The following is a 63997-nucleotide window of genomic DNA, read 5'->3' on the forward strand; positions in this document are numbered from 1 at the left end:
GCTCAAAAAGGAAAATGAAGATCATAGATTAATTGCTAATTAAATACTAATCTCAAGATTGACAACTAGCTTAGAAAGATGGCAAGTTGGTTGTTAAGGGTGATGGCTCCTATACATACACATATACATACGTATCTGTAACGTATTTCCCATGTATATATATACTGATAATAATACAGAATTATGTGGAGGCATGTGTACATTTATAGGCTATATTTATATAGGTGGACAGTTTTTATATATTATAATGATGATGTTAAATTTTCATTAATATCTATCTGTAGGAAAAGCAAGGAGGAGAGAATCTAGAAATGCCCATTTCTTTTCATTTCCTCAAAAACCCAGAGAGAAATTCTTTAATGGCTAAAAGAAATCAAGAGGGAGGGAGAGAGAGAGAGAAAGAGATTTGTGTGTCTGAGTGAGCTTAGAGAGAGAAGGTGAGGAAAAAGCAGAGAATAAAAAGAGACCGGATGTTGACAAATTTCGTGTCACTGTTCTTAGAAGGTCGTTTGTTTGTGTGAAGATTTCTTATCTGGGATCTCTCTCTCTCTCTCTCTCTCTCTCTCTCTCTTTCTTGGAAATTAAAATACTTTATTAATATTAATAATAGTAGTACATATATTCAGTAGTTGCAAGAAGAATTCTTTCTTTTTGTATTTATATTTTTGGCTCTGCTTCTCTCTCTAAAGTTGCTCGCTTTTCTCTTCAGAGAGAGAGAGAGAGAGAGAGAGAGCGTGGCCCAGCAGATCGAAATCTCCAATCTTTAGTTGTGTTTGATGAGGATCTGAAGGGCCTTCAATGGAGTTACCAAACCACTCATTTAATTACTTCTTTGTTTCATTTGACAATTATTAGTATTATTGCTTTTGTTCCTTTCTCTTTTGCTTCTTTCACTTTTTTCTTGTTTGTTGGGTATATATTTTCTGAATTTTTACATGATTCTGAGTTCTTGTTCACTTCGAGACACTGTTGGATGATTCAATCTGTGAAGGGTTCTTGAGAAGGGGCGGTTTCAGGATGTGGGTCTGAGGTAATTTTATTTTTTCAGTTTTTTTTTTTTTTAAGATTTACTTGGTTTGACTATGACCCAGAAGAGGAAACCTCTTCTTCTGTCGTTTTAATTTTACCTTAGATTAATCATTTGATTAGTTTCCTCATAATTATATTCAGAATGTCTGCTTTTTGGGTTTTACAATTACTGATATCATTAGTTGGGATGATTGGTTTTTGTTCCTATTTGGGGTTGTTCACTTGATATCTAATGGCTGATATTTGAGGGGTGTCTGTTTCTATGTTTGATCATTTATGTAGTGTATAGATATGCATAATTATTTGGTTTTCGCTTGGAATGTTTTTCCTGATAATCTTTTTGGTTATTTGTATGTTTTGGGAGGTATGTCTTGATTTGTTGTGTCTCGGGGTTTAATGATTTCGAAGTTGATGATTCTTTCCAAAGCATGCTACATTTATCAACCACTTGACTAGATATCAAGACTTTTATCTGTCGTTGGAAGTTTCTACGTGCGTGAGCATATGTTGGGAGCTGTTTGATTGTGGAGGTTGAGGACTCGTATCCTTAACATTGTTTGAACTTGGTGAAACTTTCGGATTGACTAAATTTACAAGTTAACCGGGTGTCTCTATCTTTCTGCTTCTTGACCTCATTTCGAAATCTAGGTTGATTAGGGGTCTAGGATGCTTGACTAGTTTGCTTTCTATTTGCATTATTACTTCATTATTTATGTCAAGGTTTTGATTGTCAAGTTGCAGAAAGAGAGTTTTTCAACTTCTGCTTGCGTAAGCTGTAGTTTGAATAGCTAATTGTATATGGATACGACACATTAATTGGTTGTCTGTTGTGACGTCTGATTCTTGAACTCTGGTTTATTCATTACAACAGTAGCGTGATTCTTGCACTGTTGTTGATGCGTATGGTGTTGTTGATTTATAGTATGAAAAAGAAAACTGCAAACTTCCGATTACAACTTTCAGTTTTCTAACTCATATAATTTTCGACTAATATTCGAGGATGAGTTTTTAAATAGATATATTGCTGTGTATACAAGAATGCTTAATTGGTAAAACTGGACTGACTACTTTTTGTTGTTCAATGGTCTTGTCATGATATTATAATCCAAAGCTTCCTTTTCCAGGTACAAGGCTAATTTAAAAAATATTGATGATTCTCACTTATCAGATTAACTTGATGGAAGCTTTTAGCTAAACTGGCATTCCCATTCCTTATAGAGATTTTGTTTCAGAGTTCCTGTTTTGGGTCCATGTTTAGCTTTCATTGGTGCATTCTTGTTCTTAGTTCATTAAATATTTGAAGCCCACTTCTCTCGTCACTAAATAAATCAGAAAGGAGTGTTTCATAATTTTAGTACTATCGTCTTGAACATGTTATATGCCTTTAGCATCTAATGGCAACATAGATCCCGAGTTAATAATGACACTCCAAAAGAAGCAATTCATGGTATGTAACCAGGTCCGAGAATGATGGGAATATGGAAGCTTGCTCTGACTTCTGCCTGCATTTCTCGGCCTTTTGGCATTCTTGCATGAAAAATGGTTTTTATTTATCTTATTCACATTCTTGTTAAATGTGTCTGTTATGTACATGCATGTTGAAAGCAGTGTGGTTGTGGAGGTTTTAGGTTCTACTTTTGGGGTAGGTTGCTCGAATTTGGTGGAACTTTCAGAATACAATAACTTTTAAGGGTCAGCGTGAAATTGCTCAATTCACTGTCTGTAATGTCCATGTGTCTGTGTATTGCTGCCTTACACAGACACCATCTTTATTCTTTTGTAACATTCGTTTCTACTGCAGACATGCATGATAATGGTTCTGTTTATGCTTATTTTCTGCCTGCTTGTCTGGCTACATGGCCATTACTTGTGCTATTGCAAGTTTCTTTCGTCTCAAAGGACTTAGTAAATTAAAGATTTATCTAGATTTCTGTGTAAACAGTCTGCAACTCTTTTGTAGTCTGCAAGGAAAACTAAAGATCTGAATGTTAACTAATGTCATTTTCCTCTCTGACCTGCCGATTACTGTTTATATATCCTCTTCAGGAATGGGAACAAAAGTACATTACAAAAGCTACCTGCCAGGATATTACTCCATGAGGGATCTTAATGAGGATTCTAGCAGTAGTAGCTGGCCCCTATGTTATGGAGACAAGGCCATAACAAACGGGCAGTGTTACAATGGTTTCGTGCCAAGAAATACATTAGATGGTTATCCAGGTTATGACAAGGATGCATTGAAGCAAAAAATGCTTGAGCATGAGGCTGTTTTCAAGAATCAGGTGCCTTGGATTGATTTTGTCTTTACGTTCTTTATTTTATGACTTCTCTAATTCCTTGGAGTTATAATCAGCCTGAACACTTGCACTTTCTTATGGGGTCCAGGTTTATGAACTCCACCGTCTTTACAGAATTCAAAGGGACATGATGGAAGAAGTCCGAAGGAAAGAACTACAAAGACTCCGAGAGTCAATGGAGCCATCGTCTTCATCAAGTCTTCGAGGATCTCATGTGCCGTCAGAAGATGCTCGGAAGTGGCATATGGCTGGGTTTCCTTTGTTGAATTCTGGTTATGGTAGGACGTCTTTATCGGGAATTGAAATTGTTAATTCTCCTATGAGTTGTACAAAAGGGACAGACACAGGGCCTGGTAAGTTTCTGTTCCAGAACGGGTCTGTATCAAAGGACTCTGAAGCATTGGATTTAAGACCCTTGAAGGTCAGGAAGAAGTTGTTCGATCTTCATCTTCCAGCCGATGAATACATTGATACAGAAGACAAGGAAAAGTTACCCGATTGCAGAGTGTCTGAGATATCAAGTTTTGCTCCTAACGGCGACGTAAAAGGTGCAACGGAAAGTAGTATGAAATTATCCATTGGTGATCGTGCTGGTTTGGAGACTGACTGCCGGATGGCTGCATCAGCTTCTGCTTCCTGTTTGAGGAATTCTACCAGGATGGCCGATCTAAATGAACCTGTTCAGACAGAAGAGGCAGTAGCTCCCTCTTCTCTTGATTTTCTTGGTCAGAGTTCTCTCAGTGGAGATGCTAGAGGCCTAAATCAGCATGCTAAACCAGGCGCGGGTTTAGGTGTTAAGGAAGAAACCATACATATCCGTAATGGATTTTTTATCAACTCTTCTGTTGAAAGAAAAGTTAATGATAGGGGCCAGCTCTCCCACATATATGAAGCAGGTAAAGAGTCCTATAAAGTTATACATTGTTTTTTTTTTACTCTGCTGTGAGCTTATTCAGTTATACTCTGACATGTATAGTTTAGCTGCTTCAGCATACATGATCAAAATCTTTTCTATAGATGAAAAAAGCGCTAACCTGACCCATTATCATCATCTTTTGTTTTTTGGATTCAATGCCTTCTAGCATCTAGAATACCAGAGGATTATCAACTTATACTTGACATTCTACAACGTAGGATAGCAATTTAGGAGGAATACTGATTTTCTTATTGCTCTAGAAGTACTTCTGTTGTAATCACTCGTCACATCATATGCACATCATGCTGCTAATCTTGTGTACTTGCTAATTTCCTGCATGACAAGGAGTTACTGGTGATGCACACAAACTCAGTATTCTCAGTAATTTTTTGCATCTCTGCCAAACTAACACTCTGTATCAATTTTTATTTGGCTTATAGTTTCGGAAACAGCTATTGTTTCAGTTGTTCTATTATTTAAAATGCTGACGATTTATCAATCTTTCAGGGTCCAGTAAAAGTAACCTCAATTACATAACTCACGGCCGTCAGCAAGATAAGATGCCTATGCCTTTGCATCCGGTGGAAGACATGCTTAACCCAGTCAATCTTCCTCGAATATATCCTACGGGTTGTAGTAGAGAAGATCTGCGGAGGGATGGAAACCACCATGATTTAGAATTGTCTGACAGAAATCCTGATCGCCCCAATAATGGCCACTTGGAACCACTTTTAGCTTCCCAGGCCCCTGGTTCATACCCATTCTTTGGTTCTTCTTGTTTGCCCAGTTCGTGGGCTCAGAATGTCTCGTCTTGGGCAAAGCCGTCTTTAAATTCCGCTGCAGTAATGGGTCGAAGTTTTCAGACTTCAGCTCCTAGTCAAGAACCTTTTGGAGGAAAGTGGCGAGTAGGTGTGAGTTCTAGGTCGAATCCAGGTGTGGAAGGCCAACTAACGATGCTGAATGGGTTTTATCAGGGATCTGCATCGGGATCCAAAGAACCAAATGTTCACTTACCATCAGCTGGCTTTGATAACCTTAACTGCAGTAGAAGTGATTATGTAGCATCTCACCGCTCGACTAATCATGGAATTGGAAATTTTCTGAAAGACTCCTGTCATGAGGACTCAAAGCCTGTGATAGATATCAACTTGAATGAGGTAGTTTCGAAGGATGATGTGATCCTTCAAGATCTCACTATGATAGATGGAATACGAAAGCCTGAAGAGGACCATCGTTCAGCATTGCCATGGTTTAAACGTAAGCCTGCCCGTGCAGATGATCTCCCAAAGAGTGAAACAGTTAGAGATCTTAATCAACCATGCAACCTGAAAGTTATGTTGGCTTCAAGTGATTGTGAGATCGTTGAGACTCAAAATGTTAAGAAAATTCTTGGGTTTCCCATTTTCGAAACGTGTGTTTGGAGAAATGAGCCATCACCCCATGTTTCCACCTCGGCAAGTGTTGGCTGTGGACCTGAAGAGAACAATGCAGGTAAGGAAAGGAAGAACAGAATAATTGATATAAATCTAGAGTGTGAGCCGGATGAGCAGATAAATGAAGAAGATCTGACAGCAGAGAACGAAAAGCTGACAAAGGGTTCCTCTACCAGAGAATACATTGATTTGAACTCTTGCGTTAGCGACTGTGAAGATCCTTCGGCACCCTCATTCGAAAGCAAGACCCCCAGCGTTAAGATAGCTTTGGAGATAGATTTGGAAGCTCCCGTTATCCTGGACGAGGATGATAACCTCACCTTGAAGGAAAATACAGCTGGTGGGTCATCCTTGCAATCTTTAGAAAATAAGAACGAACCTCTCCAGGATGAAGTTCTTAGAAACGCAGCTGAAACAATAGTTTCCATCTCATCATCTTGCCCACAAATCCATATAGGTGATGAGATTTCCCCCATGCCAGAAGCATCCTTGGCTGACTCGCTCCTCTGGTTTGTTAATGCTCTAACCTCTTGTGCAAATGAACTTGAGAGCACATCCGGTAATGGGCCGACAGCTAGAGAAGACTCACCCGAGGAGGTGGACGATTTTGAGGCTATGACATTGCAACTACCAGAGACAAAAGAAGAAGACTACATGCCCACACCTTTTGTTCCTGAAGTTCAGAAAGTCGAAGACACAGGAGCCAATACATTACCAACCAGGTCTAGAAGGGGTCAGTCGAGGAGAGGAAGGCAGCGGAGGGACTTTCAACGGGACATCCTTCCTGGGCTAGCATCATTGTCTAGGCACGAGGTGACCGAGGACCTCCAGACGTTCGGGGGGCTGATGAGAGCCACAGGCCATCATTGGAATTCAGGATTGACAAGAAGAAACGGCACCAGAAATGGAGGTGCTCGGGGGAGACGGCGAGCTGTGGTGGAAACCGTCTCGAATGCCAGTCCAAGCCCAGTTTGCACTCCCCTGATTCAGCAACTCAATAGCATTGAAGCTGGTCTGGAGGACAGAAGCCTAACAGGGTGGGGAAAGACACCAAGACGGCCCCGACGACAAAGATGCCCTGCGGGTAATCCTCCTACCATCGTGTTAACCTAATAATGGAGAGAGTGATTGTTTTATTGACTGGGAATTTCATAGAGACACACATAAGACATCAAGGACCTCTTTTTATGACTCTTTTTTCGAGCGTGGGATCGATGTGATCTTGGTTACGTTTATCTTTGTAAATGTCACTGTATCTCATCTCATCATGATTCTGAGTCTTGGTGATTATGTTACCAACTTGTATTATTTTTAGGAATAATACTTGTTTGATTCTATCTTGATATATACACGGCTTTGTTTCTGATACAAGTTTTGTCTTTCAGAGAAAAATGCATTGAATTAGCTCTAAGCAAGATGTATACTCTCCAAGAACTGGACCTCTAATGGTTGATTGTGTAACAAAATTTTCTGAATTTCTTCACTGAACTTGAGTTACTTTTGTGACAAATGACAATGCTTCAAGTTTGAAAGAGAAACCAATACAATTTGCTCAACTTGTATATATAATTTGTATGAACTAGCCATCAAGTGTATCTACGCCCCTGAATTATAAAACGTAATAAAATGATCCCTCATAATCTACACTAATTTTTTTATGATGAAAATGCCCTTATTATTTAAACCCTAGAATATCTATATTTCTATCATTTTCCTAAATATAATCTGAATTATTATGAATTTTTTATTTAAAATAAATACTATCCAAAATTTATATTTTTTATACTAATTATAGAATTTGTATAAACTCCATAAGCTTACAAATTCTTATATTTTTTACACAACTGGTAAACAAATTTACATAATTTTTGCATGTTTTGTTATATATATTGAATTTTTTTTAAAAAATAATTTAAAACATTACATCGAACATATATATACTGTAAAATATGCATATCTATAATATAATTAATATATAATATTCTATATTTTTCAAAGTAATGATATGATATATTATTATTATGTGGACATGTAATTGAATTTAAATTCATGAGTTACATAACATACTTTTTTCTATAATATTACATGCATTATGTATTAACACATATTTATATATACTTTTTAACATAATTTATTTACTTTGTAAAATATATTTTCATATATTGAGTTTATAACTATTTTGCTTTTCATAATTTATAAAAGTTATAAATTATATATATTATTTTTAAAATAAAATGTGAGTAAAATTTTAAAGCACTAAAAATATATTTTAGAAAGTAGAATAAAATAATATAGAGGTAAGACAGAAGGACATTTTTGTTTAATCAATTCCAAATTATTTTGTGAGTTGTGTTTTTGTAATCTTTTATACTTTAAGGATATAAATGAGGCAAAATGCATAGTTCAGAGATGCAGAATGTATTTAACCCTATTAAAAATATATGGTTACATATCGTAAATTTTCAACAAAAAATAATTTTAATATAAACTTTATTTAGAAATTAAAATAAAAGTAATCATTACCACAAATGTAAAGGTTAAGTTCCATTTTACCCCCTTGTGTTTTCTTGAAATAGCTAAAAATTCCCTTGTATTTTGAAAATTGCTAAAAAAAACTCTGTATTTTGATAAATTCAGCTAAAAAAAACCCTTTCCGTTACAAACTAATGGAAAGTGAGGTGCATGCGCCTGAAATGCGATTGTGCTTAATTTTTATTTTTTATTTTTTTTTGCGTATTTTGACCTTTTTTTTAAACGTTAATTAACTAAAATTCCCCTTATTATATCTAAAATTACTATGGTCAAATTGACTTTTTAAATTTATTTTTTGCATTTTCGTATCTTCTAAAAATATAAATTTTTTTATTCTTAAACATAATTATATTAATTATCAAAATAAAAAAAATAAAAAATTATTAAATTTAATTTTTTAAATTTAGATATCTACATTAATATGAATATTAAGAAATTATAATAATGATAAGTTATAGATTAATTTAAATAATAATATTATTCTTAATTAATCAAAATATATATTTTATTAATATAATTAATTATTTTAATTAACTAAAATATTTTATTATTAAAATTATCTAAAATTTATTTTTTAATTAACTAAAATATATTTAATTTACTATAATCAAATTAATTAAAAAAAAAAAAATGGGTTCGTAGGCCCAAATCTGATCTAGGCAATGAGGGTGGAGGCGATGAGGGCGGCGAGGGCATGGAGCGGAGGTTGGTGCAGGCGGAGTGGGGGGTAGGTGGCGGGGGAGGAGGCAGCGGGGATGGGGGGAGTAGGTTTTTTCTTTTTCTTAATATTTTTTATAAATTTAAAATCTAACACTTAAAATTAATTGATTAGATCTGACGGCTCTTATCTAATCAATAAGAATCTAACGACCATTAAAAAAAGAACAATATGGGATATATAAGGTTATAACAATTATTTTATCAAAAAATTAATAGCGTTAGTCATATTCAATGGAGATGAGCGATTGACCTGAATTTATAAAACATAAAGAGTTTTTTTTTGCTGAATTTTTAAAACATAGGGGGATTTTATGCAATTTGACCCAAATATATATGGGGTGGAGAATATATATATATATATATATTATAACCAATTAAGAAATTTAACAGTGCTATTAATACTTATCATTAATATTTACCTACCAATTAAGTATTTTTACAATTAAAAAAAATTCTAAATTCTAACAATTCACCCTTCTATACTCGACACACTGCTAACTAATCTAGATTTAGCCACCTGGCGGACAAGGAACACTGAAAAACACGCCAATGCCATCCACCTCAACCACACTTTATACATATTATCCTAAAAGGGTGAAAATAGGGATTCCTGTGCTAGCTAGATTCGGTTGATGGAAGATATAGGTAAGTAATATCTCTATAAGAAATTCTTGTCTAGATCAGATTTGTCGGAACCAAACACTGGCTATATGATTGATCATTTTTTTTAAGTGTACACCAATCACACAACAAGTGTATTGCATTTTACATATAATTAGTTCAAATTTGACCAGGTCCGATCCGAACTAGAATTTTTCCATTCCTATATTCTTTACTGACCCGACATGATCTCTTTTTATTGACATATCTCCTATAAGATAACCCCAACGATTGAATAAGCACCTTTTCCACATCCATGAATTTTAGAGATATCTATTGACGTTAATCGATCTTAAATTTCTCTTCTATAAATAGGGTCCAAATAAATCGACACATGAGTAGTTTACAACAACAAGGCTACTCATTTTTCTCCCATTCCCTGCACTCTCTCTATGCATTTTTAGCATTTTTCAGCAATACCTATTTACTTCACATAATTTATTTATATCACATTTTTTACTTGAATTATTTTATTTTATTTTATTAAATTTTTCGCTGACTTAAGCAACAAAATGTTAACAGCTATTTTGCATTTTTCCGAGCCTTGTGATGCTGCTGAATTTAGGTATGCATCAATATATAATAGAAATTTTGATAAAAATAAAAACAAAAATGAATTATTATAATTATTAAATATTTCACAAGCGACAACGTCCACAACGGTCATAAAGCAAACACCTTAATAACCTCCGACAGTATGGCGGGAGATGTAATCCTGAAATTGTTAGCAAATATAAATCCATACACAGACATGAAATTCAACTGCCATGAAATCCTTTTCAGTGTTGAACAGAAAAATTCGTCGTCTCACTTTTAGAGAACCCCTCTTCCAGTTCAAGACCTTTACTTCTTTACCATCGCAAAATCTTGAAGTTGGCTCAATCCAATCGATTTCAGAAAACCCCTTTTTTCGTCTTTTGAGTCTCTGTAGAACCCTCTCGTCTCTTCAGAAAATCCATGCCCTTCTGATTGTTAATGGAGAAACCGATGACCCTTTGTTGAAAACTAAATTAGTCAGTTCGTATGGCACATTCGGGCGCGTTAAGCATGCCCGTCTGCTGTTCGATGAAATTCGAAACCCAGATATCGATTCTTGTAAAGTGATGATAAGATGGTATTTTATGAACGAGTTGTATGATGAGATTATTGGGTTTTATAAATTTATGAGAAGGAGATTTCTGGTTCTTGATAATATCGTGTTATCAATTGTGTTGAAGGCGTGCAGCGAGTTGAGAGATTTTGTTGAAGGGAGGAAGTTCCATGGTTACATAGTTCAGCTGGGGAGCCCGGATAGCTTTGTCTTGACTGGGCTTGTTGATATGTATGCCAAGTGCGGAGAAATTGACACTGCTCGCAAGGTTTTTGAAAGGATTCGGGACAGGAATGTGGTTTGTTGGACTTCTATGATTGTGGGCTATGTGCAGAATAATTGTGCTAAAGAAGCATTACTTTTGTTCAACCGTATGAGGGAGTGCCTGGTTGAGGGAAATACTTACACTTTAGGGAGTGTAGTGACAGCATGTGCAAGATTAGGGGCTTTGCACCAGGGCAAGTGGGTGCATGGAAATGTGATCAAGAATGGGATTGAGGTGAATTCCTACTTGTTTACTTCTATTCTGGACATGTATGTCAAATGCGCTGCTATTCGGGATGCTCGATTGATTTTTGATGAGGTTTCAATTATTGATCTTGTTTCATGGACGGCGATGATTGTGGGGTATGCCCAGAGTGGCTTTGCTGAAGAAGCTCTGCTGTTGTTCACTGACAAGAATTGGCAAAATATTTATCCCAATTCAGTTACCTTAGCTAGCGTACTTTCAGCTTGTGCACAGTCGGGCAATCCCAACTTGGGTTCATCAGTTCACGGTCTAGCAATTAAACTAGGTCAAGGTGATGTTAATGTGATGAATGCTGTAGTCGACATGTATGCGAAGTGTTCTAGAATAGAAGACGCCATTTATCTATTTGAATCCATGGTAGACAAGGACGTTGTTTCTTGGAACTCAATTCTTAGTGGTTATTCTCGAAATGGATATGCTTATGAAGCTATGAGATTGTTCAGTCGAATGAGAGCAAATTGCTTTCGGCCTGATCCAGTGACCTTAGTGACTCTTCTATCTGTTTGTGCTTCCCTTGGAGATATCCGATTTGGCTCTTCTCTTCACGCTCAGTCCATCAGAGGAGGCTTTTTGGCATCTCAGAACATCTATATTGGCACTGCACTTCTAAATTTATATGCCAAATGCGGAGATGCAAAATCTGCTCGCAGTGTTTTTGATGAGATGACTGAGAAGAACATGGTTACCTGGAGTGCAATGATTGGTGGTTATGGAAGGCAAGGGAACTCAAATGAGTGCCTTGAACTTTTCAACGACATGCTAAAGGAGAACGTCGAGCCAACTGATATAGTTTTCACAACAATATTATCTGCTTATAGCCATACGGGGATGATTAGAGAGGGTTGGAGATTATTTCAGACAATGTCTCAGGCATATGAATTTAATCCCTCCATGAGGCACTATGTATGCATGGTAGATTTATTTGCTCGGTCTGGAAACCTAGAAGAAGCCTTGGAGTTAATTGAAAAAATGCCAATCCAACCTGATTGTACTGTTTTTGGAGCTTTTCTCCATGGATGCATTACTCACTCCAGATTTGACCTGGGGGATATGGCTGTAAGAAAGATGCTCGAACTTCATCCTGATGATGCAGGACACTATATGCTTTTGTCTAATTTACAGGCTTCTAAAGGGAGATGGAGACAGGTTGGTGAACTGAGAGATTTAATGAAGAAAAGGGGTCTGAGGAAGCAGCTCGGATCTAGTCAGGTGGACCTGTACATTGGTGAGATCAGTTCTCAGAGGGCACAATCGTTTGGTTAATCCTATGCTTTCTGCATCCGAAAATCAACCATTATGCATGGATCAGCAATTCCTTCTAACCGGGAACATTGGCATTTCTCTGAGTATATAGTTTATGCTCGTACACAGGAGTAATCCATGTGAAGCAGCTTGACGGCTGCATTGCATTTTTGGTTTGAGGTTCTTTCTATGAAATGAAAGATGAGCGATACATAGTTGCTTGGAGTTGATCTGTCATACAAGTTGTAGTGTCGACTTAAAGCTTCAAAAATCAAGCTGCTGGCGAATTACCATGAAACAGATATCCTGGTGATTTACCCTTCCCTCTGTAATCTAAAAATGTCTATCAAATTTCTTTAATCAAGATACTGAAATACATAGAGATTATTTAGGTTGTCTCTTTTCCCTATTCATGTTGTGTTTGCCTATAAATAAACTACCAAATTGTAGAATTCTTTGAATAGACTCTTGCCATGCCGTTATTCACTTATCTAGGCTGAAGATACCTGTGAATTTACATAAACGATTTCATTAGAGGAATATGCAATTTCTCAAATTTCGACAATGAAGAAATATCAAATAGATTGATGTCCGGAAATTAACATTTTCAATTAATATTTGACTGGTAATGGAGACAACTTCAGTCTGAAATTCTGCATCACCCATGCAAGCTAAACTTTTATACTCATAAATTGGGTAGTTGTAAGATTACCAATTTCCTAATACACCGCATAACATCATAAACATATTACTTAAAGCTCTCATCATATGAGCAACGGATGCATATGGCACCAGTCAATCAATTGTACAATTTTATACATAGTTAATGCACTTAGAGGTAGTTGATGCAAAAAACTTGTAAGAATAATACTAGAGCAATACCAAGTGTCTGCACATACAAATTGAAGTAAAAATAATCCAGTCGATATGTGCAATTGTGTTGATCATACCTCTTGTAGACTGCAAAGCCGGCAATAGTTAAAAAGCTTCACGTATTCAGAAGCTTCCTTCAATTGTATTTCGTCACCTTCAGCTAATGTCTGTAACCGGGTTGGGCAGGCTCTGGCTTTATGCGTATCGGCCCAGGAGAGCCAAGAAGCGTAGGAACTACCTTTTCTGGGTTTGGAGTGCATTCGGGGCCGAAGAAGTTGCCTGAAGTGGGTCAAGCATTGGGGATGGGGAGACGGTCAAGACGGACAAGAACCTTTGCTCTTAGAAATTGAGTTTACTTGACTGGGATATCTGTTCTGTTTGTAGCATTTTAACAATAATCCTATGTTTTGATGGAGGAATTTTGATTTGAGGGGAGGATTTAGAGTAAAGATTTCAAATGAACACGTACTAAAAGAATTTGAAATCAATCAATATTTTACAAAATCATACATAGCTTCCAAATAGGAGTTCAACTTTCTAAGATGAAATTACCTTTACAAATTTCAAGGATTGGTTAACCCATCGAACAAATAATAGCAACTATTTTGGTCTTTTTAACCAAGAAGATGTAATCGGATGTGTAATGTCGAGCATTAAGTTGTTGTTTATTTGTATAAAATTGCACCCTCAAATGGAGTTGGAGTCTTTAATGGGAAACTGAAATCTTGGTCTGAGTTGGGTTCATCAGAGGAGCCGGGAAACATGTTATGAAGGCAGTCTTTGACCGAGTTTATGTCGACTAGACTTGGTGTCAGGCGGGAGTCTAAGTAGTCTTTCCACCTAATGATCCAAAGTAGCCGATGATGGAAAGTTATATATTATGAGGTTCAAATTAGCAAGTCTGTTTATGATCTAGATTATAATTTTCCTCTTTCTCCATTGTTGAATAGTACTAGTCTTTTTGATACAAGTATCTATGAGGGGCGATGTTTTGAACTCATGAAACACCGTCCACTTGATAAAAATGGCAACCAATAGATTGATTCATCCAAGAATTTCATATATCTGAAAACTGGTTCTGAGATTTCCAAACCATATTCACACTGTCTTCAACTGCTCAGAATAAGAAGCTATATCCATTTCTTGTCCACCTCCAGGAAAGGACCAAAGCACAGAATGCTAAACAAGAGCAAAATTCATGTTTGAATGCACCACAATAAAGATACAATAGTTGACAGACCAACTTGAGGCAAAAAGTCATGATCCCGCTTGATAAGTTTCGCCTTTTTGCACGAAAAGTTATGATCTTACTTGAAATTCACCTGCTCGTGCAAGATCTCAGAAACCTTCATATGGACGTGAAGGTAAATTTAGTAACTCCAGTTTATCTATTTTTAAGCCAGAGAGAGCGACGCCCATAATCCTGAAAGCCACTTGAAAAGTGGGAAACACATGAAGCCGTTCTATGCCTGTTTCAAGCACCAAGGTATCTGACATTGATGGAGCTTTATCTTTTGGGATTCATCCAATAGTCAACGAGCAGGTCTGTAAAATGGTTAATGCACTGTCAAGAGCGGAGAATATGAGTCCGAGTATATAATTAGTTCACGATGGACTCCCGATATAAAGTACTTCAAATTCAAATGAGAGAAGCCTTCGAATATTTATTCTAAGCACATTCCCAGGATTTCAATCTTTGGAGGAAAAACCATATATGATAGAATATAATATTTATTCAGAACTCAAAAGAAACACACATACTAGCATGTCCGTCATGACATACTACCAGATTGAGTACCTCGTCAGCAAGAACATTTACTGCTCCATGATTTGAAGAAAGGTCAGATGACAAAATGCAAGGAGGTAGTCGGAATTGAACTGTTATAGAGTCAATTGCCTTTCCAGGATCATTTCGTATTCCAACTAACACACTTAGACGACACACGTCCCCAAATCAGAGGTCAGTTGTGGCTTCACATAAATTGGAGTATTCTTCAACTTCTTTACCCTGAAAACAGAGGATAAATATTGACACGGAAATTGTAGAGGTTGCTTTTGATATGAAAATAAACTATGAAGATCCATTCGCGACAGCGTATCAGTGAAACACTGGAAACGTGTAACTCATAAGCTTGAATTGTCCATCAGGTGGCACAAAGGATAGAATTTGGTTTGATTCCCATGGTCGAAGTCTAACACAAGGGTGAAACCTCACATCATTAATAATAGGGTTCGCAAATGACAGTGTGAGATCACAGAGACCTGTAGATGAGAATTTACTTGAACTCCACCATATATCTCATATTTACCAAAGTTCCATCTCTGAGCAGCAGAAAAATGAAAAAGATGCGAGGATTCAGATAGAACCATAAAACTCATAAAGTTATGCAGCAAGTTTGCATGTAAAAAGACCAGGTACTGTGATCAGGAATATCCAAATCACCAGAATATAATTTGAAAAGCTGTATAGAGTTTGAAAGGAGTTGAATTCTGGAATCTAATGGAAAAAAGAAAGAAGTGGAAGACGAGTTATTGAAATAAAAAATCCACCACCTGTTATAGTGGCATCCATTTCTTTGACAAGATCGACATAAACTTCATTGCTGGTATGCTTAAGGTCTGTTTTTCTCCATAAAACACAAGACGATGTTGCACCCGGCAGTGTATTGCTCATATTGGAGGTGTTACCTGTGACGACACTCAAAGCCTTGCTCACAAGATTTGGTGGAGCTACCATTTCACTCAGGATGTTAGGTTAGTAGTTAGAGGAAACCCATTCTCTATCATCTTATCCAGAAGCTGCAGAATTAATTAAAATCCGCCAAAGATTCTAGAGGTACTAGGAAGAATGTCAAATAAATTATAAAGATAGATAAAAGTCAAGGTAAGAACAAAAGCTTGCTTCATTCAGAACCTACAAACCACTGCTCTTGTAGACAAATTATCCATCTTCATCATAGTCCTAGTCCCGTTGTCTTATCAGAGTCCATCAAACTCTTTATTTTGAAGCACATATCAGCCCATCAGAGCAACTACAATAGCACATATCAGCCCAAAATCCAAAATATCTACACAAAGTGGCAACTCGATAAATATAAAGTCCACCAATTTTGAAGATGCCAGTTCCAAGTTTTGGAAGAGGCATTCATTGATCCATCACTCTCTCGGTGAAACAAACGTTATTAATTGAATTAAATAGCATGAACCAGGAGACAGGATACCACCTCAATTGCCATCAAAAGTGGCATCTCAACTTGGGTGCAAGCCAAAAACGTGATCCCCTCACAAACCACTTGAAATAGGTAGTGAGTGGGTGAAGCAATAACAGGTACAAGCTAGAACATCACAAGAAAAAAAAAATTAAAAAAGAAGGGTTCACTATTGATTTTACCATACAACTCACAAATATAACGGAATCCAAATTGTCAGGACTGCAACATGCTTCATTTATACTAGGCGGGTTACCTTCAAAGAGTCACCTTGAGTAAGTATTTGGTCCCAGAACCATGTACATATTGAACGGTCAACCCGGTGACCCATGAGCTGTTTTTCCAGCATCACCTCCCTGAAATTTCACAGTCGCAACCAAATCATCTGCTTACTCTCTTCTCTTCAATAGTTTAGTAACCATCAAACATCCTTTTCTTTTTCGACTTTGCACTACTAAATATCAACCACATTAGAAGCCGAATATCTCAAGGTTATCTTTTTACTGAGCTAAGATATAGGACTAAATCTGGAACCATAAAACATCTACTATCTATTCCTAATTTCCGTTACTGAAAATACAAAAACCCGTTTGCAGCTGCAATGGAAATTTGCAAGATATCTAAGATAATCATTTTCATTTAATCAACAACTTCTTGAATTATAAAGCAATACAGATATAATGAAATTCCGGAGCGCAATTCCCTTTCCACTCTGGTTTCATCTTCCTAGTTTGATCACTTGAAAACCCATCAATCAAAAGATTTCCAGATTATACTACACATATCTTCAGTAACAATTCCACTGGGGCACATAACACAGAGGCAGTGAAAATAACGAGATTCGTACATACCCGGAGTCTGAAATATGCACTGCAACATTTTTCTACCTCTTCAATTTCTTCCTGGAGTTCTTTATTCTCCCATCTGACTCCTTTACAAGTTACTCTTCTGTCTTCCTCTGTTTTGGGCTCAACTCAAATATTATTAGATTTACACAAGCAAGGAGTAGTAGTATTTAGTAAAATTACTGAAAGGACCCCTTAGAATCTATTTTCTATCAAATAAGCCCTTCTTTGCTTCACTACTACAACCCCTTTGGTTTTTATGGTTTTTTTTTTTAATTCAAAAATCCACTTTAATAGTTTTAATATAAAATAAAGGAGCTTCAGAAAACTTCTAAGAATAATACTAGAGCAATCTGCACATACAAATTGAAGTAAAAATAATCCAGTCAGACTGCGTTCCTCTCCAGAATGTGCAATTGTGTTGATCACACCTCTTGTAGACTGCAAAGCCGGCAATAGTTACAGCTTCACGTATTCAGAGGCTTCCTTCAATTGTATTTCATCACCTTCAGGCTGCACTATTCAAACTATATACATATACAGCTCCTTCTTAACAACACTGTTCCAATGATTTCTTATTGCAGATCAGTCTGATGGATATAAGTGCAGTGCAAACACTTATATGTGATAGCAAAAGAAACAGCATGGAATATTGATGATGATTGTGAAGGTTCATACTGTCTCATTACGAAAGACTTATTGCTTCATGTAACTGATATGTGTTGGAAAAACTTCAGGGCAATAACTTATTTGATTCGGTCCTGTTCCCATTGGCACTATTAGAAGCCAATTCCTCGTCTTTTGTCCAAGGCGCTCTGTTTGTGCTAGGATTAGGATGACTGTACCTGAAAAATGGAATAAATCACCAATTATCACATTTAATACTCTATGAAGAGTTAGCCAGAAAAGAATAAAAAGCTATTCATGCAACTCAATTATGTATAAGCATTGCGAATGACTAATTCAAATAACCAGGGGAATGGTCGGTGAGATCAGTACATGCCCCTCAATATCTTCTCAAAGTATAAAATTTAAATGATAATTGTTAAAATTAGGTATATGTGGCACACGAAGTTACTACTGAAGCATTATTTAACTTTTTTACCTCCACTAGGCATGCTTCCATTTCAACAGAGGTAATTCTATTGGAGCCAACTCAGGGAACTGAAGACTGATTCAATGACGTAGCAGTCAAAATCTTGATAAAATTGAGTGGGATTGTCTTGGCACCAAGTGCAGCAAAGTGAAAGGCATTGCATTTGAACATTGGGGTGACTGAAGGCTAGCCTTAGGTACAGACAAGCTGAAGGCACCAACTCGTGAGAAGTCTTTCTGCCCGCTGAAAGTGTAATGCCTAAATACAATGTGCTCTTTTGATTGCGGGGGAAAATGTTTTCTCCAAATCTATGAATTTGACTCAGTCTCGATCATACTATAGCCATGGACCTTCTTCAGAGCTAGACTTCTCATCTTTGATTTTACCACTTTAGACTCATTCCAGTTACCTCCTTCTGCAAATACATTAGACAACAGTGTGTAATATCCAGAATCATCTGCATCCATATTGACAAGGTCCCCTTTAATGCCATTCAGAAAGTCCAGTCTCTGATGGATTCTACACCCATTTACCAATGCACCCCAAATGCTAGCATCTGGGGGGAAAGGCATTGAGTTTATGACTTCAAATGCTCCATGTAAATCACCAGCTCGACTCAGCAAATCAACCAAACATGCATAATGCTCAGAGTTGGGCATAATGCCAAAATCTCTGACCATTGAGTTAAAGTAAAACTTCCCTTTCTCAACATATCCAGCATGACTGCAGGCTGAGAGAATATTCATGAAAGTAACATCATTTGGTTTTACTCCTAATTCTACCATTCTATTGAAGAGAGAGATTGAATAATCAATATAACCGTGCATTGCATAACCCCCTATCATGGCACTCCATGATACAATACTTCGTTCAGTCATGTTATCAAAAACTCTTTGAGCCATCTGAAGGTCCCCACATCGAGCATACATATTTGTTAGAGCTGTATCAATATACATATCTTCCCTTACACCAAAAGTAATCAACTTATGGTGAATCCATTTTCCCTTATCTATTGAACCTAGATTTGAGCAAGCTTGAATTACACTCAAAAAGGTTACTTCATCCATGTCAAGATGTTTAGCATACATTTCATTAAAAAGGCTGAGAGCTTCTTTTGAGTAACCATTTTGAAAAAATCCGCACATCATAGAGTTCCATGTTATAACACTCCCGTGTTGGGTGTCAAGAAATACTCTAGTTGCTGAATTTATAAATCCACATTTGGAATACATGTCGATGAGGGCATTCTCAACAAACTCATTTGGGAGGTATGTCTTGATAATAAGACAATGTATTTGACATCCCAATTCTGAAAGCCCAATCATTCCACAGGCTGAAAGAGTACTCGCCAATGCAAATGAATCTGGCATTATTCCTTCAATCAACATTTGAACAAAAAGAGAAAGAGCCTCCTCAACCATCTGCTCCCTAGCATAACCTGAGATGAGGATATTCCAGGATACTATATGTTTTTCTTGAGCAGCATCAAAGACACGACGGCTGTATCTTAAGTGGCCACTATTAGCATACAGATCAATCAATGATGGCCTCAAAAAATCACTATCAAGGTCCACATTATTCCTTATAATATATCCATGAATAGACTTCCCTTCTTTTAGCCATCCCAATCGAGCACAAGAACATACAACATTCATCAGTGTAACACTATTACTTTCCACATTAAGCCCTAGCATCTCAATGAACGTCCCTAATGCTTCTAAATAGCATCTATTTTGATTGTAGGATGAAATCATTGTTGTCCATGAGGTAACACTCTGATAAACACCACTACGGAACAACTTTTCTGCACTACATAAATCACCAAATTTTCCATACATTGCAACAAGAGAGCTCCTTAATGCTTCATGATCACTCCCAACATTCCTTCTCATTACATAACCATGAGATGACTTCCCAACTCTCCATAACCCCAACTCAGCACAAGCCTCTGCTACACTAAGCATGGTCACAGAATCAATTTCCATGCCTTCTATAACCATCTTCCTAAATATTTCCAGTCCTTCACTTGCCTGTCCATTCTGCACATAAGTTGATATTATCGAACTCCATGACACCACATCTCTCATTGACATTGCATCAAATATCATCCTAGCATCATGCAAACGCCCAGTTTCACCATAAACACTCAGCAGTGTGGTTTCAACTACGGGATCAGACTCAAACCCAGATTTCACAATCCTCGCATGGACCTTTTTCCCCAGCCTCAGATCATTAATTGCAGAACAAGCCCTCAAAACTGAAGGGAAAACAAACTTATTCAGCTCTGCTAATCTCTCCAGCATATTTTGATACACAGAAATGGCTTCTTGAAACAGGCCATTCCACACATAGCATTTGATCAACACACCCCACATGAAGGAATCTGGATTCGGAAACCTGTCGAACACTAACCTTGAAGTTTGAACCGAACCCATTTGTGAATATGACTCAATGAGCTTGGTCGATGCAAGACGATCCTTTTGAAGGCCCGTGACGGTTAAATGTGCATGCAGGAGGGTAAGCGATCTTACGTTCGTGCAGGCCTTGAAAAGGGGCATGTATAACGTCATCCTTGCTTTGAACCTTCAACTGCAAACAATGCTCATCGGGTTTCTCTCAATGAGTGTTCTTCAGAATTTTACCTGCCGGAGTTGAAACTGACTTCCAAACAGCAGCACAAGAAAACAATATAATTCCTCTTGTGCAATTTCGAGTGAGATTATGGGCTTTTCTGCTGCGATTTGTTCATCTGTTTGGTGCGTCTTCTCTTCCGTGTGACTCACACACCTCTCTGGCTCTGCATATTTCACCAAAATATCCCCCAAAAAGAAGCACAAAATAAAAAATTTGCTATCTTTCGTATTTCGCATAATATAAAAATTTGGGGTAAATGCTATATTTGCTCCTTTAAATTTTCGTTTAAAATAATCTCTTAAGTTCATTTATTAATTTTAGCATTCTTAAATTTTGTCCCAATTTGATTCTTCTGATCATTTTTCAGTAAAAATGTGACTAGAGTTTGACTTTGTTTCTTGATTTTAGCATCCTTAAACATTAATTTTTATTTGATCCTTCTGACCATTTTCCAGCCAAAATATAAGTCAAAATTCGGCCACATTTAGGCCGGAACATAGTCAGAGAGACCAAATTGAGGCAAAAACTAAAGATTAAGGACGTTAAAGTCAAAAAATAAACTTTAGGGACTAAAGTAATTTTAAATAAAAATTTAAGGGACCAAACATATTATTCATAAAAAAATTTAATATAGTTGTAGTGCCGAGGGAAGTCGAATCTTGGCAGCAGCAGGATACGAGATGAAGATTTGGTTGCGGTCACTTGTGCGGGAATTTTATAGCATGCGTTCTTGCAGCACCGAACTGGAGAGTTAAAGGGTAGACAAAGGAGAAATGATCAACTACTTGACTCTTGTGGAATATTCAAATTAAGCCAAGACTGAATCTCCCGACCAGACCTGTTAACGTGACTCCACCGAAATGTAATAATCGAGTTATGAGTTTATTATTACAAGCGATGAATGAGTCATAAGTGTACTATTGGATACACATGAAGAACAGTATACATATGCTAATCATATATAGCTCCTTTTAAGAGGCAAATCCGGACAAGAATCATGTCCAAGGATCAAATAAGAAGCAAAAGATACTTTGTCTACACAGCGACAGTTATTACATGTACTCTAAAAATCCAATAAATGGGATCAAACTTCTGTAAGCAAAACTGAGAAACATGCAACAAGATTGCATGATGCATCTTATGCTCTTCAAATCCTCATCCCAACACGCCATGGAAGAAATAGAGGCCTCAAACTATTACGCATCTTTTCCATCTTCTTCGTCAAGTGGATCATAGGGAAGTTCATGCCGGGGTTGGCTATATTTCTCGCGCAGCTGTTTGATTGGGATGAAGTCTCCGGCAGCATCCATTCCATAAAACAAGAAGGAAGCATAGGGATGATCAAACCTATCCTGTCAAGGTCAATCACAATCCACCAACTATGAGAATCTCATAATAGAGTAACTAACACAACCGTAAAGGCCGAAAGAAGGCGATTGACTAACCGTGTCTTGTTTGTCAGGTGCCTGTAAATTTTCCTCAGGAACTGCAAGAAAATTCCATTTGCTAATGAATCTTTGGAGAAGGGTGCAGGAAAAAAAAAATGCTGAAAGATAAACCAATGCTTTGGATCCAAAAAAATGACAGAGGAGCTCGAGAAAGTAATGAATTGACGAATAGAGCATGATCACACAATGGAGAATAGCATCGGGTAGATAATACTCTATCAATGGATTAACAAGGAAAAATGCTTTTAAGGTTGAAGCAAAGAATGAATATATGTAATAGAAGATCACAGCAAAGTAGTATATATCCTTACCATATGCCACTAAGAGGTTGGGGTCTTCATGCATGTCAACTAACACCTGTAAAACAATAGGTTAAAGTTAGTATCAGAACTCTCTATTTCTTCACGGATTAATGCTAATGCTAATCTCACGTAAATGGATAATGAACATGAGAACTGGAATGTGGTTGACATGGCTCGGGTGCCAGAATCATGAAGATGGTAGGAATTTATGAAATGAAGGAAGCCCTTCACTTTGTTAGTTAGTGTTAATGACATAAATGTCAAAGATATCAGCCAATGGCAGGACAAGGATAAACTGACACTACGTATGTGAGGTGAAAGAAGCAACCTTTTTCTTTTTTCTGATCAGCATAACATGAAACATTTCAACCCAAAAAGAACCCAGTGCAAGAAAATGACAACATTATAACAAAGGCTATTGGCCGGTTGAGAAAAGATGCATATTCAATCTGGCTAAACCTGATAAAAGGGTTGATCAGGACCACGAGTCAATTTTTCTACATTTGCACGATCCATCCATGTCTTTGACTCACAACACACTGGGTCCATGCCGCAAATAACAGCTCGATATCCTAGAATAGCAAATTAATTTTTTAATCAGAGCCCTGTGGTGATAGGCACTGAAATCTGAACTCATTAAAATATCAACCAATATTTACCAAGAGGCAGAAACAGATAAAAAGGAGGCAGCAGCAGGTAACAAATTACCAAATTTCTTATGCTTCACTTTCTGGCCTAAACGAAAAGCATATTGGGCATTTTCATATGCTTGCGCTTTTACTGATGCAGCCAAAGACTTTGCTTCAAGTTTGGAAATTTCATCCCGTAGCTCGGCAGCCAAACTGTAATTCTCACTCTGAACGGCGTTCTGCAGGTCTGCGCTGAAAAAGGTAGAACTTCAACAATTAAGTTTCCAAACAAATTGAACTGATCACCATAAAATGGACAATGACAAGTGAGAAATACAAACTGAGAAGCTATGCGCTTTTGACAATTATCTGGAGACTTACCGTAGACGTAAGATGCTTATAGCCATATCTTGAGCTTCGCTTTTGGATGCTGATCCCCTTCTGTTTTCTCGGAGCCTGATAACTTCTGATTCGACCTTTGAACAAATACATTACATAAGCATGACTTGGTCTTCTAAAGTAACCATATACCAATAGCTCTACAAAGAATTCTATCAGAAACTCCAGAAGCAAAAATTTTATGTAAATAGGAGAAATAAAAATATTGTTTGTAAATGATTGTTATCAGATAGAACGAGGAAAAAAGGGCCTGTAGATTGTACATGACTGCATGTCCCCAAAAGACTGGATGTCAAATGGAAAATAGACGATTACCCAAAATTTAAGAAAAAGAATCCATCAAAGCCATAACAGAAGGCACTTCACAAGAACAAGATCAGAACTTAGGGAGAACAGTTTACTTAATCAAACCTCAGTCAACTTGTTCCTCAGTTGCTGGGCAATGTCATACTGCTCCAAATTCAAGGCGTACTGCAATAAAAACACAGTGATAAGCCAAATAGCTCCTTTTCTAAGCCATCCGAAACTGTTGTAGAGTTGGAATTAGCATCTCTAACCTGTACTCGGGTTGCCAAGTCCAGCTCAAAGAAAAACATCAGAATATCCTCATTGGCGCTTTCACTATGCTCACTGCTTGCATCAAATTCTGATCCCTTATCACTTCCTTTAAATAGCCATCCAGCTTGAACTCTCAAACTTCTAGGCCGAGATATGCCACATGGTGCTCCAAAGGACGTGGTTCTTCCACCGTAAGAACAAAGGCACAAACTTCCACGCCCAGGAAGGATATGGAGTTCCTTCACTTGACCAAAATTTCTCCTCCATTCATCATTTGATCCACAAACAACACTGCATCTAGAAGTCACTAAAGTGTTTATTGACATACTTTGCACCATTGTAGGAGCCACCTCAACTATTCAACGCCTTTGCAGAGTACAAAACAAGGCTTTTTGCTCCTCAGTCTCTTAAATAGTGGTATTCCATCTACAATAAACCAAAGTACCAATCCGATCATTATCACACAGTATCTCAGAATCACACAAAAGAATTCACATAGAAGGAGTCAGCTACAACAACATAGTGAGTTTCATCAAGGACTAATCCATAGATTTTCTCAGGGGACTTCTGGGAAGACTATATATCTAACCATATACCTCAAACCCATCAACCAAATTTGGTATAAGTGAAGAAAACTCACATCAAACAGGACTACTTGAAGAATGTAACTCTTGTATTAATTACTTCAACCATCCACTTACTCTCCAAAGAATTAATCAACGACTCAAAACTCAACATATTGTTCGCAAGAATCAAAACCCGGAATCGTAGTAGTAACACACAAAAGGAAACAAAACCCACAACACACAAGCACATATGGTATTCAGAAAACCAAACACAAAAAGACATCATTCCGAACTGTAATAATTCAGCATACAACAGATATTCCTCAACTGCTTTCAAACAATGCTCATCGGGTTTCTCTCAATGAACGTTCTTCAGAATTTTACCTGCCGGAGTTGAAACTGACTTCCAAACACCAGCACAAGAAACCAATATAATTCCTCTTGTGCAATTTCGAGTGAGATTATGGGCTTTTCTGCTGCGATTTGTTCGTCTGTTTGGTGCCTCTTCTCTTCTCTTCTCTGCGACTCACCACACCTCTCTGGCTCTGCATATTTCACCAAAATATCCCTTCCCAAAAACCAAAAAAAAAATAATAATAATAATTGAAAAGCAATCTTTCATATTTCGCATAATATAAAAATTTAATAATATTTATTTATTATATTGATTAATTCAATATATTAACGCTCTGCACAAAATTATTTTAAGTCATATTATTAATTTTATTTTATATTTTTAAAAAAATTATTTCTTAATGTTTATGAGAAAATCTAAAATAAAATAGAATTTCTCTTATTCAAATTACGCAGATTTTTTCTTTTTTAAAAAAAAGATATTATAAATGTCAACTTGAATTTTAAATGAGAATATAATTTTTCTTTTGATATTTTTATAAAAATCTGAACCCGTCAAAAATTACTTGAACTTGATATTGATTGTTATCATTATTTTAATAAGTTATATATTTTATATTATTAAAAAAATATTTTTCTATTTTTTTAAGAAATGTATTAAAAAAAAATCTGTATATTCAATTGATATTAGAAAAGTAAATATAAAGGAATAAAAAGAAGCTCAGTGCCAAAAAGATCATCTTCTTCTGACAATCATTGCCGTTCCTAATCACACGATTAGGGAGGGAATGTTGTTCTTATAAATATTTTAAATTTATCATAATTATAAATATTCATAAAAATAAAAAATAATTATATAATCTCTAAATGGTGAAATTTTACTCTTATTGAATTATAAAAAATTGAAAAAATATGAGGTTCGGTAAAATAAATACACAACGCATATTAATTTATAAAAATTATTTTAAAAATTTTGGAAAATACTAATCGAAGAATGAATTTTCCCATGCTAAAAATGTACAAAATTCAGATAAAGTGTGTAGATTAAGTGTCCTAAGCAAAAATATAGACAAAGAGGATTAGGATTTATTCAATCTGCAATCTCCAAACACTTAAGTAGGACACAGAAGATGCTAAATGAATGAAGACCAATACACAAAATACCACCTCTACCAAAAAATGAACTGCACAGGACAGACAACCCAAAAGAGTTGAGAGAATTTTCTTGTTACTTTGTGACCCAGCTGAACTAGCGGAGATGCTGCAATACATCATCATCTACGGCCGCTGATAGATATACTTCGTTCTAGGATCCACAATTACGCCCTTCCCTCCGTTTACTTCCAGATCATGCCTGCATCAGACAAGAAATTCGAGGAATGGGTTTTTGAATCATATAATGAAATCAGGGTTAAAGAGCATGTGGCTGTCATGCAGTTTGAAGCTTGAATGAATATGGCCGTCTCAAGACCAGACGAATTCTCTGGTGCAAAAACTGTGTTTGTGAAATTGACACAGGAAGAGGCAGAGAAACTCACTGGAAGACGAAATCTGGGATGGTTAACTGCTCACGGGGGACATATCTGAATAGCTGTAGAAGACGATCGACATAGACTACCTTCTTCCACACCTGAATATCAGTTTGCGATTTCATAAGCTTTAGAGAAAGAGACAGGATATGTGGTATTTTTTACCTATAGTTTTTGAGAATTACTGTGAAGGGATGTAGGGCATACCATGTTGTCCACAAGTAGCTGCAAGCCAAATATCGCAGCCTTTAGTCCAAAGGTTGGATGGAGGACGTATATTGCCTGCACCATAAAAGCAGCCAACGGTTAACATTAAGTGTGCCCTGAATGAATGCCTCTGTCAGAATTGGGGTTGAAACTCAGAGGAAGAATCTTCATACATGAAGATTATGTCGGTGCTTTCGACCAAGTATTTGCTCTAACCTCTTCATCCATCCCAGATCCGGTTGCCTGGCAACTCAAACAGGGTGGAAAATGAAATCATAACTATACTCTTGGGCATGGTATTTTGACCTTAAAGAGGCAGTAACAAAAACTCTGTTGAACGACAGCAAAGTTAAGGTGAAATTTTACATTAAATATTTCCGCTGATTGCACAAAATGAAATAAAAAATAACTGATTCCAGATGGAAGATGCAATAATTCAGTTCAGGCAATTAAGAAATGATGCCAAGATAAAAAGGAAGGATGTAGTACAAGATACATACATCTGTAAGGATGCTGCGGAGTGGAAATAAACGATGGTATAAGGCTTTTGTATCAAGGGCTCAAACTCCTGAAACACAACAAACAATAAAATTATCAACTGCAACAAGACAGGTATAAGGAATGGTACAGCAAGGTCACGAGGGATTACATCACAGGAGCAGTGAATCCATGGAAGTGACAAAAGAATTATGTGAAAAAAAATGTTTACCTTTACTACATACAACACAAACCGCTCTAGATCAAGACACCTTAGCAAAAAGTGTGCTCCAACCACCACCATCACTGGACGACCTTCATTATCAACCCCACCTCGGTAACTGATATAGGCACAAGATATATAAATTAAGATCTGGATGTTGATACAGTTAACGAACTGTTGCCATCTTATGCAACAGGAACAGAAACAGAGAGATTTTATTAAATTTTTTATCTCAAAGCAGTTAATTAGTCATTTCTGAGCTATACCTTTTACATAAGATTTTCAGGGTAAAATGTCCATCTTACATGAGATTATCTCAGAAGACCGAACAATTACTCAGATCAAGATTAGACCAACAAATATGCAGGCCCACTAAAGAGACCAAATTTCAGATACACAGATTCTATAGGTGAAAACGGGTGCAGGACTTCAAGAAATTTTCAGAAGTAGAAAAGAAAACAAATCAACTGTCAGGCCTTACAGATTCCAGGTACAAATTGAGTCCAGCCACTTCAATATAATCACAGGTAAGACTATGATATTGCACATAAAATCTATCATATTCTCAGCCCAGGCAAGACATATGTCAAGTAGTCAAGTCTTGCTTCAATTAAAACTTGTGGTGAAGCCGAGAGCAAACGGGTACCAAGGAATTATGGCAATCAGCACTAGAGTATCATAAGAATCAGGATCTTGTCTGCCATGTAAATGTAAGTTTTTAACAAAACTGTGCTCATTTGGAAAAAAGATGGCACCAAATGCAAGTGTAAAAATCTGCAAGTATTTCCACAATTAGACTTTCTATGTTAAGGAAGCTAAGGAAATGCTCTGCAAGCAACCATACACTATTTTCATTTCAGCAATTTCAGACAGGTTAAGTGAATTTGCTTTGCCAAGATATCTAGAATGAAGGGAATATTCTTCAGCGGCAGATAAAGGAGGACCCCCAAGGTCACCATATCCAAGCATTTTAGCAAAATTCCAACCACTTCGTGCCTCAGCAGCTTTCTCCCACTGTTCTCTGCGTCTCTGATCTGGATCTTTGATCAAGGACATAAAAGCAGGATCCAAATATGAATCCAAGTATGAGGAGTCCCTGTTTAAAGAGCAAATCATTAAGGTTATCCATGAAGTTACATTTTAGTGTGGCATCTTTACCGGGCATAAAACTGACTCGAAAACAGGTAGTTACATAATCAGCAAGACATTTGCATCAGCAGCATTAAAAGATACAGATTACTAGATAGTATTATAGGTATGCAATCCCAGAGCCAATGAATCCTAAAGTGATTGGGAACTTGAGTTGTATTGACACGAATTCTCATGAGGCCACAAGATATCAATCCAAAAATACCACTTACCACTTACCAAGAGACATACAAATATAAAAATTGGATTTGATGTAAATGACATCAAGAAGTATGTCCCATTCGTATAATTTGGAACTGAGATTGGAATAAGAAAATGTATATCTAGTGTTATAGTAATCCCATCCTATATATCTTTCTTTCTAGATCCTTAAGCAGATTCACTAAAGCGAGAGCTGTACGTGGAACATCTTGCAACTTAAGAAGCAGAAGGGATTGAGCACTGAAAACAGGATAACTACCAGGTTAAATGAACACAAATTTAAGGACAAACAACTCAACAAGTTATATCTACTTTGTGTTGCACTTTCATGGTCTACTTAATGATACAGGAAAAAGGCATGGAGAAAGTACTGTGTCACTGACCGTCTTGTTAACCCGATATCACTGACTGGAAGATCAGTAGAGATTTCATGAATTCTTGAACCAGTCTTCTTCAAATTAGGTAAAGGCTTTATTCTAATTTTCCGTTCATCTATGACCGTCTCACCATTTTCATCTCCAACATCTGCGGGAAGTTTCAAAATAGCTATCGCCTCCTCTTGTTTATCCCGTGGAAAGTAAAGCGGAAGCAATCTACAATGAGGAACAACACATGGACTGAAATTCCAAGCATAAAAATACAATTGCTTTGACAGGTACATGCATCAGATCTGTTACTAGATCTATAATCGGTCATTCCAGCAAACAAACCTTTTATATATTTCTGTGTCAGATGCTGTTGTAGTACAAAATACGACTGCTTCTATTTTATCCTTTTGTTTCTCAAGAAATCGTCTCACAGTTCCTAGCCAAAGAAACAAACTCAAATTTCAAGGAGGGGAGAATGAAACAGGATGTAACAAATATGCACATGTGAATTTGGCCTGAAGACCTCTGAGTAACACGCACAAATCATGAAAAACAAATCGTGACAATTATTCAGGATTATTAACGTTAAACGACTTAACAAAGTATATAGACAATTAAGAAAGCAATAATACTTATTAAATAGATGAAGAAGGAAATTTCTTACTTATTGCCACATGGGCAGCTGGTTCTCGAGGATAATTTTTGGTCTCTGTATATATACAGCCCATAGCAATGCTGCATTCACATTGTAAAATGTCTTGATTAAGAAATTTAGATATATAATCCATGACATCAGGAAAAATAAATGACTGGGATACGAAAACAATGTCTCTTTATTTAACCACCTCCTCAGCCCATTTTCAACGAGAAGTTCAAGGCAAGATCGATAACAATGACTCAAAGCATTCTCTGCAGCAGTGTGATATTTCACAGCATACTTGGGACCAACAGTATGTATAACCCTCCTGCAAATTTCAATAAACTGCACCATTGAACAAGTAATTGGAGAGTAGATAACAAGAAATTCTTCACTGTGATTTAACTACGAGAAATCTAGAATCAACTGCGGAATAAACAGCAAAGTAGCTTTTTCCAACTCAAGCCATTCAAGTTTTGCCAAAGTGTTGAATGTAAAAAGAAAAATAATAAACTAACACAGAGCCATCGCCAACTTAAAATTATTCATGAGATATATGATCACTCTGTTCCTAAAGAGATAAATTCAATGCCATATGGTACATGTCCCAGTTTTCCTCATGCCATAACTAATATCTGGGTCCCACCAATCTCTACTAAATTCTACACACACACCGGTAAGTTATTACATAAATATATAAGGTGAAACCTGACAAAATGCAACTAGGCGCCTTTCATTTCTGAACGTCAACAACTTGCTAGTAAAATTCTCCACATGTGTTCAGGATGATCAACGCCTAAATTAACACAAAAGTGAAATGGGAGGATACAGGATTTTGCATGAGATACCATCGAAAATTACTGACAAATAGAAGATGCTTCAAACAATGGCATACAATTTTAAGACATTAACAACGAAAAAATTGATATAATTACCTTGCCGGCAGGTCATATGCATGCGTAACTTTTGCCATCCCTGTTCGGCAGCCACCCTGTGAAGGCAAAACATAATCACCACATCAGCACAGATTTGTGCATAACCAAGAAAAGTATTTTTCCCTATTTCTATGTTACCCTTAAACTTTTCATTTGTGCACCATAGCTATGTTCAACATTATGTAGCCTCTAAATAATGCAGAATTTGACACAAAGCTAATTCAATGAGTTGATACCAAATTTAACCAAACATTTTGAAGAATCCCATTGTTGTTTATTTAGTGTGATTGAAGGGTTAGACACATCCCCATGTCAAAAAGCTTCTTGGCCAACCCCCAAAGACCTTGAGAATTTGACAATTTGCAAATGCCCACTACTTGGATTCATACAAAGGTTCAGTATCCGTATTTGATCCAAGCAGCACAAGTCAACCTCAGCATTAATATAGCACTACCCACTCCCAAGATGCAGAATTTTCAGAATTTGTCAATTTGCAAATGTCCAGTACTTTGATTCATACAGAGTTCAGCATCCATACTTGATCCAAGCAACACAAGGCAACCTCAGCAGTAGCATAGCAGCAGCACATTCTCAAAGATACAGAATTTTTAAAATCTTATAGAACACGTACTTAGATTTCTTCCGAACAAAAATCCTAACAATAGTACTTCTAAAAATTATAGCGGTAGCCAGTGTACATTGATTTACAACTTAAATGGCAGTATGACAACATAGCTTACCAGTGTTGCACATTCTTCTGCAAGACCCGGACCAGCTGCAGCATGCAAACCAGGACTGCTATGCGCTTCATCTAAGTTCTGTCAGTCATCCAGAAAAAATGTAATTATAGAGAAAAGCAGCCATAGCAAACGTGAACAACAGAATGCAAAACCTAGTTATGCCAAATCAGGAGAAATCAACTTAAGGACTAAAAAGCATCGTCAACTGGATCACCCATGATATAAACTGGAATTTGCAGCCATAGTTATAAAAAGCACCAAAGGGCGCACGCCATGTGCCATTCTCAGAAAATAGCGCTGGGCTTAGTCATGGCACCGGGAAGGCGCGCCTTAGCGCACCTTTTTGCGTGGCACAGAGGCACGTCTTCTACATGCCCACTGAAACTTTTCACATTTGATACGGATAAGAGAGCAGAAATTGCATGAGGCAAAAAAGAAAGGCTGTTACTTGCAACCAAATCCTGAGATGACATTCCATGTAAAAAAAACAAGTGAAACATGGACGGGATATGTGATGCATGCAAGGTTATTTCCAATGTTAATCTGTTGAAATCAAATAAAAAACCGACAATATCTATACCCAAGAAAAGAAAACAATTTTTGGTTATGCAGGAGCACTGACGTACATTAGTATCATAAGCCAGAAAAATGCAGTAGTATTATGACTAATAAGTGAGCTTAGAGTAAGCACATTCATCAGCAGTTATCTTACGAGCCCAATAACATTATCGCATGGCTTATATGTATATATACACACACATATATATATATATATATAGATGGACATAAATAAACATCCAGCGAATTTGGCTCAGTAGTTCTCACAAACACAAGTAGGTAAATAATCTTTTAATGGGTTGTATCAAACTTAAAAAAAAAAGCATGGATGTGGCAGACCTTCAAAGCTGAGCTGCATCTAAAGTTTCACAAGTTGAAAACAACCATGGCAATTACAACTGATTGCCACTGCAATGAATCAACTACTCACCTCGTTTGTTGAGTTAACTACAGCATCCACCTCAAGATTCCAAGGGTCCCCCCTCCAAAGATATATTTTTGAGTTAATTTCATGATCCACAGGGAACCTTGATATCATGCCATTGCCACTAGTCTCACCCCCAGAGGCTGATGTCAAAGGGTCTGGAAAGTATAAATTTGGAAAAGAAGGATCTTCATTCTCATACAAGTATCTATGCTCTGAATCACTCCAACGTGGAACTTGATCTAGTGTTAGTGTGGAATCTCCACTATCTGTTGGCAAACCGCCTCGATTAGTGGTTGCAGCCCCAGCCCGGTACATATTTACCACTCAAAATCAAATCTTCAGCTCCTTTGCTCTCCACTCTCCAGCCAACATCAAATCGTAGCTATCACCAAATCTGATGGAGTATGCTGAAACCTCAATTTCATCAACGCCAACACATGTTCTACAAATAAATGAAACTAAAATCCCTAGCAAGGAGAACTTCGACATTAACTCCAATTACTTTAAAAAGCATGAATAAGCTGCACCAAGTCTTTAAGTTTCAACCGATAAAAAAATTGCATTTTCAGCCCCCCCACCACCCCCAACCAAAGAAAAAGAAAAAAGAAAAACTTTTCAGATAACTACTTAGAAATATTCAATTAAATTGAACCTCAAAAAAGCAAATCACTAGCTTTAGAAGCTTATGAATCATTACACCAGCCAGAACACAGACTAACATTCATCACAATTCGAAGTTTACCCCATCACATAACAAACTAAATAGGACAAAGCACATACACGCAATTTATACATAAGACACACATAAAAAAAAAAAAAAAAAAAAAACATTTCAGATCAAAATTAAGCACAATTCAGGCAGACGCCTTAAAATTACTAAAATCAGGCATTGAATGAATGCTAAATACCTGGGATATGAGATTGGGGAAGCAGCGGATTGAATTCTAGACAGAGAACGGAATTTTTAATGTGAATAAACCGATAAGCTGAAGGTTGGCCAGAAAATCGACGGGCCGGGGGTGGAATTTCAATTTTTTTCTTTTTCTTTTTTCCCTAGCTGTTCTATTGTTTGAAGCATTGACGTCTTTCTCTAATAAGTTTCGGCTGTGTTGCTAGAATCACCCTTCATCTTTACATTTATTTCATTTCCACCCCTGTATGATTAGAAATTTAGAAATACAGCCTCTCAATTATCATCACTTATTAGGCTGCTCTTTTTTATTTTTTTTTTCTTCCCTATTTTTCCTAAGGTTACGTTTGGATTGAAAGATTTGAAATTACGAATTTCAAATTCTTAAAAACAAATTTTTTAAATATGTCTGGATAATTCTAATTTTAAAGGATTTCAAATACTTCTGTTCTAATTCTGAATCATGTTCCGATGAATATGAATGTATTTCAAATTCTTCTAAAGTAAGTTATTTGAAATTATTTCTCCAAACACTTCCTTCAAATCCAAATCCATCGATCTAAAATAGACCCTGAAAGAACTGTTTATTTATTTATTATATTTAGATCCTTACAAGTCTTTTGAATTATAATTTATTTATTAAAATTTAATTATTTTTTTTATATGTGTTGATCTGAAATTTTTACTTCAAATTATTTTTCAAATCCAAATCCATTAGTGTAACCTTAATTGATCTATAAAAGTATAAGTCTAACTATTTAGGCCATCTTTACTTTGAGTGATATGATTAGTTTGGAATGCAGTAAGTTGTGATTAAAGTTATGATAATCAGCTGGTTGATTGGCATGTTAAATGTTTACTGCATATTATTACAAATATGAATTATGTATTTATCAGTGTATGCCATGTTTTCTTTGAAGTAAATTACAATCTACCTACCTGTGTTATGGAATATAGGCAAATGGCCCCTTTATGAAAAATAATATAGCAATTTATCCCCTGTATTTTTCAAAATGTAGTAATTTACCTTCCTATGTTTTTAAAATTGAAGCAATTTGCCTCCTTAGGCAGTGAGGTAAATTGCTTTTATTTTTTAAAATATAGGGGGTAAATTACTATTTATTTTTTATATGGGAGTGACTTGTTTATTTTCAATATCACAGGAGGGTAAATTGCATAAAACCCGTTTCCTTTGATATATTGTCCAAGTGATAACTATTAAAAGGATATTTTTACTAGGTTGAAATTGAAATATAATAAAATTTGGATAGAGTAAACTGAAGCACATTATAATATTTGAGAGCAAATTATATTAATTACGAAATTAAATAAAATATAAATAATTATTATTATAAAAATTAAATAAAATTAAAAAATAATCAAATATGTAAAGAGGGTGAAAAGGCTTGGGACCACCCCACCGGCTCACCCCCTTTTGATATATATACACATCTTAGGAGAAATTATTAAAAAATTCCGGAGAAATTATTTAAAAAATGCAGGAAAAAAAATTAGAGATTTGAAGTGATTTGAAAAGTTTTAGAAAAGTAAGTAGTAACCGCGGTGCCACAATTTTTATTTAACAAAAAAAAAATTTCTCCATGTCACCACGGTGATTAACCACGGTGACATAGATTTTTTATAAAAAAATTTTTAATGTGCCACCGCGGTCAGTTTATTATAATAAAAAAAAACAAAAACAGTTCACAGAAACCCAAAAAAAAAAGCAATCAACCAGGTTGAGCCACCGCGCTTACAGAGTGCGGTGGCTCAGCTTTGATTTGGCCACACTTTAATAGTGTGGCTCGTGACAATTACAGCTCACACTATTTAAGTGTGAGCTGCAATCCTTGTTCTTGCTCACAAGTTCTTCACAACATTTTAAATTTTTCTTGTTCTGTTCCTTCTCTTCCTTGTTCTTCATAACATTTCCAATCTTCAGCCAATTTTCTTTGTTTTTGTTCTTGTTCTTGCACAATTTTTACACCTTTCTCTTTAAAAAAATTTGAAGTGAGTATGTCTAATTTTGGCCCTATTGATACAAGTGTTTTGTATGGGCAATTAAATCATCGGTCAGAAGATGTTTTGCAGTGTGAGCATATTGAAATTGACACCCACTTAATTTACTGCATTAGTAGCGAGATGGCGCCCCGAGACGCATACTTTTCATTTTTCGATGGGCGAAACAACTGTAACACTGCAGGATATCGCCATCATCTGGGCACTCCCGGTGGAAGGTAATCTTATTACCAGGGTAGATACAAGGTATAGCACTCAGCGGTGGCAAAATTATTATCATTAATGGTTGGGTTTTATGCCAAATGAAGATGCTTTCAGATGGTCAAGAATAAAACTGACAGTGTTATATGAATATTTATTAGAAAATACATGTGATGAAGATAGCCCCGTTTGAGGCTGTATTACAGGAGGCACGTATATGTGCCATGTGCATTCTCGGTGGGGTGTTGTGCCCTGATGCTACGGGGAATACCGTGTCATTGTTATATCTACGGTATATAAAAAATATACACGAGGAATATACCTCAAATTAGGGTTCAACAATATTGGCTTATCTATACAGGGAGCTATGTACAGCATCACAACGAGGGAAAACTAATATTGGCGGTGCCATGCAATTATTACAGATATGGGCATGGTCTCGCATCATAACACTTGCACCTATTCCCTCGAGTGAAACTTATACTCTAGTGCCGACCATAATGGACCCTGACAACATTCTGCCTAGCCTCCATATGCTGCACGATATGAACATTTTTATTTATTTATATAGTTATAAAGAATGTTGATTTCACTTACTTTTCTTAATTTTGATTTTAGGTGATTGTATCATATATCCCGTACTCATACGGTGCACAATGCTCTACGTATAATAAGGAACGTGTTGGATCTTATGCAATTAAATGAGGTATATCGTTGCGATTGATTTTTTACGTTTAGTGTATTTCTGATGCATTCGTTCCAAATATATTGATTGGCGTTATATGGTATTGTAGTTTATTTGGAATCTGTATGATGATAATGCACTCGAGCTTCGGGCATTGCCCTTTTATGCAATGCGCAAACCGTGGAATATACGCTGCTCATTGATCAATTATTCGCTGGTGGAGATACATCACCCAGAGAGGGTTCTCCGTCAATTTGGCTATGTGCAAGACATCCCCCCAAACCCATTAATCAGTGAACATCGTTTACACACAATAGACAGGCGGGGACGTCATGACATGAATTGGGCAACGTTTCACGCGAACTATGATGCGAAATGGAATGATGTGCAATCACTGGTAGTGGAAGGACCCGTTATTGAAGGTGGTCGTGATACCGTTCCTGACTATATGAACTGGTATCATCAAATTACTCGGGCTCAGATTTCACATAACACATTGTCTACGAACACGCCGGGCTATCGACCAACTGACACCCGCGATTGGGAATATGTGGTAAGCACCTTGTATTTTTTAATGTTCATTTATTTTAGCCAGTCGATTATGCTGCTAATTTGATTTTGCTTACCAGTATAATAGAATGGAGTAGCTAGTGATAGACTGTGAAAATTTCGGAGATGATCAATAGTCATTAAGAGATACTCGAGCGCGAGCACGTACGATCGAACGTGAAATTATGAACTTTTCCAGTTCAAGGTATCCAAGTGTTCGAGTTAGACCGGTTGACACAGCTCGTGGCAACGCATTCACAGAGGCTGGCCGTTCAAGTGTACATGCCGAGGCTGGGCCATCTACTGTTTACACAGAGGCTGGTTTGTCGAGCTTTTACCCGAAAACAGGTCCATTGACTGTTCACACTTCATATGCTCCATACATGCCATCATTTGATGATACGTTTACACATAATGTTAACCCGCAAATTCGAAGATAATATGTTGCATCACCGGTTCCATTTGAAAACACCGATGTGAACATTCCCAGTGACCAAAGAGATGATAATCCTCCTCGAAGAAACAGAAGACGTCCACGTTGTGGCACTGAGGGCATTATTAGAGTTATGTATTACATACGAAAAGTATAAAAATATTGCATATGTAAATTGAGATGATTTGTCTTTCTATTTTATTTAATGTGATTTTATTTAATTTTCACAAGAGCAATTTAGATTTAATTTAAATTTAATATATATACGTTATGTATAAAAAAAATAATAGCAGCATGTATTTATCCTAGATTCAATATATAAAACTAAGTTATGTATATAGTGTATATATTAAATTTAATAAAAAATATAACATAATTTTAAGGTTTTCCATTATTTATAAAAAGTTTACAGAAATTTTAAGAAATATATAATTTTTTATAGTTATATAATTATTATTAAATACAGAAATATTATTTTTGTATATTTTGCAAAAAGGTTGTTTAATTATTAGATAAGTTCATTTTAGTTCCCATTTTATCATTTGCAATTACAAAGTATGTTTATTTAATGATAATAATTATTTAATGTTAATAATTAATTGCAAAGTATCATTTGCAATCCGTATGGTTATCATTGAATTCATTTTAATTAATTGAATCTGGATTATCATTTTAGATAAATTCATTGAATAATTATTTAATGATAATTCTTGTAATTTTTGGTTATTTGATGATAATCCGTACGGTTATATTTTTTAAATTTATGTGTGAGGGACCAAATTATAAATTAAAAATTGAAATGTCTATAAAAATTTTCTAAGATTTGCAATTACAAAGTTGCATTTCACCATATATATGAAAAAACCGTGTATATATCAAGATAGAATCATTCCCGAGCTTGATGAGCCTGATATTGTTGGCGAGCACGTACTTGTGGTCTATCCATTTCGTTCGGTATTCTAGTAGATACTTGTCTACTCGGGCCTCGACGAGCTCGCACTGTGGGATTGTGCACAAGTTCAAAATCCACTGGATCCCAATATTCTTCACCGTATACAGGCTCAAACCTCCCTTGATATGTCTTCTTGTATGATTGTACACTGTAATAGTGAGGAATAAAATTTGACGCATTAACCCGAAAATGCCGACATGCCTGAATGGCATGTGAACATAGAATTCGATTTGTACCCCACTTGCCACAAGAACACATATGATGCTTCAATTTAACGACATAAGTACAGGAGCCCTGCCCAGTCAAGCTCAATGTTAGCACAGAGGCAGATTGTTGGTTATAGTCAAATTTCTGAACAATGTGACGTACTGCCTCAGCCTGTCGGGCTTCGAACAACTTGAACGCAAAATCAGCCCATTGTCTATTTGCATTGATCATACGATTACACCGTGTAGAGCGCTGCAAGAAATACTGCACTGAGCGGGATAACGTTATTTGCACAATAGCCATAATTGGTAAGCGTCTCGCACCTTTTAATACTCTATTTATGCACTCAGACATGTTTGTAGTTAGAATACCTGTTCTCCAACCACCATCATGTGCCAACGTCCATTGAGCCTTGTCAATTCTCCCAAGCCAATCATATGCTTCCTCGTTCAATGATTTGATCTCTTCCATTATTATATCAAATTTTCGAGGACTGTCTTCTGCCCCTGCTCTCCAGCACATATCCTTCAACTGGATGTTCTTGAATTTGGTGTTAAAATTCGAACAGACATGTCGTAAACAAAATCGATGTACTTTTTGAGGAAATTTGAATGCGGGTACATAATTTATAGCATTGATCAGACCAGCATGCCTGTCTGAAATCAAATAAACTCGATCATCCTCTGACGGCAACAAATATTTGGAAAGCATTCGGAAGAACTAACGCCATAACGCAAGCACCTGCTGATTTGCATCTAAAGTTACTGCTACCAGCATTTTATGCTTGTACTTCGTGTACAAATGTGTTCTGTCTACGCTTATAACTTCACGGCAATAGCGATATCCCTCAATGCATGGCCTAAAAGCCCAAAAAACATAATTTAACATGTACCGCCCCGGGCTGTCTGTTTCCAAATGCAGCCACTCCACAACGGCCCCAGGATTTCGTTTTTGCAATGTTCGCCATATATTTGGGCAACTTCTAAACAGAACTCTCCCAAATGCTGTATACTTGTTCTCTAGCGGCTTTCAAAGCAAACCAAGCCTTATGATATGGAACTTCAAAATCAAATTTATCTTTCACAATCTGCTGGACATGTTTTATATCTCAAGATGGGTCTTCTCAAACCATACCCAGCAAATGTGTTGCGATCATACTATTTCCTAAGTTACCGTGGTCAATAGAAATCTCATTCATCAGACATGTATGTGGTCCGACATACCTGGTAACTTTAAATAATCCCATGTTTGATTTGAATATGGCTTTTAGCATCCAACAACACCCGGTCTGTGCATCATATTTGTAGGCGACTTTCCATAATGTTTTGTTGCTCTCCACCATTCGGTAATCTCGTCTTGCAAATCAGACCGAGTAATCTTGTACACTTGCTTTTAAATAGTCCTTACTTTTAAACACCATTCCGTTGGCGAGCTCTCCAGTATTTGAGTCATAAAAATTACCCCACCTATCAGTAGGGATATCAATCGAGTTAGCAGGGACTTCTGGATGTGTTGTGCTGAAAAATAGAATGACCGGATATAGGTTCATTCTGTTAGGCACGACAGGCATGTTCAAATCAAAATACTATGCATTCTCACCAAGAACATCCATCATAACAGGTATACTTACATCACCATCATCGTCATTATTCTGGTCAATCTAGTCTTCTACTTCGACCTCATCTGGTTTTGAGTCAGCTTGCTCATTGTTCAACAAACTATCAGCTTCAAACTCGGCATCTTCATCATTGTATTCAGATGAACCCGCATAATCCGATGGACATGCATAATCCGATAAACCTGAATATGTATTTGTCCCTACATATGATGATGGGCCTGCATACGACGATGGACCTTCATATGATGATGGGCCTGCATACGATGATGGACCTGCATAATCTTCATTAATACCAAACCGCCCCATTTCTTGAGTTACTACTGGTAAGCTCGGCAAATCTTAGGTTATCATAGACATATACGTTCCCCAATCATCAACAGTTGAGTCATCTGGTACAACATTTTGCAGAACTTTCTCCACTTCGACAAAAATATCAATCGACACATATTCATTCATCAAATTTAAAAAAAAAATTGCATATCACGATCCTTCTTAATTGCCAGCAACATCTCATTCCTTTCGCCAAACTTAAATGTTATGTATTTAAAGAATATATGCAATTTAAAATTATTCCTATCCATACCAATTTCTTCATACAAAATTAACTCTAACTCAGCAAATGTAGTACTACGAGAAATTTGCATGAATCCGAGTGAAGGGCGATCATAACTTACAGAACCATTCGAATTGATTTGTTGACCTCCAAAATATATAACAATATCAACGGTGTTTTGCTCCGCCATATCTTTAGAACAAAATAAAATACACATCAATATAATTTTTTTTCACAATATAATAAGATATTTAAAAGGAACAAATAACACTAAAATTTAATAAATAACTTACTATACGCCTTTTTAATTGTAAATTTTCAAATAAAAAGTGAAGAAATTTGAGAAGAATTGTGAGGTACGGTGGTGTATGAATTTTTCGAAGGCTGATTTTGAGAGTGTAAGGGATAAGAAACTGAATGTTGAATTTTTTGAAGCTGCTTCTCTCGATTTTTCAGTGTGTATGAATGTGAGAATAGCGTCTGATTTATATAGCTAAAAAAACCGTACTAAGCAATCGCGGTGTCACAAACGATAATGCAGAAAAATTGATTGTCATCGTGCTAAGATAGCGCGGTGTCAGATATTGAAAAAGAAAAGTTGATTGTCACCGCATTTTCTTAGCGCGGTGTTAGAGGCTGAAAATGTGAACGACAAAAATGTGCCACCGCGGTGGCTCATTCTCTATTTTTTTCTTTAAATAACTGCCACCGCGGTCAGTTACTGTGGTGGCTGATTAAATGTTTTTTTTTTTAAAATATCATTGCCACCGCAGTTGCTCACTGCGGTGGCTGTTAATTTCTTTTTTTAAAAAAAATCTATGTCACCGCGGTAAGTTACCACGGTGACATAGCAAATTCTTTCTTTTTTTTAATTGAAAATTGTGGCACCCTGGTCAGCAACCGCGGTGCTACTTACTTTTCTAAATTTTTTCAATTTACTTCACTTTTCTAATTTTTTTTTCCTGCATTTTTTTAAATAATTACCCCCACATCTTAATTCACACACAACACACATAAAATCACACACACAAATTTATAAAAAGAAACATACATTGTGGAGAACAGAGGTATGGAAATTTTGGGTTTTAATTTATATAATTATAATATTTAACTAATTTAATTGTTAAATATAGTTTATACTTATCGATGTACTATTTAATTGAAATACTTTATGGGTTTGGCTATTTAAATTGGTGTCAAAATCAAATATCATATTTGATATAAAAATATTAGAATTGATTAATTAAATTACTTGATTTGTTAGATTTAATCATTACTGTAATTAATTTACTCAATTCCATCGGGCGTATTAACCAAATACTTAATTATATATATGAATGTTTAATTATGTTATATAGTAGCGAGAAATGATAGAAAATTAATAGAAGTATGAAAAAAAAATTATATTTAAGAAATATTAGTATATTATATTTTAAAAATGTATATGATTATCGAAAAAGGAATGCGAGATTTTTATAATAATCTAATTTAGAAATATTATTAAGAACGATAGTTATAAAGATGTGTGGGGTTTGACAAAATGAATTGCTATGAGTTAGTTGATAAATTAAATATATAGCTAAGCAGTTTAGAAAGTTTAGTTATTTACAAAAAATGGACGGAGAATTAAAATTTGATATAAAAGAAAACTTTTAAAAGATTTGGGAATAACATACCGATATAATTTAACATTTTATTTAGAATTTATGATATTTGCTATATGTTGATTATATGTATTATAGGACGTTACGAGAAAGTAGAAGATTGAGCAACCCTTTGTATTACAGTAACCATTTGGCATTTGAGGTAAGTAGAGTTAATTGGTTTTATATATATGGGTATATATAATATTATATATTTATGTTATATGTTTGATCGTGAATTGTTGTTTATTTATTTGCGTTGTCTTGTAGTTTTGTGGAGTTATCGTTATATGCTTATATGAGGTTGTGGTGTAAGAAAAATGGATATATATGAATATATACATACTTGTATTATATACTTGATCATTAATTGTTGGTTATTTGTTGGATTGCGTTGTTATTCTATGAAGTTGACGTTATGTGTTATTTGCAATTATGCGTAAAGTAAAGATTGATTGATCATTGTGTTATATTATATTTAATTGTTGAACGAGTTGGGCAATGACCTACCCATGACAAAATTAATTGTTCGATGAAATTTAATGATTAAAATATTGGTAGAAATATTGTGAATTGAGATGAAAAGATAGTTTACCTAACCAGGGGCATATTCAATAGTTTATGACGATTTAATTGATAACGAGCTGTGGCTGTCATGACAATGTGATTGATGACGTGATATATGATATGAAAAAAAGATATAAAGCTAGGTACCCATGGTGCGAAGGGTACTGGGCTATTTCAGTAGCGGAGGATATCCTGCGCTGATAGTCACATGCTGGGGTGGTGTGGGGATGCCATGTTCATTATGATATCCTGTGTTGATATTGCTATGCACTGGAGTAGTGTGAGGATATTACATTTGACGGGTATCCTGTGCTATATACTATCCGATACTGATTGAGATGTTGATAACCGGCAAAATCATTGAATGATGTACTCCAGCTTGGGTATGTAGGGCCCTTAGAAAATAAACGATAATGTCATATGTGATGTCGGGACTGATATATGATAGTGGATATGTGTGTTACTTCTTATATTCGTTGTTAATATATGATGTGTATTTATTGGTTCGTGCGATTGTATTATACTTTACTTGCTGCGCATGTATTATGTATATATATAAAATAATTAGCTATACTTATTGAGTTGGCAACTCATTACATGCCATGTACTTTTTCAGGAGGTAGAATGAAATGACCCATTTAACTAGATTGTAAGCCAATTGTCAGTCTTATAGGTAGGTCAACAGTGCCATTGTGAGTTGGGAGCTCTAATTATACGGACACGAGAATATTAAATTGTGATTCAATCGGTATCTTAAATTTTATAATAGCTAGATACTTCACGTTTCTCATTTTTTCACATGTTATATTAAAGAATGTAATACCAAGATTTTGATGAAGTACTTAATTCGCTTAAGGTGTATATCAAATGTTGATTATATTAGTTATCTTATCGGGAAAAATATGAGTTTGTTAAGGTAATTGAATGTGATTATGGAGGAGTGTCACATAAAATATGTATAGTAATTTAATTTGATGTAATAATATTTTTTATATATGATTATTGACGAATAATATTTTTAAAGTATTTGTCATACTTTTTCTCAACAAAATATGAAAAATATAAAGAATTAACTAAAAATAATATTGATAAGGGCAATTTTGTTTATTCAAAGAGGATAAGGGCTGAAAATACATAAAAAAATTTATCCCATTCGCATGTTCAACGCGTATAAACAACTCTCCAATTCTTTGACAGAGAGAATTTTTGTTGTAGGGTTTATAACTACATGGGATTTTTTTTACTATTTTGATGTGCCTAAAAATAGGTTAGACCAAAGAGGCCCAAACGATCCAAAAAGAAGAAAGAAACAAGAGGCCCGTAACATCCTAGGAGACCCAAGTCACAAGAGGCCCAAAAACACTTGATAAACGGTCTTAGCAGGTGCCCCCTAGAAAAGCAGACAAGCGGGCGACCTTGGCTGGTGTCCCCTAGAAAGGAGACAGGCCAGTGGCCTTGGCAGGTACCCCCTAAAAAGTAGACAAGCGGGCGGCTTTGGCGGGTGCCTCGCAAAAAACAGATTGGCAAAGGAAGGAGGTTGAAAACATCCTTCTCTCATTTGGCCCATGAAGAGATTTAAAGCCAAGTGAAGTCCACTAATCCATGATGAGGACGGGCCCCTGAAAATGACCAGGCTCGGCCCAAGGAGGAGCCCCCCACCCCAGAATTCGTCCAAGGATGAAGCTTGCAAGCGTGACCGGAGAAGGAGGCCCAATACGAAGGCATGCTGCATCTTTCCAAGGCTAGCCCGAATGGAGGAAGGTGCCCTCAAGGGGTTGGACTTTTAAGCTAAGAGGGCTTCCCACCAGGTAGGAGTCTGCACGAAGAAAGAGTCCCCCTTCATCCGAAAACTTGCCGCTTAAGGAACGGATAACGTGGAACCTTATCCCCTCCTGAATCCCGCCTTCCTCGCTGGGCATGCGCCTCACCGAAACTCCTAGCATAGAGGGATTCCCTCTCTATAAATAGGGGGAGTACCCTTCAATAGACAGCTCCCCTTCCATGCTTGAGAACCTCTCTTGATGCTACTCTACTATTCTAATTCATGCTCTTGCATACGAAATTCTCATTTCTTTCACGATTTCTCGTTATAATTTGTCTTTATATTTATCTATTCTTAAATCCGAGATTAACTTAAGTATCGGAGTGCTAACTCTTTGTTTTGTAGTCATTTTTCTCAAGAGCTTTAACTCAATTAGCCCAAATCCAATATCAAGATCCAAGAACTTTGTACCCGTACTAAAATCGCACGCATCATACTTAATTAACACAATAATTTAGCAATTTTCCTAAAATACAGGAATAATATGCAATTTTCCCTACATATATAAACCATTACTTGATTTGGTCATTCATTATTGACTATATATTGTGCATAGTTTCACTCAAGACTACTCTTTTGCCAATATTTTCGCATTAATTCCCCCCACAAAAACACATTGATGACCGTTAGTTTTCTTATCACTTCTCCCAAACACACCCCTCTCCCACCAACAACCGATATGGTTTCCTCTTTGCTCAATGCTTCTCTTACTAAGCCATCACGCATTTCCTCAAACAGATTCGCAATCCCTTCTCAGCCTTTACAGGAAAAGTTCCTTCCAATTTTGTCGTTCAAGAGGAAAACAGAGCACTCAAAACCCACAAAAAATAGGCAAGAATGTGCGCGCTCGCCGGCCCTTATGCGGACAATGTCTCAGAAATCTGTGATTCCCGTAGCTGCCGCTGTGGCTATTGTTTTATGGACTAATCCAGGTGATTTTCTTGATATCTTGGCCTGTTCATGAATTTAAGTATATGGGTCAATATTGAGTATGTTGAGTTGTATGAAGTAAGAGAGATTCATATCTATGCATTTTTGAGATTTTGATACTGGATTTGGATGTGGAATTGGAGTTGCAAATTGTTTTTCTCGAGTTTGGTTTGGAAGTTTTAAGGAATTCTGATCGAGTTTTGCTATTCTGTAAAGCTAAGAATGGGGAATTTGGAGTTATCATGGGACCCCTGAAGCTAGAAAATTTTTGAGTGGACATTTAGATTCTAATGTTGTTTGTTAAATTACCTGTCTAAAAGTTTAAACTGTTATAGGACGGGGATTATTTAATATGTAATTTTTTTAACAAGCTCCGCCGTGCAGCCGATATTCTCGTTCTGAAATTTAGTACGTGAAGCTCTTTTTTCATAAATAAATAGGTACTCACGACGTGAAAGTCATGAATTTTCGGTTTGGTTTAGCTCTGATGTCATGTTGTGTAAAAGAGAAAAATCATTTAATATATTTAACATTCTTCAGATTAGGCTATTCTATAATTCATCAAATGCTGAAATTTTGAAAGAGATTGCTGATGTCCAAACCTTTCATCTGGATATATTTGAGTTCACAGACAAATGATAAACAAAACATGGCAAAAGAATTGTCGTTAGTGTAATACAGGAATTTTGAATTAGTGATGAACATCGGTTATTAGCTAAATGAAACACTGGGATGATGGGATCAGCCATAACAAGTGGAAGATAGTACGTAGTAGATATTTTACTTGGTGAAGATACTTTCTTGAAGTTCTTAGCATCTACGAGCAAGTGTGTGTTGCTCCTTGACCCTTTTTTGCTGTTATTCTCATAAGTCGATGAGATGACTGATAACTTCGTTTCCACTTTTGTTATAGATTAGTGTAGCGGAGATGTGATTTTTTTTTATTTTTCTTCTCATGTTTCTTGTAATCATCCTGGCATAGGAGCCAGAAGTTAATGAAATATCTAGCTTGCAGCTCATGCTGGTTTTCTTTCGGGCTTCTCTGGGATAGAATCAGTTCCCGGTCCTCAATTGCCTCAGGTCGATTTTCTCAATCGATTCAACGGTATGTTTCAATAACATTTCAAACAAACTATGTCGGTTTGCGCTTGAAGTTACGTCACTTACATGATATCTTGGCCATTTCAGAGGAAAATCAAAAAAGATATGCGGAAAATGATGCAAGGTTCAAAGAGTCTCCCCTCCTGAAAAAGTTGCTAGAGAAAACTAAGTTAAACAAGGACAAGTAAACCTTCTTCACCTCCTCATCTTTCTCTTTATAATGGCCTTGTTAGGCAAATTGAATAGAAAACAATCAAGATTTGTGTTCAAGGAGCTGATTGTGCTCGAATTATGGTGCTATTCTCCAGGAACCGGCAAGAAATTCTTGACAAATACTGCATTAGGGGAGCTGAGTGGGGTGTTGGGGATTGCTCGGCTGAAGCCATGTCTCCGGAAGATAGGGAGAATTTTATTGCAATGTTGAAGAAGAAGGCCGGTGTAGAATAAGAGTTCCGATTCTACTACTTTGATTAGGTAAAGTCAACCAAACAAGCAGAATTTAGTCATCTCCTTGAATTTGCAGGTATCCGAACTGACACTCACACAAAACATAAAACTTGCTCCACTTTCATCCCAATTTCATGCAGATGCAAAGAGTTAACAAGTGAAGGGCTGTTAGACAATGCCACAACTTCAAATACTTTGCTTTAACGAACCAGACTTTACATGAGTATCGATCTTGAGCTACCACCGGCATCAAGATCACACGTAAAGCGTTCAGGAGGGGAAAGGCGCATCACACGCAAGTGTCAGTTTGGCGATATCCCGACACAGTAAGTGATCAGGTATGCACCTTACGACAGATGTACGTAAAGGGAATGGAAATTTCGACAGATTTCTGTAGGTTAGCTTCTTCGCTTTGTGCTTGACCTTCATTTTCTTGTTTGAATGGAGCTTTTGCCTCTTAGTTATCTTGTAGTTCTGTTTATTATCATAATATTATTGTTTTCATGTTCATAATTTAGATTGTTGTGAGAGAGAGAGAGAGAGAGAGAGGTGTCTGACTTCAAGTTAGCTGATCAATTTCTCTTGTTTAACTTTTTGGATAAATTACAACTGGCTCCCTTAAAATTTATCATAATTACAAATACCTTCTCATCTTTTGAAAAATTACAAATACCCTTATAAAATTACAAACACCCTATCAATTACCCTTTGCGACAGCTCATTATAGGGTATATTTGATATTTTTAATTTTTCAAACAATGTGGGTTATTTGTAATTAAAACAAATTTCACAAGAGCCTCTTGTAATTTATCCTAATTTTTTATTTTTCTTAATTTTTGGAATGAAATATCTGTGTCCCTTTATGTAAAGAAGAAAATCTGAAGTATGATGAATGTATGGGGATAAAGGGAGAGTTTTTGTGGATAGCAATTGATTGTCGACTTTGCACGCGTCGATACAAAAAGTTGTATTGTAGTCTACTTTAATAATAATTGTTGGACTATAGTCAGCAATCGATGAAAGCGACTGAAGATCACATGAATTCTATAACGTGGCACCTATGTTTTTTTTGTTTTTTTTTAAACACTGTTCACATTTAACGTGGCACCTATGTTGATGTATATTAAATCAAGACTTGCAATCCAAAAGAATAAAATAAAATTATTTATAATAAATAAATTTGGAGTTGAAAATAATACCATAGATGATTCACCCACTTTATTAAAAAAATAAAATAAAATCATCATAGTATTTTTAATATTTTGTTTCTATTTTAATCAACTTAGGGTGGTATTAATTTTATGTAGATTATATATTTTATCCAAAGAATTACAAAATGCACACTACACCAACACTCCTTTAAGAGTGTACATGTAATTTTATAAAAAAATAAAACGGATAATTACACCCCCTTCGTTGAGGTTTCGTGAGATTATACGTAGATTTCCTATGGTTTGCTTCCATCTAACAAATAGGTTTCCCCATTAATCAAAATTAATTGAACTTCTTGATATTTAATAAAAAACTAAATAAAAATTTATATCTACCATCGATTTTCTTATTACAAATTAAAAAAAAATCAAAATTTATTTTAGATATTTTTCGTCCTTATTTCAGTCGACAACCAAATGTCCCATATATAATGCAACGTACTGTCCCCATTCAACTATCTACGGAATAACCATCCCTGAGATTATGTTTAATAATACAAATATTCTTGTCATTTACAAAGTACAAGTACGCCTTTTAAAATTATATTTATAATTGTTAGTATATCTTTTGTTCAACAACAAAACGTTAAATAAATATTCTTGATATTCATTATACAACCTTCTATACTTTTAATAAACGCACAATTATAATTTCTTTTTTCCTACTTTACTCCACATTTCATTTTTTTTCTCTCAAATATTTCTTTCTTTTTCATAACCCACGATGTTTTTGTGTCTTTTTTTATTTTTTTTCATCGTATGCTATAATTTTTTATATGCTAGTGAGAATCGCGTACAACAACAACTAGTAAAGCATAATTTCAAAAGGTATTGATATAATTTCCTTTAAAGTATTAATAAGAGATATCATATAATTTAAAAATAAAATAAATATATGAGTTGGCATATTGTAGTCCACAATTTGGACCCCATATCAATAATTATCTTTGCCGACACTCATAATGATGAATGTTGAAAGTTGTTGGGACCTGTTTGGGACTTCTTGCAGCCGTTAGTAGTTAACAGCAACTATCGCTTTCCTTATTAAAATATCCACACCACACGCCGGCCCCCCCCATAACGAGTCTTGATCGCGTCCCAAACGTGGCCTTGTCTCATTCTCAATCACACCTTCACAACACCACCAAAAAATAAAAAAAAAATCCCAAGAGTATATATCTACTAAAAGAATTTAATCAAATCTTCTGTAATTTGCAAATCGTATAGTTTTAGTTTTATTTATTTTCAATCTTCTGTCACAAAAAAAAAGGTGAGAAATGTAAGTAAATCCTTTTATGATATTGCAAATGAGTAAATACCTCCTTATGAAAAAATAAATACCTCTTTCTAAAAAAATAAATAGCGATTTACTTTTCTTTATTTTTAAAATACAACAATTTACCACCCTATGATTTTTAAAATAAAGCAATTTACCTCCTTGTACAAGGAGGTAAATTGCTTCATTTAAAAAAGGTATAGGGGGTAAATTACTATTTTTTTTATAAGGAGGTAATGTATTTATTTTCAATATCACAGGAGATAAATTACATCTAAAAAAAAGTGTCCATTCGTACTAGTATAATTTTTTTTACATTCACGTACCCAATATACATTCACATACTCAATGTTCACATATGAAACTTTTTATAGAAAAAATTGTGTGTCCGAATCATTGAATTGTTCCGGGGTCGAAACATGATCTTGTGTATCATGAAGTGCTTGCCGGGCCCCCACCCTCCCAAACAAGTCCTTAATAGCCACGGCACGTTACTATTTATTATCCACCACTACTCCTTCCATTTCTCCACCACAGCATCACTGATCGGTGTTCATTTCTTCCAAGATTTTCATTTCCTCTCAACATGGATTTCTTATCAAGCTTAGCCAAAGGTGAATCCAAGCCCGACAACTCCGATCAGAAACCCGATCTCTTTGCCAGCGCCAAGGTGGTGGCTGATGCTGCCCAAGCCCAGTTCCACAATGAACCCGACAAGTACGACAAGGCTAAAGTCGCCGGCGCCACCGCTGACCTCCTCGACGCCGCCTCTCAGTACGGCAAGCTAGATGAGACCAAGGGAGTCGGCAAGTACGTTGACCAGGCCGAGAACTATCTCCGCCAGTACAATACTTCCACAACCGCCGCTCCTGCCCCAGCCCCCGTCCCGGATTCCACTGACAACAAAACTACCACCGTCGACGCTCCCGTCCCTGATTCTGGCGAGCATAAACCTATCACCACAGACGCCCCTGCCCCCGTTGGTGATTCTGAAAAGCCTTCCGGTGGGGGGGCAGGGGATTACATTAAGATGGCAGAAGGTTTCTTGAACAAGGCGTCGGACGAGAAGACAGAGGGTTCATCGCAGTCAGAAGGTGGATACGGGGATTTGATGAAGATGGCCGGCGGTTTCTTGAAGAAATGATGGATGCTTTAATCTAGTGGGCCTGGTGTTGTTGAGTAATACATCTTCATCATGTTGATGGAGTGTTTGTTTAGTTCTTGCTCTCATCATGTGTTCATCTTATGCTTTGTATGTTCACCAGCTTTGTGTTCCAGTTTTATTACTTCCAAGAATTGGATGCTCTGTGTGATGTGTTTTTTAGTGTATGTATTTGTCACTTTTGCTGTTTTGACATTGTTTTTTTTTCTTTAAAATCTTTTTCCCCTCTTCTTTGTGTGGAAACAAGTTTGAGTTTATAAGTGGAAAAAAATGCAAATAACTCTTTTGAAATATTGTAAATGAGTAAATTATTTTTTTATAAAAAAAAAAATAACATTTTACCTCCTGTTTTTCTTCAAAATAAAACAATTTATTTTTGTAGACAAAGAGATAAATTTATCCAATTTTTTCTTTTTTTTATTTGTGGTAAGAAACAAGACAAGACAACGATAGTTTTTCACATAATAGAACAGGACAGGCCAAAGTACTAGCTAGAACAAACATGTCGGATTCTTATTGACAATAGGCAATACTAGTCTTCACAATGATGTTCCTCCCCCCATCCGATAGGGAAAGAGACTGGTGCAAGATCATCTTTTCAGACGTCAAGTCTTTTTAATACTGTGCTTATATCAATAACATCATCTCCTTAAAAGTCTATGAGAATTTAAAGATTGAAATAGAATATCTAAACACTCAACTGTTTCATATTGATTGTTTCAAGAAGTGCATTTTGACATCAACCGTTTTATATCTTTCTCTTTCTCTTCGCCATTTTTCTAGCCATATTTAAGAATCATGAAACGTTGAGACCATTCTATTTTTTTTTTCTTTTATAATTCAAATTCAAAAGCGTGTCTGATTTCTATAAAGCCTTAGCATTCTCACCATTTCTATGAACAAAAGCGATAGGATTATGAATCTTGAGGCCACTTAAAAAATGATGGAAGCGAGGCAGTGCAGAGCTGAAGCCTAAATAAGAAATAAACCTCCATTGTATTTCTTGATTTATTTTTAATTTATTCATTACATTAGATTTTGTTCCCATACTATTTTAAAACTTTTTTGTTTGTAATACATTTAAGATTTCGGTATGAATTTGACAAAAGCACCATATTTGGTTCTTACTATTAACATCTAAAGTTTTGCGGGTGCATCAAAGTGAATATTGTTGGAAGTTCATTTATATTAATTCATTTGTGAAGTTCAATAGTAAAAATATCATATACTAAATTGCACCACAGTTGCAGATGCCAATTTCATTATTTCTTTTTAAATTGAAATTAATTGTGTACTTTCTTGGAAGTCTAAGTTAATAATGTCTTAGCCTAATGGTTAAGACTAAGGTTGAGGTACCATAAATAAGTTCGAATTCATGGGTTTGAGTTCCACCAGACGTGTGTGGGTATGTGTCTCACTTTATGTGAGTGTCGTAATTTATTACTATCTATTATTAGTTATATTAATGTATTAATCAATACAAAAAAATAATGCTATAGTAACAAATTTTTTTGCCATGGACTTTGTCACGACTTTGCGATGAAATTCGAAAATTGAGATTTTCGTGACAAAATAGCAATGAAATGTTGCAATGGACATTCCGCTGTAAAAATCGGTCAACTTTTGGATGACCCACTTTTGTTGCAAGTCGTTGCAAAAATCGCGGCAAAAGTTGCCACAGAACATATCTGTTGCTAATTTGCAATGGTTTATGCAACAACTAAAGTCTGTAGTTAAGCTTGCAATGGATTTTCAAATTATATAAGTTGCTAATAATTTTTAATGAATATTGCATCTGAAAGCAACCATTGCAATTTAATTAAACTTTTTGCATCGATCTTCAAGTTACAAAATTTTCAAGGAAAAAAGGAATTACTTTTGACACCAACTTCTTGGTATGTTTCCCGTTGCAAATTAAGGAGTTGAGTGTTGCAACTGTTTTTGCCCACAGACACGAACCCGTGACAAAGTTTGATGATAAATTTGCAAATTTGTACAACACAAATATAATGCATTATTTATGAAATTACAGTTTTACCTCGAATTTTGCAGCAGATGTGAGGGTCGTGGCAAAATTTGCTGCAAAAAGGCAGAAAAAAGAATACTTACAACCTTATTCATTCTTGTTCTGTTATCTATTTCTTTACCTATTTTTACTTCTCATATCTTTTACTATACTGTAAGTTTGATCTTCTATGTAAGATGTAACTGTTTGTGATCAAGCCGGTGCAACAAGTCACACACCTGGAGGTTTAGCTAGCTTACATTAAGGTATGTACAAAAATTTTTGCTAGTGTATCTATATATATACGCATTTTAATTTAAAATTTTTTAGTTTATTATCTATGTTTATTAATTAAAATAGTATTTAAATCAAAAATTAAAATATGTGTTGTACTATTAATTGTAGGGCTTTTTTGCAAGAATTTTTGTTTTGGTAAATATAAATTTTATTAAGTAAATGGTACAGCCGTACAATACAACAATATTCAAAGCGTGGTTTCTCCCTCAACAGGCAAGGGATACGCCATAATCTATAAAGCACACAAGAACTAACAGAGGGAGGTAATGTAACACTAAGTATCCTCTGCCGAACATCTTCTAAAATAAGGAAAGCTAGCAAGTCAGCCACCAGATCCGTCTGCTCAAATTGCGTTTGGGAATTATCCAAATGGACGCTTCCCGTAAACGCCCGTTATGCAGCCATTCTAACCAAATGGATATCCTATTGCAGCATATCACATCACATAGCTTTTGGCACATTAGTGCATGATTTAGGGTTACAATATCATGCAATCCCTAATTGCTTTCCTCAATTAGTTTAAAAACATCCCTCCAAGCGTCTTTTGCATATTCCTGATTCGTTGTTCCTTTCCATAGGAATGTGCGCAGCCGCTTCTCAATCTCCCGGATAACCCCTTTAGGAAGGATAAATGTGGAAGCCCAATAGACGTTTAATGCCATGAGGACGGATTTAATGATTTGAATACGACCGGCATAAGACAAGGCTAGACCTCCCATCTTTTAATGCACTAATCAATCTTCAATAGCAGTGGCTGACAATCGATGATGAATAGTTTAGAGGACAAGAGTGAAAGTCCCAAATACCACATTGGAAGATGGCCCTCCTGAAATCCAAGCACTGCAAGTAACTGGTCCCTCATCCCATGAGCCGACCGGAAAAGAAAACCCGAAGTCCTAACAAGGATGCAAATAGATCCAACCCCTGCTTAAACACACTAATAGATTCCAAGTCAACCTTGAAGAACAGAAGAAGATCATCAGCAAACACCAGTTGGAAGAGGCGAGATGGCTCATATTTCCAATGGAACGTGAAATGTCCATCCTGATCAATCCTCTGCATAAGCATCAAATGCAGAACCTCCATCACAAAATAAATAAATATGGGGATATAAGGTCACCCTGTCTCAAGCCCCGAGATCCCATAAAGAAGCCATTCGGTTTACCATTAATGCCCACCGAAAAGGAGGTGGTCGTGACACACTCGTCAATCTATCGAATGAATGGTGCTGGAAATCCAAACAATTGAAGCACCGTCAACAGAAAGTCCCATTCCACAGTGTTGTAGGCTTTCCTAATGTCCACCTTGAGGGCACAACGTGGAGGAAGGTGCTGCTTATGCTAATAATCAATTGTCTCCAATACTACGCCCAGAAATGAAGGCAGTTTGACATGGGCTAATTAATTTATCCAGTACACTACTCAATTTCTGCACTAGGATTTTAGTGATAACTTTATAAAGTACATTACAATAAGAGATGGGTCTAAAATCCGCAACTAGTGTAGGAGAATATACCTTGGGGGTAAGCACCAGGAGTGTAGTATTGACTTGTTTAAGCAATTTTCCCGTAGTAAAGAAATCCAAAATTGCTTTCGTGATTACATTGCCCACAATGGGCCAAGTTGCTTTATAAATCGTGACGAATAACTATCTGGACTAGGGGCTTTATCCTCACCGATATAAAAAATGGCCTATTTAACGTCCGCCGCAGTGACTGGTTGGAGGAGTTCACGAGTCTCCTCATTGATAAGATGCCATGCCCAAGGTCTCAAATACCTGAGGTAAATCTCTTGCCTACGTCGCTCTCCCCCTAACAGAGTCTGATAGAAGGAGATGAACTCAGAAATCATCGCCTCTGGCTTTGAGTGGGTAGTCCCATGCTCATCATTTATCTGTAGGATGCGCCTAGATGTACGTCGCCAGGCGATCTTTCAAAAGAAGACTCGAGAACATTGATCCCCCCATTCATCCATTGCATTTTCGCCCTTTCCTGTAACATAATTTGTTCATATTTCACTGCTTTAGCATGCATCAACCGACAACAATGCTCCAAGTGGAGGAAAAGATCATTCTGTCTATCCAAGCTGACCAAGGATTGTGGCGTCTCAAGAAAACCTTTAGGGAGTTTGACGTTTAAGGATAGATCCCCCTTATGCCTCCTTTATTTCTGGAGCACAAGTTTTAATGCCTTGAGTTTGCAAATGATCGCATACATAGGCGCACCAACGATGTCATGATGCCATACATTCTGCACATTGAGAATAAAATCTGGTGAAAGCGTAAGGTAATTATCAAATCTGAACATACCTCCCAATTGTTGGTGAATGTCCCCATTCAGTACTAGTGGTGAATGGTGTCGGGTGCCTCATGAGCCAAGTGTCATTAATAAAAACTCGATCCAATGTCTTCCATAGAGTACGCGAATCCGTGCTACAGTTATGCTACGTATACCATTTCCCCTTCGTGGGTAATGGAAGTAACATTGTGTCCATAATACACGCATTAAATTCCTCCATGACCTGCCTTATATCACCTGTGGGACTACAAACTTTACTAAGGTCCCGCACAGCATCGAAATCTCCACCTACTAGCCATGGAACCTCCTCACATTGACCTGCCAATAAGTTCAACGAGACTCGACGCCCAACAATATCATTAGACCCATAAACAATAGTAATAAACACAGTTTCATGCAGTGCTTGAATGGACACACGACAGTGAATAAACTGGGCACTCAATTCCAGCATAGTAACACCAAGAATATCATCATCCCATGCAATCCAAACATGATTACCAGCTGTAGTTGGGTCCAAAAACCACTTCCAGTGGGGTAAAATCGCTAACTGAATGCAAGTGATATTATTAACATGGACACAAGTTTCTAAGAGATCAATGAATTGTAACCTGAACTCAGCCACAAGGTCTTTCAGAGCTAGCTGATGGTCTCATTTGTTCAGGCCACGGACATTTCATATAGAGACATTCAACATGGATCACCACTGATAGGGCTGCTGTCATTAGGACCCCGTATATTGCTATTTGCGTCATCATCAAGTAGAGTGAGTGCATCAATGTATTATAAATGACAAGTTCCTTACCCTTCCCCCCTCCATCTCCATCCGTACGGGTTGTGGGGGTTGGGACGTCCGTGCGTTATACCTTCGATTCTTCCTTGCCACCTGAATTGTGCATTTTAGTCGGCTGTGTAGGCGTGGGGGGTTGGGCATGTAAACCGAGATCGGGGGCTTTGTAGGCTTCGAGGGTTTATTTGAAGGGCACTCCTTCGATGGATGATCAAGGCTCACGCATGTAGTGCACTTAGGTGGTAACCATTCATACTCAACATCTACCTTACACAACAATGATGTGTTTCAGGAGTTTGAGCTAATATCAAGCATGCCGCATACACGAGCGAAATTCAGTTTCGTGCATGCTCTCGTGATTGCATCAGGATAGAGTGGCTTGCCAATTCCACTCGCCACAGTACTAAGGCCATCCGTTGTCCACAACTCAACTAGTAAATGCTGTAGTTTAATCTAAACGGGGACTTGTGTATGTTTAAGATTCCTCATCACCATTTCGGATTTCTATTTTTGAAGGAAAATCGGCTGTCCTTGGAACAACCAAGCTCCCCCCCCCCAAATCAGCTCCTCCATGGCAACAATCGATTAAATTAGAAGAAGAAAAAAGCTGTTCGCGGTGGCAGTGAATTCCTTGAGAGATGGCCAAATGGATGTCACAAACCCTTTAAATGGTGAAAGTATGGTCTTTTACCTAGAAAATATCCCACGGCTATAGCCTTCCACCTTCGAGACCCATCTCGAATAACCTCCAACGTCGGACTCACAATCACCTCTCCATTTTGCAATGTAGGAGGAATATAGGACAATGTTTTCAGTGACAAATTGTTGAACGCATGAGCAATTTTATCAATGGAATCAAGAATCTCAAAGTATGTAGCTAGCGGGATATTGCCAATGAATAAATCAGTGGTAGAAGGAACAACCTGTTGTGCCACGATCTGAAGAGTGGCATGCTGTTCAGTCACGGTCGGGAACGAGACAAGCGTCGAAGTTGCGACGTTCTCCACCAGTTCACGCCGCGTCGTTGGGAGGAAATCCATACTGGTGTGCACCGTTAATGAAGTAGGATTTTGGCGCAGCCCTAGGCGCCGCCACCAAGTCATTCGTAAACCTCACGCAATGGGTGCGCATCCACGAACGGAAACATGGCCATCGATTTCACAATACTGAACCTCTCCTCCCACTGCGTTTTCAACTTCGCCAAGGCTGCCATGGAATCTTCATCTCCTATATTGATCACCTTGTGTGCCAGATGGAGAAATTGGTTGATGTTGAAGACGTCACAAGCGCGCAGCTGTTTGGGCGTCTCGTCGCCTACCTCCATTGTTGCACCACCAAACCCTAGTGGTCGCCCATGGGGAGTCAGCCTATTATCATCCGTCTCCTCCCTGGTGTCGCCATCCTCAACCACGACCAAGGAGGAATCTCCAACAGCGACCCCGTCAGGATCGTGCTCCTCGCCAACAGCCGCGATACCTTCGTCCTTAACTCGAGCACCAATATCCATCTCGCCTTCTATAGCCCTTGGATCACCCTCTTCCCGACGATCACCACCATCTCCATCGCTATCAACATCGGCCGCCACCGTACCGTCCTCGCCGCAGCCATCATCTCCGTGTGAAGTGTGAGTGTGTGTTTCATGAGGTGTGATAGTGTGTGTGGGAGAACAGAGAGTTTTTGGAGAGTCCATGTGTATAAAAATTCATAGAATGAAGATTGTATTTTTTCTTTTGCAAGATTTGTATGAGCGATATTGTGTTAATACAATATGAGCAGTATGATGTTGATACAATTGACATTGATGGCATGCAATGCAATTTCTTCCATGGTTCAAAACTTATGTAAGTTATCTTTATCTATCTTATAAAAGTATGATGGTTGAAATTGCCCAATATGTTCACCTTTTTTTTTAAATATAAAAGGTTACCGATCCCAGTAATCAAGTTATTGATCCGATTCTAAAGATGCTTGCATCGGGTTCATCACAGCGAGTACTTACATGGCCAACCTATTTTATCAACAGATACAATTTTCACACTTTAAACCATGGAAAACAGAAGTCTACTATGAATAGTGGCATCTGTGTGAGAAGCTCAAGTTTGACTCTAATACTATTTTTTTTTTTGGATGGTTAGAGGAAGTAATACAATTTGAATATCAGATTATGCAAGTTGTTTTTATTCAATTGTAGGTAGGTTGATCCTATTAAAGGAGTGAAGGTCCACCCGAAGTATCACTTAGTTGATATTCACCGGAAACATCTATACCAAAAAAATAAGCTGTTCATCCTAGCACAATAAGCAATCCTTAAGAAGAGATAAAGTTGACTGGATGACTATATGTAGAACAAAAGCGAGACGAACTGTTCCAATAGTTGCTACAGAAAATGAAATTCAACCTCTACATGACATAAACGATATAGCTAACTATCAAGAATTTGCTGCTAATGATAATGAATTCTAAGAAGATAGTTTTGAAAATTATAAAACGAATAATGATGATGAACACTTGGTCGACTGCGGCTTCCCCTAGGGAGGTCGTAGATACTTCACGTGGCCCTGGTTCCCCCATACACATTTCGCGATCTCTTTCCCCTCCTCGTCAAAGGGTCCCAACCACTGCTTAGTCAGTGGAACTGGTTGACTTTGATAACATTCCAATTCAACAAAAATACCAACAAATAATGACTAGGGATCCCTGGGCTGGGATCGTTAATACTGTCAAAACCCCCATCCAACAACTGAAAAAGAAATATTATATTCCTCATGATTATGAGATTTTGATTCCCCGTTCTTTAGATAGGATGCACTGTTCCCCAGAGGGTTTCTGTTCTATTTCCATTCTTCATTTAGAGGCAGGTCTTCATTCCCCTTTAGCTTGCACTGTCAATAATATTCTTGTTAGGTTAGATTTATGCTCGATGCAGCCAGAGCTCAAAACATATGGGGAGGGGCTAGACAACGACCTCATAAATTACATTACCCTGTATTGGTATCAAACCAAACATCTTTTGTTAGAGAAGGTTCTGAAGCTTTCAGGCCTCTCTCCAGCACTCCTTCTTGTTATGGGTTCTTTAGATGACTACCCTTCTTTGTCCTAACTTGTATTCGACCTCCAATTTTCATGTTTATACTTAGTCGATCTTTTATTTTGCAAATCTGAAATCATGTTGGCTCGGATTGTAAACAAGGTGAGGGCCAAGAAAGGTACTCTTCCTCCTGCTGTCCACCACAAATTAGCTCGCGCTCGACCCACTACTCCTGAGAGTAATCGCATGATGCTTCAGGGTCAGCCGCTACTCCCTTTGACACTCAGGTCACCAGTGGGAATGTCCCCAATGCTCGAGCTGCCATCTCCCTCATTGAAGCCCCTGAGGAGCAGTCACTTGATACCTAGGAGGAGATTGTGGAGGCCCCTGCTGGTCCTAGCAACAACTAAAAAGGAAAAAGGGGAAGGGCCAAAGCAGGAGCAGGAGCAAAACCCAAAGTAAGAGCTCCCGTTCCTCTAAATTGAGCCGACAGAAGAGGCTAGAAGCTTTTGAGGCAGCTGATCGAGCTAATGAGGCTAAACTACGACAAGCTACGGACTCAAGAGAAGGTTTGGTGGCAGGCCAGGGAGGCATTGGGATCTCCCAACAGTAGGGTGGTAGAGATGTAAAGGGATAAGTTTATCCCCAACTGAGCGATCTCCACCTCCAGCAGCGTTCTACGAACAAGAGCGGGCCAGGACTCTTGGGAGTTATGTAGGGCCTCATGTTTGGAACATGATCAAGTGGTCCTGGCTCAAACCTCACATACTCGAATGGGGGAACATTTTGCCAACAATATGGAGCAGGTAAATTTAGACCTTTTTACACTTGATTCACATCTTCTTTATTTATCTAACACTTAGCTATTTTGCAGACTATCGCCTTCGGCCACAATCTTTCATTGCAATGCTCGATGAGACGTCATAAAAAAGTGCAAGGTGATGCCCAAATTGCTGAGCTTGAGTAGTAAGTTCTTCGATCTCAAAGCCAGAATAACGAGCAGGCTGCCCTGCGATCCCAGTTGGAGCAACAATTGACATATCTCACTCAAAAATTTCAAGAGAACATGTCTGCAACTGAAACAGATTGTCGAATGGCCTTCGAAGCGGGCAAGCAGGAGGGTCTCGCGGTTGGTCGCGAGGTTGGGATAGACGAAGGTCACCTAACCTACCTCCAATCGATGAGTACAAGGATGCATTTGCCAAGCTCGTCTACAGGGGTTCAGGATTTCATGAAGGCTCCTACTTTCAATGATATTGTTGAGATTAATGCCGCGGATTTCATGATAATGGGCTTTGAGAAGTGCCAGGCCTAGATTCAGAAACTTAACGGCTTTGTTGAAGGGTTCGACCATGCCCAACTCAACCCTACTCTAGATGGCAACTTGGAACCCTACCCTGTTGAGTTGGAAGCTCCTGTAGTTGAGGACAAAATTGCTTGCCTGCTCGAAGAGATGGACCAGGAGGCCGAGCAAGATTAGATTGCCCCATGAGTGCTTAAATTCTTTGATCACATAGGCCTCCTCTTTGTAACATTTTGTCCAAGTAGATGTGTGTCCGATCCCATTTTTTGTAAATGGCTTTGACAAACTCCCAATAGGCCACTTTTGTACATGGATCACCCATTAGAAAAATGATATTTTGCGTTACACTCGCTCTTTTTAAATTCTGTAAATGGATCTCCCTTTAGTTCTCACTGATGTCTTGGACAATAGTGATGATCCTTCGTAGATCGCGATAATGTCTTGAACAAGGATGATCTTTCTCATATCATTAGTTGAATAAAAAATGACCTTTCTCAGATCGTAATAATATCTTAAATAGAGATGGTCTTTCTTAGATTGTAATAATATTTTTGATAAAAATAATCTATTTCAGATCGTAATAATATCTTAGATAGGAATGGTCTTTTTCAGATCGTGAGAATTCCTTGATCTCTCTCAGATCGTTAGAATACCTTTGATAAAAATGATCTTTTTCAGATCTCAGTAATACCTTTGTTAAGGATGATTTTTTTCAAATCACAATGCATAATATGATCTTTTCCAGATCACAATGCATAATCATATATAAGGTAAAACCCCTTGCAAGCAGGAAAATTTATTTAAGTAAAGAATAACATTTCTCAGGTTTATTTATAAAGAGCAGTTGGGAAGATATGTCGTCTAGAATTTAGAAGTCATTTTTAGACATCTTGTTGAAATCACATTTTTGGGTCGCAAAATTATGCCAACTTAGTAGACATTTTTCAGGTCATGAAGCTCCGCTCTTTGTCTTTTTCGGACCCCATAGCCTGCCTCCTGCCTTATGCATAGAATTTTTTCAAGTTGTGGATATTCCATGGTCTGGGTAGGTCATTTCCTTCCATATCTTAGAGGGCATAAATCCCCTTTCTCTTTACCTCCACGACCTTATGTGGACATTCCCAAGTTGGATCAAGCTTACCCACGTGTTTGGATAACTCGACCTTTCTTAGGACGGGGTCGCCAACTTGAAAACTCCTGGGCTTCATGTTTCTATTTGTAAGGTACGAAACCCACGATGGTAAACTTTAACAACAATAATGCCTAACCAACTATTACACGAGATATGGAGTACTCAACTCCTTTAAGCTTACAGACCAGATTATAATAGTAAACAAATTACACAAGGATAACGGAATAGAAGAATAAAACCGTAATATTTGAAGGTGGCTCAGGAACAAGCCAGATTCAGTCAGAAAAGGGACACGGTCACCAGGCACCGCACCCACAGAAACCTTCAGCCCACGGTTGCTCCTCACTAAGAGTGATCGAATCACAAAGTCCGAACCCAACAGAAACCGGCACACACGCTCACTGAGTTCACTCAGAACTTTTATCAAACACAAAGAAGATATCACAGAAGTTGCTCGGTTTTTCTCTCTCACGCCACTTGCAAGTGGGTTAACACAAATATAAAGGGGAATCCGAGAGTCGTTGAGGCAGCGGGTTTAAGGGGTGGCTTTCCTTTAGCCATTGAGTTGGCTAAGGAAAGCCACCACCATTATCGGTGGTGGACATGGAAAGAGATCGTTTCCATAGTCGAGAGAGAGAGAGAGGTTTTGGCAGCGGCGCTAAAGAAGGGGGGAGAAGAAGACTGATTAGGTTTAGGGATAGATAGGTTATAAGTGTAAGAACCTGGGTCTGGTTAGTGGGTCAAGCACCGGGTCGGGCGAGGGCCATCCGAGTGGGCCGAGGTACAAGTGGGTCGAGCATATGGGCCTACCAATACATATTTGGGTCATGGGCCATAGATATATTAACAATCTCCACCTTGGACCAAGACCCAATAAAGGGAAGTGGTCATGGAGTTATAATGCTGAATCTGTTTGTTTCATCATTGCCATAGGAAGTTCTCCGTGGATGTACCTGTAGCAAAATGACTCGGAAGTTCATGTTAGTCAGGGAATAAATGCAGTATTTTCAGACATGTATGAAATGTTTCAAGAGGAAGACTTTTGGTACCCATATCTGCAGGATTGTCCTTGGTTTTAATTTTCTCCAATTTTATTACCTCTTTACTGACGATATCTCGAATAAAGTGATACCTCACATCTATGTGCTTCGTCCGATCATGAAACACGGGATTCTTACACAACTGTATTGAGGATTGGCTATCAGAGTATACCGTGAGTTTTTTTATTGGAGAAGCCAATTTCCTTTATGAGACCATCTAACCATATAGCCTCTTTGAATGCTTCCGTTGTAGCAATGTATTCTGCCTCTGTAGTAGAGAGAGCAACACTATGTTGCAGTTGGGATTTCCAACTTATGCAGGAACCACAAAATGTAAAGATATAAGAAGTGGTGGATTTTCTGCTATCCCGATCATTGGCATAATTAGAATCAACAAAACCAACAAGTTGAGTGTTTTCACTCCTTTTTGAAAAACGTATGCCTATGTTTTCAGAGCCATGCAGATATTTCAAAAGCCATTTTAGGGCCTCCCAATGAGGAGAGCCGGGATTTGACATGTATCTACTTAAGTAACTAATAGCATATGCAATGTCAGGTCTCGTACAAACCATGAGAAACATGATGGATCCTATCACATTAGAATAAGGAACTTTTTCCATTTTAGCTTTTTCAATATCAGTATGAGGGCTCTGATTTTTACTAAGTTGAAAGTGGGCAGCAAGAGGCACAGAAGTTGGCTTGGATTTTTCCATCGAAAACCTTTTTAAAATGGATAGGATATATGACTTTTGGTTTAGCAGGATAAAGGACTTATGTCTAACAATGTTCATGCCAAGGATCCGTTTTGCATCACCTAAGTCTTTCATTTCAAAAGTTTTGTGTAAATCAATTTGCAAATTATTTATGAGATGCAGGCTAGGACTAGCAATGAGCATGTCATCCACATATAGAACAAGAAAAATAGGAGTACTATCAACATGCTTGAAGTATAGACAATGATCATAATGGCTCTTTTTAAAATCTAGTGAAAGCATGAAGGAATCAAATTTC

The 63997-nt window shown here is 37.0% G+C and overlaps 7 protein-coding genes and 1 pseudogene across 12 annotated transcripts; 4 read left to right on the forward strand and 4 right to left on the reverse strand.

The window, feature by feature from the left end:
* The first annotated feature begins 332 nt into the window (after window positions 1-332).
* LOC105160011 (T-box transcription factor, putative (DUF863)) lies at window positions 333-7046 on the forward strand. The gene is made up of 4 exons (XM_011077255.3): window positions 333-1030; window positions 3076-3311; window positions 3415-4222; window positions 4750-7046. The coding sequence occupies exons 2-4, from the start codon at window positions 3078-3080 to the stop codon at window positions 6786-6788; spliced, it is 3081 nt and encodes a 1026-aa protein (XP_011075557.1). The 5' UTR covers window positions 333-1030; window positions 3076-3077; the 3' UTR covers window positions 6789-7046.
* Window positions 7047-10236: 3190 nt separating this feature from the next.
* On the forward strand, window positions 10237-13769 carry LOC105160012 (Pentatricopeptide repeat (PPR) superfamily protein). 2 transcript variants are annotated; one of them, XR_016065091.1, is made up of 2 exons: window positions 10237-12757; window positions 13508-13769. XR_016065091.1 is itself a non-coding variant. In XM_088879401.1 (1 exon), the coding sequence occupies exon 1, from the start codon at window positions 10355-10357 to the stop codon at window positions 12467-12469; it is 2115 nt and encodes a 704-aa protein (XP_088735527.1). In that variant the 5' UTR covers window positions 10237-10354; the 3' UTR covers window positions 12470-12853. The 2 variants fall into 2 exon arrangements, 1 of the variants encoding a protein (XP_088735527.1); XM_088879401.1 differs by lacking the exon at window positions 13508-13769 and having other exon boundaries at window positions 10237-12853.
* A 591-nt stretch (window positions 13770-14360) lies between these two features.
* Window positions 14361-16034, reverse strand: LOC148788255 (AP-3 complex subunit mu-like; annotated as a pseudogene). The gene is made up of 3 exons (XR_016065193.1): window positions 15439-16034; window positions 15120-15329; window positions 14361-14866 (listed from the first exon to the last, which is right to left on the reverse strand). The product of XR_016065193.1 is annotated as an AP-3 complex subunit mu-like (transcript).
* Window positions 16035-16539: 505 nt separating this feature from the next.
* Window positions 16540-21320, reverse strand: LOC105160013 (Tetratricopeptide repeat (TPR)-like superfamily protein). Its single transcript, XM_020693265.2, has 2 exons — window positions 18481-21320; window positions 16540-18220 (listed from the first exon to the last, which is right to left on the reverse strand). The coding sequence occupies exon 1, from the start codon at window positions 21039-21041 to the stop codon at window positions 18780-18782; it is 2262 nt and encodes a 753-aa protein (XP_020548924.1). The 5' UTR covers window positions 21042-21320; the 3' UTR covers window positions 16540-18220; window positions 18481-18779.
* A 646-nt stretch (window positions 21321-21966) lies between these two features.
* On the reverse strand, window positions 21967-25584 carry LOC105160014 (uvrB/uvrC motif-containing protein). Its single transcript, XM_011077265.3, has 9 exons — window positions 25392-25584; window positions 24441-24867; window positions 24295-24354; window positions 23866-23960; window positions 23564-23736; window positions 23315-23427; window positions 22865-22910; window positions 22551-22591; window positions 21967-22457 (listed from the first exon to the last, which is right to left on the reverse strand). The coding sequence occupies exons 2-9, from the start codon at window positions 24777-24779 to the stop codon at window positions 22302-22304; spliced, it is 1023 nt and encodes a 340-aa protein (XP_011075567.1). The 5' UTR covers window positions 24780-24867; window positions 25392-25584; the 3' UTR covers window positions 21967-22301.
* An 802-nt stretch (window positions 25585-26386) lies between these two features.
* LOC105160015 (uncharacterized) lies at window positions 26387-33899 on the reverse strand. 4 transcript variants are annotated; one of them, XM_011077267.3, is made up of 15 exons: window positions 33721-33898; window positions 32816-33206; window positions 31828-31905; window positions 31088-31143; window positions 30361-30480; window positions 30180-30250; window positions 29858-29951; window positions 29531-29740; window positions 28642-28893; window positions 27807-27915; window positions 27598-27665; window positions 27271-27340; window positions 27098-27172; window positions 26900-26991; window positions 26387-26715 (listed from the first exon to the last, which is right to left on the reverse strand). In XM_011077267.3, the coding sequence occupies exons 2-15, from the start codon at window positions 33125-33127 to the stop codon at window positions 26640-26642; spliced, it is 1683 nt and encodes a 560-aa protein (XP_011075569.1). In that variant the 5' UTR covers window positions 33128-33206; window positions 33721-33898; the 3' UTR covers window positions 26387-26639. The 4 variants fall into 4 exon arrangements, with proteins under 4 accessions (XP_011075569.1, XP_011075568.1, XP_011075570.1 ...); XM_011077266.3 differs by having other exon boundaries at window positions 32816-33219; XM_011077268.3 differs by having other exon boundaries at window positions 32816-33254.
* Window positions 33900-45538: 11639 nt separating this feature from the next.
* On the forward strand, window positions 45539-47962 carry LOC105160016 (uncharacterized). The gene is made up of 5 exons (XM_011077271.3): window positions 45539-45903; window positions 46917-47006; window positions 47090-47186; window positions 47311-47476; window positions 47590-47962. Exons 1-4 carry the CDS (start codon window positions 45591-45593, stop codon window positions 47447-47449), a joined length of 639 nt encoding a protein of 212 aa, XP_011075573.1. The 5' UTR covers window positions 45539-45590; the 3' UTR covers window positions 47450-47476; window positions 47590-47962.
* Window positions 47963-50445: 2483 nt separating this feature from the next.
* LOC105160017 (nodulin-related protein 1) lies at window positions 50446-51291 on the forward strand. The gene has a single exon (XM_011077272.3). The coding sequence runs from the start codon at window positions 50523-50525 to the stop codon at window positions 51078-51080; it is 558 nt and encodes a 185-aa protein (XP_011075574.1). The 5' UTR covers window positions 50446-50522; the 3' UTR covers window positions 51081-51291.
* Window positions 51292-63997: the final 12706 nt, after the last annotated feature.

The sequence above is a fragment of the Sesamum indicum genome, linkage group LG4 (assembly GCF_026168435.1).
Source record: "Sesamum indicum cultivar Baizhima isolate 11 linkage group LG4, ASM2616843v1, whole genome shotgun sequence".
NCBI classification, from domain to species: domain Eukaryota; kingdom Viridiplantae; phylum Streptophyta; class Magnoliopsida; order Lamiales; family Pedaliaceae; genus Sesamum; species Sesamum indicum.

Bases quoted from the DNA above. Each gene is read 5' to 3' on its own strand.
- LOC105160011 (XM_011077255.3), top strand. From the start codon at position 3,078: ATGGGAACAAAAGTACATTACAAAAGCTACCTGCCAGGATATTACTCC. The intron at 3,312-3,414 runs GTGCCTTGGATT...TATGGGGTCCAG, and splicing joins AGGCTGTTTTCAAGAATCAG to GTTTATGAACTCCACCGTCT. The intron at 4,223-4,749 runs GTAAAGAGTCCT...TCAATCTTTCAG, and splicing joins CTCCCACATATATGAAGCAG to GGTCCAGTAAAAGTAACCTC.
- LOC105160012 (XM_088879401.1), top strand. From the start codon at position 10,355: ATGAAATCCTTTTCAGTGTTGAACAGAAAAATTCGTCGTCTCACTTTT.
- LOC105160013 (XM_020693265.2), bottom strand. From the start codon at position 21,041: ATGACGTTATACATGCCCCTTTTCAAGGCCTGCACGAACGTAAGATCG.
- LOC105160014 (XM_011077265.3), bottom strand. From the start codon at position 24,779: ATGGTGCAAAGTATGTCAATAAACACTTTAGTGACTTCTAGATGCAGT. The intron at 22,592-22,864 runs GTAAGGATATAT...ATTTTCTTGCAG, and splicing joins CAACCTCTTAGTGGCATATG to TTCCTGAGGAAAATTTACAG. The intron at 22,458-22,550 runs GTTAGTCAATCG...TGACCTTGACAG, and splicing joins CACCTGACAAACAAGACACG to GATAGGTTTGATCATCCCTA.
- LOC105160015 (XM_011077267.3), bottom strand. From the start codon at position 33,127: ATGTACCGGGCTGGGGCTGCAACCACTAATCGAGGCGGTTTGCCAACA. The intron at 27,916-28,641 runs GTATGGTTGCTT...TGCCTATATCAG, and splicing joins ATTGCTGAAATGAAAATAGT to TTACCGAGGTGGGGTTGATA. The intron at 27,173-27,270 runs GTATGAAGATTC...TTTATGGTGCAG, and splicing joins AGCACCGACATAATCTTCAT to GCAATATACGTCCTCCATCC.
- LOC105160016 (XM_011077271.3), top strand. From the start codon at position 45,591: ATGACCGTTAGTTTTCTTATCACTTCTCCCAAACACACCCCTCTCCCA. The intron at 47,007-47,089 runs GTATGTTTCAAT...TGGCCATTTCAG, and splicing joins TTTTCTCAATCGATTCAACG to AGGAAAATCAAAAAAGATAT. The intron at 47,187-47,310 runs GTAAACCTTCTT...GCTATTCTCCAG, and splicing joins ACTAAGTTAAACAAGGACAA to GAACCGGCAAGAAATTCTTG.
- LOC105160017 (XM_011077272.3), top strand. From the start codon at position 50,523: ATGGATTTCTTATCAAGCTTAGCCAAAGGTGAATCCAAGCCCGACAAC.